The sequence below is a fragment of the Camellia sinensis genome, chromosome 8 (assembly GCF_055761805.1).
Source record: "Camellia sinensis isolate YWXY chromosome 8, ASM5576180v1, whole genome shotgun sequence".
Classification (NCBI taxonomy): domain Eukaryota; kingdom Viridiplantae; phylum Streptophyta; class Magnoliopsida; order Ericales; family Theaceae; genus Camellia; species Camellia sinensis.
The window spans coordinates 152,414,459-152,486,547 of NC_138968.1; the positions used below are offsets into that span (position 1 = coordinate 152,414,459).

General features: G+C 35.9%; 3 protein-coding genes and 2 long non-coding RNA genes across 5 annotated transcripts; 3 read left to right on the forward strand and 2 right to left on the reverse strand.

Moving 5' to 3' along the window:
• The first annotated feature begins 4,680 nt into the window (after positions 1 to 4,680).
• Positions 4,681 to 10,983, forward strand: LOC114271057 (protein THYLAKOID FORMATION1, chloroplastic). The gene is made up of 5 exons (XM_028212674.2): positions 4,681 to 4,955; positions 6,911 to 7,178; positions 7,835 to 8,051; positions 9,453 to 9,568; positions 10,653 to 10,983. The coding sequence occupies exons 1-5, from the start codon at positions 4,757 to 4,759 to the stop codon at positions 10,744 to 10,746; spliced, it is 894 nt and encodes a 297-aa protein (XP_028068475.1). The 5' UTR covers positions 4,681 to 4,756; the 3' UTR covers positions 10,747 to 10,983.
• A 383-nt stretch (positions 10,984 to 11,366) lies between these two features.
• On the reverse strand, positions 11,367 to 49,158 carry DGK5 (diacylglycerol kinase 5). The gene is made up of 13 exons (XM_028212673.2): positions 48,736 to 49,158; positions 47,395 to 47,603; positions 47,145 to 47,267; positions 46,889 to 47,017; positions 46,331 to 46,416; positions 45,278 to 45,401; positions 37,705 to 37,753; positions 36,844 to 36,926; positions 21,841 to 21,908; positions 17,515 to 17,589; positions 12,712 to 12,799; positions 12,442 to 12,558; positions 11,367 to 11,913 (listed from the first exon to the last, which is right to left on the reverse strand). The coding sequence occupies exons 2-13, from the start codon at positions 47,590 to 47,592 to the stop codon at positions 11,602 to 11,604; spliced, it is 1,452 nt and encodes a 483-aa protein (XP_028068474.2). The 5' UTR covers positions 47,593 to 47,603; positions 48,736 to 49,158; the 3' UTR covers positions 11,367 to 11,601.
• LOC145797218 (uncharacterized) lies at positions 24,207 to 27,497 on the forward strand. Its single transcript, XR_014338468.1, has 3 exons — positions 24,207 to 24,334; positions 26,087 to 26,118; positions 27,362 to 27,497. It is a non-coding gene; the product is annotated as an uncharacterized LOC145797218 (long non-coding RNA).
• LOC145797217 (uncharacterized) lies at positions 39,461 to 42,922 on the reverse strand. Its single transcript, XM_082883827.1, has one exon. It carries the CDS (start codon positions 40,564 to 40,566, stop codon positions 39,661 to 39,663), a length of 906 nt encoding a protein of 301 aa, XP_082739953.1. The 5' UTR covers positions 40,567 to 42,922; the 3' UTR covers positions 39,461 to 39,660.
• A 21,067-nt stretch (positions 49,159 to 70,225) lies between the features above and the next one.
• LOC145796711 (uncharacterized) lies at positions 70,226 to 71,478 on the forward strand. Its single transcript, XR_014337199.1, has 2 exons — positions 70,226 to 70,335; positions 71,300 to 71,478. It is a non-coding gene; the product is annotated as an uncharacterized LOC145796711 (long non-coding RNA).
• The last annotated feature ends 611 nt before the right edge of the window (positions 71,479 to 72,089 follow it).

Consider the following 72,089-nt stretch of genomic DNA (forward strand, 5'->3'; position numbering starts at 1 on the left):
AAAAAATCACGTTGATTGGATATTGATAGCTATGTGATCAACTCAGTTTTGTATAAACAAAAATACACGGTGAACAAATTAACGACTGACAGAAAATTGATCAAATGACATAGCTATCGATATTCGATCAATGTAAGTTTTTACAGGCGTATAGTACTCGATGAGTTCCACACATTAAACAGCTTAGTTTATCGAAACAGGACCCGTGGTGGGCCCCCATGGGCCCAATAGCACCGTCCAATCCGATCTCGGACTGGAGGCAAGCTGCTTTCTTTTCATAAGCCAATAGTGGCTAAAATAGAAAAATAGTCCCTTCTCTCAAAAGATGTTAAAAATCCATTACAAAATAATAGTGAAAATACACTTTGGGGGCATATTTTTTGCCAAACATGGCAAAGAGTGACAAGTTATTAATGGCTAAAAAAGAAAAATAGTCCCTTTTGACAAAAAATGATGAAAATCCGTCATAAAATGATAGTGAAGATTTACTTGGGGGGCATAATTTTAAGTCAAAGATGGCTAAAAATTATGAAGGTTGGGGGCATGATTTTAGACCAAAAGTGGCTGAAAATTATGAACCCTCGTCTGTTGAATGTGAATTTTTTGACATTGTTCAACGTGCCAAAATTTTATGATTTTTTCATAGCATTTAACTATTTGAATTTTGAAATCTAACATCCATTGTGGATGTGTGGATCACACCAGAAGTTAATCTTTATGATACAGTTTGAAAAACAACAATGGTTAAAACATGTCATTTTAGTTGGCTCAAATTTTTGTCATTTATTTCATTTGAGGCAAAATTTACTTTTACCTTAAATGAGTGGGGCATTGTTGACACCAAAAAATAATTATTTGTCAATTATGGCTTCTTGATTATGACCAAGTCTCGTTTAATTGATTATAGCTTGTCAATTATGGTCAAATCTAACTTCATTGATTGTGACCTGTCAATTTTGGTTTGTCGATTCTAATCATGACCATCTTCAAAAATTTACTATGACCATAATTATATTATTATTATTATTATTATTGCTAGTAGTGTTCCTAAGCTTACGCAGGAGGAAAATGACAACGTGGATCATAGCATCATGGTTCTAGAACAACGTGGGGCTTGGAAACTGAAGGAGGTGATTCAAAACATAGTGGGTCATAGCACCAAGGAAAGAAAAGTGGAACATGGGGAGGCACTCCTTGGTAACAAGTTGAAAGATGAACACGTGTGACTTTATGCTAAGAATGTGGATTGATTCAAGGGACTATGGGTTGGTTTTTCATTTATTGAATAACTATTTTGAAGAACTATTTTGGGCAATTTTCGTTTGAAAGTATGCCTATAAAAGGCCAAGGGAGATACAAGAGAAGCACCTTCAACCAAATTCACAATTCATGTGAAATCTAGGAGTAGTCTATTTTAACTTAAGAGTAATTAATCTATAATTTAGTTCCGGTTTGGCCCTGTCGATTGTGATATTATTTGAACTTGTAATTTAATTTTTGTAATTAAGTGACATGTTTAAGTGTTATTTAATCGAATTTCAGTTTGTTTGCACTTATTTCTACATATGACAACCTCCAAAGAAGTACTTGAATCTATCAAGATATAGGACACCAATTATATTGTTTGATTAAGTTGTTTGTGAAAATTGGTTTTCTCTATCGACTTTTCCCTGGTGATTTGATCCAAACTAGATTTTTGCTAACACACTGACTTAATATTTGCAAGTGTAAAATAAATTAGCATGGTAAATAAGTTGGATTGATAGAAACTTAAAACTTTTTGCACATGTTGTGTCTGTTAGAAAAAGCTTTGATGCTTCATCAGTCAAAGGAAGGGTTTGAAGGTATTATGAATAAAATAAGTGAGGAAAGAACACTTGTAATTAACTAAAGTAAGTGAGTCAGCAAAGCCTACCATGGTTTTGATTGTGTTTAATTTGATTCCACGCACTTTAAATGTGCAAATGATTCCACATGAATGTTAAGGAGAATATATGGTGAAGGAATAAGTTAAGGAATCCTAAAAAGCAGTCAGTCTCTTCACAAAAGAAATTATTTCATATTTCAGTCTCTTTTTCTACCTCCTTTTTATGGAGAGATACAAGTAAGAAATTTATTTTAGAGCCAAAAGATATGTTTTTGGAGATGTCATGTGGAAATGTTAGTATGCAGTTTTATTTAACAAGGGCTTATTGTATAAATTCTCTACACATTTTGTGGAAGTAGTGTTCTTGATTATTATCCACTGATAGAATGGTTTGGCATGCAATTTCTTTTAAACTGCCTTTTTTTATGGGTTGTTTTTCATGTTTACTGGCATTTTTTCAATAGAAATCCAATTTTTTTAATTCTTTGAAGAAATATTGAATGTTTGGTGCTTTTTATTCATACTTTGCATTTGCTTTTGTCTAGTTTTAACTTGCAAAGAATAGGCTTCTAGCTGAGTTTGAGAATCTTATAGAAAAATAGTAGCAAAGATGATAAAATAATAATACTAAAAAAATCATTTATTCATAAGTGGATCAAATTTTATGAAAAACTACATGGCATTCAAGAAGGGTGATTTTTTGAAGTTTTAGCCTCCGTTTGGAAAGTGGATTGACTTTTTCACTTTTTGGCTTTTTTAGCTATTTTAGTCTGGGCTAAAAAGCTTGGTTTGAGAAAGATTTTTTTGGCTTTTCTGACTTTTTTTTGTGAGAAAAGAGTGTAATGATTATGGATTGAATGTGATGCTTTGTTTGTTGTGGCTAAAATAGTCTATTTTGTCTTTTGTGACTATTTTAGCCACAAACCAACTTGCCAAATACCACCGTCAAATGAGCTAAGTTCTAGTTAGTAAAGTGATTTTTTTTAATCAATAAATTGACTTTTTAACTATAGCTAAATGAAATTTTAAATACGATTTAACATTAATTTAGAAAGTAAGTGTAAAAGTGATATTTTGAGAATTAAATTTTAAGCGATTTTTTATTCTGTAAAAGATCTATATGGCAAAAATAAATAAATAAATAAATAAGTCATATTTTTTTAAGGGAGAGTTATTGATAAATCCGTAATGTGAAATGTTGGTGCAATTTGTCCTTAAATATTTTTATTACTCCGTTTAGTCCTGCGGTATGTGTAACTTCCTGAAATGCCCTCATTTGTTGGGTTATGTGTGAAGACGTTTTGTATGAATTTGTGGCATGGGGTTTGATTGGGTGTCACGATGGCAAAAAGCCCTATAGTAGTTTTTCTTTTGTTGTAGTCGTATGACGATGTAAAGACAATTAGATTGACTTTTAGAGTGAGGTGTGTTTGGGCGTCACATTGGGAAAATGCTCTATAGTAGTTTTTGTTGTGTTGTATTTGTGAGACGGTGTGACGTCACACCGGTTGAAACCCGACTCGGCTGTTTTGGCCCACGTGTTACGATATGAAAATCCCCAAATCAAGCTACAGTGTCGCTTAATCCCCAGATTTTTGGTGTTGCCGTTTTCATGTTATTGTAATTGGGTGTTTGTGGTGGATATTGATTAGGATTTTGGAGATATACGGTAGGGTTTCGTTTGGTGGCGTGTGAGTTGGTCGTCATTTTTCTGAAGTTGTGTGTTGGTGTCACAAGGTAGGGTTGTTGAAACTGTGGTCGGTGTGTTTACGTTGTGTTGGTGGAGAAGTCGACGTGCGGACGAACTGCAACAGTGGCAATGGCTCAGTGTTGTTACGTTATGTTATTTTGTTTTGCAAGTAATTGGATGGGGGTTTGATTGCAGATGTGGTATGTGCCATTTGTGTGTGTGTGCATGTACTGTGTACCCGTGTAATGTTTGTGGTTCACGATTAATGGATTGTGTGTCAATATGGGTTGTTGTCGCAATGGGTATGTGGATATTTTTGTGTATCAGTATGTGTCCATTGATGGGGTTCCATTGGTGGGGTTTCTTTGTAGGAAGTGGGTGTTGTGTGTGAACTCATATGGGGGTTGGGGGGTGGGGAATAAAAAATGCTTGTAATATGAAGATGTTTGGTCTCCACCGTATGCAGCCAACGTGCTACTCTATTTGTAATTTTGTGTGACCCAGTAAAAGAAGAGGTAAAAGCGACCATAATATCAAAATATAAATCAAAATAGGACCTAGTAGTGATAATGTTTTCACCTATGGGATCTATCACTATATGTGTTAATTGGTAGGACTAAATGGGGTTGCTAATGCTGATACGAGATTTTTGGATAATTTTTCTTTTTTTTAACTATTTTGTTTAGAGATTTTTTTTTAAATAAAAAATTGTGTCAATTTTTTTAAAAAAAAACTTTTTTCACGTGCTTCCAGTTTAGAATGATTTAAAAGATTTTTTTCAAAAAAAAAAAAAAAAAATCATCTTTAATGATTTTTCAAATTTGTTTACTTATTTTTATCATCTAGTCTATCATGACTAAAAAGTCAAAAAAAATTAAAAACTTACCCAAAAAAAAAAAAATTATTAAAAATACAATTGCCAAATAATGACATCCACAACGTCGGCAGAGTTATACCCACAAAATTATCCCAAAAAACGACAAAAGAAAATAGAAACAAACAAAACGAGGATCTTAACAAATGAGAGTACGGTCAGCTTCAAATACTTCCACGCGTCACATTCATACTGGCTAAATGTTAAGATTACGAAATCTTCTGTTCACCGGATAAGCCTCGATTCTGACCTCTCTTGCGCTAATCACTTCCCAATTTAAGCCTATTCTGATTTCAACTTTATCTGTCTTTTCTTTGTTTCCATCATGGCGGCACTTACTTCTTCTCTACATTTCTCTGCTTCAGGTCATTCTTCGGAGAAAGTCTCTGTTCCTTCTACTCGTTCTTTCGCTTCCAATTTCGACAGTTTTCGAGTTCGTACAAATTTTTCTTGCGAGTATTTCGGCGTTCGAAGTTCGAATTCCACTTCCCGAATGGTTATTAAGTCCATGTCTACAGTATCAGGTAATTCTCTGTACTTTAATTGAGTACCTTTCACATTTCGTATCCTCTGTTTGGTTGCTAAGAAAAATGTACGGCAAAATCACGAGCTTGTGGCTAGTGGTTTGTCCATTTCTGGGTAAGGCTCTGGGTTTAACCGAGTTTGCTCTCCCGTTCAAGTCCCATAACTGCAACACTTCATTGCCAACGGCAGGATCTCACCGCAAGCGAAGTTTGTCGGGATGCACGTTAAGCTAGTCTGGACACCAGTGAAAAACCAAAAAAAAAAAACAGAGAGAACTTAAATGTAGGTCTATATTGGCATATTTTGGGAAGATGATAAAAAGTAATTTTTTAGCTTTTAACCAAAGTTTTTTTGGTTTTTTAGACAAATGATTTGAGAAGTTGGTAAAAAGTGACTTTTGGCTTTTTTTATTAATATTTGTTTATGATGTCAAATCATAATCAAATGACCAAACTATCCCTATTTAGTTTAAAATATTACAACTACACCCATGTAGCCTATTTTGACTCATGAGGGATAAAATTGTAATTTCACCTTTGGCTAAAAACCACCTTCCCAAATGAAAAAAAATTCAAAAAAGCCAACTTTTGACTTTTGCTACAAAAAACCAAAAAAAGTTACTAAAAGCCAACTTCCCAAAATAAGTCATTGTCTAATATGTTATATGTTTTATCAAACAATATTATAAAACGTCATTAATTATTAATTTTAGTGACATGTTAAAAAAATTTATTACAACAAATGTCACTAATTATAAATTATAAATTTTAGTGGCAGTTTAAAATAATTAACACACAAAAGTCCCTAATTTTTATTTTTAGAGACAGTTTAAAAAATTCATTATAAAAAAAGGTTACTAATTGTATGTTTTAGTGATAATTTATAAAAATTATGACAAAAAAATTATCACAAAATGTTATTTTAAGCAACGATTTTATTAAAATTTATTTTTAATAAGATTTCATATTTAAGTCTAACTATTAACTATTAGGAACTATTTATTATTCACTCCAAAGACAAATGTACGGCAAAATAGAAAGTAGAAAACATTGAACTTAATTTTTGGTTGTCTTCTCTTTCCTTCTATTTTCTCAATGAACAAACGGGTTTAAGCTTGGTTGTACATTTGTATTACAGCAATTTTTTTTAAACTCACTACTAGATTATGCGTTTTTTCATAAATTTGGATGGCTTGAAAACAACGCAGCTGGTAATTTTCGATATTGACATGCGTTTGGATATCTAGAATATAAAGAATTTTATTTTCCAATGATTTAATATCTCTATTTAATTCTCCAGCCAGGATCATATATGGATTTTTTCTACTTCAGATAATTCACTTGTATATATGCATAACTATGCTCAGTTGTAATTTGAATTGCACAGATCCAATTAGGGGTGTCTGTTCGGATGGTTTGAGATTAAAATTATAAACTAAATCGTGAATGACGGATTGACAAATAACCAAACTGCGGTTAGAGTGGTTTGGGGTGGTTTCAATTTGTTAGTTGATTGAAAAATATTCTTAAACAATTATCAAACATTTGCATAATATTTAATACTAATTTGCATAATATTTTTCATATATATAATACAAACTAATTTTACATACTAATTTACAATAAATTTCACATCTTAAATTTCTCTCACACTCATTTTTATTTGATATTGCATTAGAGGATTAAAATTTTTTATGTATTTAATTATAGTGAAACGGAGCGATTTCAAAGGCAAATTATAAATTTTAAAATTTAATCCGTAGTTAGCATATGAATCGGTGCGGATTTGGGTGGTTTTAATAGATTGGGCGGTATTTTAGATAGTCTTAGATCCGATCCAATCCAACTGGAGTGCATGACTATGCTTATCGTCTGTCAGACAATGATTGTTGGAAGGATGTTAGTTAATTTGTTCTTTATGTTGTTATGATGCATTTTTATTTACTTTGTTTCAGATATGCCCACTGTTTCTGAAACAAAGTTGAATTTCTTGATGGCTTATAAACGACCAATTCCGAGTATCTACAACACTGTGCTGCAGGAGCTGATTGTCCAGCAGCATCTGATGAGGTACAAGAGGACGCATCGTTATGATGCTGTCTTTGCCCTTGGTTTTGTTACCGTGTTTGATCAACTTATGGAAGGCTACCCAAGTGATGAAGATCGAGAGGCCATCTTCCAGGCATATATCAATGCATTAAAGGAGGACCCTGATCAATACAGGTCTGTATTTTTTTTTTTCTTGAACCAAACTTAAGTAGGAAGCTATGTTACATGAAATCTTCTATATTTGTGAAATACCTGTGTCAAACACTTGTCACATGAGTATGAGATATGTGTCTGATATACCGAATTGGACATGTAACCCGATAAGTGTATTACTGTATAACTATGCATAATACTTCCATTTTATGCATAGATGGCTCTATTTTAGTTTGTAATCATTATTTCATCCATAAAAAGTAGAAGAATTATTTAGGAGATATGAAATCTAGCTATATTCGGGTGTCCTTAACATGAGAATTAGATAAATCTGAGTCATAGTGTTAAGATTTGATATATATGATTCGATATGAGTTTCAACTAAAACGATTTGAATATATCAAGCATTAGTTGAAAAACTGACCATCTCAGTTCAGTCCTTGGTGCAAATAATGGAGAAACTGAATACCTATAAGTTAACTGACCAATATATCAAACATTATACATTTATTGTGACAAATTCTTTGTTTTCTGTTTAGTTCATTGAATGTAGGGAGAAAACTATTGGTAATCCATATTTTCAAATTCTGAATCTAATTTACCACTTTAAATGAATAATTACCTTAAAAATATTTTATTCACTAGACTGAATGGTTGTATTTCTTTGTGCACTACAGAAACGATGCAAAAAAGTTGGAGGAATGGGCCCGTGCACAAAATGCTAGCTCATTAATTAATTTTTCATCAAGCGAAGGGGAAGTTGAAGGTCTTCTGAAAGATATTGCAGCGAGAGCTGGGGGTGAGGGGAGTTTCAGCTACAGTCGTTTCTTTGCTATTGGGCTGTTTCGGCTTCTTGAGCTGGCAAATGCTTCTGAACCCACAATTTTAGAACAAGTAAGCTTTCCTTTACTCTCTGCAGTATTATTGTAATTTTCCTGCCAAAAGTAAAAGATAAAACCATGGACTGTTTGTCTTTGTCTCAGCTCTACTTACTGCTGAAATGCTTGAGCAAATTCTTTGTTTGTATTTATGGTTCACTGCCTTCATAGCCATTAAGATACTAACAGTGTGATCATTGTTGACTGACACTGATACCATTCTTACTTGAGTTTTCTCAGTCAAGTTGTTGCTGTCAGCCTATCACAATCCTTTTCAGATTCATTGTTTGAACTAAGTTTCTCTATCACTCCTTGTAGCCTTAATTTGTGAGGTATTATTCTTGAATGCTAGCCTCGTTTGGGAAACCTCCTTTTTAGTCAAAAAGTTATTAAATTAGCCAAAAAGCCAACAATCCATACCAAAAAGTTAAAGATTCTCTTCTCTCTACTTTTTGCAATCTTTTCGTAAAAAGCCAAAAAGTCATCCCAAATATACTAATTTTTTTAGCTCATATTTTAGCCAAATATCCAAAAAGTTACTAAATTAACCTGTTCCCAAACGAGGCGTAAGTACTGTGTTTAGCAAAAAACATTAATGTTGTGTTTGAACTGAGCACTGGCTCTGGAGGAATTTTATGAATTTTGTTGTACCAGAAAGAAACCAGTATTAGTGGCTGGTATGTGTTAGGACCATGGACGCCCAGAAAGATAAACAACAAGCAATCACACACAACTAAGACACCAATATTTACGTGGTTCGGCCCAATGCCTACGTCCACGGACAGAAACAAGAATTTCACTAAAACAGAGCAAATACAAATCAGAGGAGGAGAACTACTCACACTCAACCCACAGCTCTCTGTCTCTCAAATTTTTTATTCAATTCACCCTCTCCTTCCCGTCTCTATTTATACACAAAGAGAGTGAGGGAGAGGGAGGCAAACCCACCAAAATTTCTACCTTCTTAATGGTGAGTCATTAATGGCAAGCACGTGAAGAGAAGTGAGAGTCTTGCAGATGCCCAGCTCAGACTTTCACTTGGGGTAGAAGTGCTCGTACGCCATCCTCCTTGACTCTCTGCTTGCATGCATGGGGTTGGAGCTAACAGTATGGTCAGAACATTCTCGAATTGCTGAAATGAGCCGGAACAGTCTGGTAATTTGACTGGAATGAAACTAATGGTCATGTTCACCATTTTTTGTTCATACGTTTAAGCATTCTGGCTTATTTAATTACTACAACTTGTGTGTTGTGCAAAATATCATCTATCATTTACAGTCGTGACAACATTTTTAGTATAAACTTGTGTAGGCGTTTGTCCAAATCACTAAAGTGACAAAAGTTCAAATGCACTTGGTTTCATAAATTTCATTTTGTCAGTTCCATCATTTTGACCATTTTCATTGGTATGTAACAGCTTTGTGCTGCATTAAACATAAACAAGAGAAGTGTAGATCGGGACCTTGATGTATACCGCAATCTGCTGTCTAAGCTGGTTCAAGCAAAAGAACTACTCAAGGAATATGTTGACAGGTGATTTCATTCCCTGCCAATTCCAAATTCAGTCTCTCTCTCCAAGCATGCTTTAATTTTTGAACTTATTTGCTGAAGGTCATAATATAGTAAAAACAATCTGTCTCTGGCACCAAAAAGTGGAGAAAACAAAAAGGGGAAGAGAGAGAGAGAGTGAACAAACTCCGGGACAAGAACTTAGATTAAACACAACAGAATCTGGAGATCTGTTGTCGCATGATTGTCTGTTTTTAGTGATGCTCATGACAGCCCCTTGATATTCAGAAACAGTTTTTTCTTGCTCTTATGCACACTTGAAAGTCGAAACCCAGCAATGGTGTTAAATTTTGAATGCATACGCCTTCCTGATTGCGTATTCATTGATATCATTATGATTTTGTTAGTCACTCTCATATTAGACCATCTCCAATGCTACACCTTTTAGTAGACTTTTGTTGCTCCAACTCTTACACCAAACCAGTATCAAATCTAGGATATTTTAAACTTTTCATCAAATTAAGGATGGTTGTGCCTTTCATCAATTTACTATACATAGTCGTTGGAGATGCAGAGCATACACCATTACCGGACAATCGGCCAGATGTCCGGCCAATTGTCCCTCTGGTCGACCACCTCCTTGCAAAAATCTATTTTAAAAGCTGAAAAAATTACACTGGTCGGTTGACCAGCCAGACATCCCCGGTCGTCTTCCCAATCGATTTGTAGTTTGATGAAATACCAGATTGCTCTATTAGAACACGTGATATCAGATGAAACTTTTACTCAAATTTGATGGAGAAAAAAAAGTAAAACATTGAAGATGCTCTTACCATCTTGTGTTTTCTTATACCAGACAACTTGAATCAGATATCTTTTCTTTTCCAAAATGAATGGCCACTCAACTTAAAACCATTCACTTTAATTCCGGATTAGCCTGGCCTTTTTAAGTAGCCCAAACATCAATGATGTGTATATTTCATGGAATCCACTTTAATTCGCTTCGATGATCATCAAGGAATTGTTATACCTTTTATTTCTTACATGTTGCTCGTGCGAGAATAGTTTCCCCATATAACTCTTGAGTAAGTACTGTTTTGGCTTTCAGGGAGAAGAAGAAAATGGCGGAAAGGGAACAATCTCAAAAGGCTAATGAGGCAGTTACAAAATGCTTGGCGGACTACCAATATGCAGATCTTTAGGGCAAAAGCTTATATTGTGGTCACAGCTGAAAACTCCCCTTCCCATCAAGCATCAATCCCATAATTTCTTGTTTATTTTGAGGTAGAGTTGAAACTTCCAAGGCTGAGATTACTTGCAGCAAATGTGGCTTTCATTCAATTTTACTATTTTGGATCCTGCTGACCAGTATAAATTGTCCAAAATTCCATGTTTTAAATTACTTAAACTATGTACAATGATCATAGCCAGATTCTCTCTCTCTCTCTCTCTGTCTCTCTCTCTCATGTTTCCTGGTTAAATTGGCATCCACGTACACTTCCAGCTGGTAAGACTGCTTTAAGCTTACAAAAAAAATAAAAATAAAATATAAACTTCACGCATATGCTTGAAATGATGCAAACTTTTCCAACTAGTGGTTTAACACGCAGCACCACGGCCACCTCAAAGCTGCATACTTTCCAGAGCTGGAAGACCATCACTACAACCTACAAATATGAGGTTTTGCATAGCACTCACGGGCACAACAAATCATCCAATTTACTTTTCCATAGAAAATCTACTTTCAACTCTTTAGCTCAAAATGCCCTAAAAATCCAATAAATGCCATACCTGTAATGCGACATGTTTGGGACAGATGTAATTAAGGCGTAAACCAGAAACGAGCTTTTATCTGTACTGTTTATTATTTACAACTACATTATTTAGAATTTTAATGAAATTGATCTAAGCCAATCATGAGGTCATTCCATAGAACTTTAAATTACAGCTGGAACAGAAATTATAGAAAGTTGAATTGTGATTGAGACTCAAAATCCGACAAATCAATATAACTGTCTGACAAATTGACAAATACCAAATCAATGATTACGATTGGCTTAACTGAGCTGAGAAATGTCGACCTCATCTGGGATCTTGAATGTGTCTGCCGCCCCAAACTTCCTCCGCTCTTCCCCTTCTTCACCACTATCCTCTTCGTCGGAATCATGATTGGTAGGTGTTGTTGGATCATGTACACTTTTGGATCTGCAGTCATGGGTGGCAAGCATTTTCACCTGGCCAAGATGAGAGATTTCTACCACAACAGTGTCGTCATCAACTGGAAGGGGTTGCTTCCAAGGTTCCCCATCAATCCTCATAAATGTGTGGTCAGTTGCACCCTTGTGAAATTCGAATCGGATCCGGTGTGCCTACATGCGAGAAGAAGGAAAAAAAAAACCATCATAGGGTAATGTAAATGTTTAGAGAGCATTAACGAATTAGCACACGATATCACTGCCAAATCTGCCGCGTTTTCACTTTATTAACAGGAATTCATGCGACATGCATCCAAAACGGATAGTGGCTTCTTTGAGCCCTCTCTTCTAAACAATGTCCATGTTAAAAACAACTACCTAATTTTTTAACATAATTGATGGCAGAGAGTAAAAGCATACAATATTCATGTTTCTGACTAAAGTCGGGCATTTCCTACCACAAATTGTTTGATATGTCATCAAGGCATATATTACCTCTTCCTGTCTCAGATTTATATAGTTTTTTTTTTTTTTTTGAACAGATGCCTTGGATTTATAATTGTAGTTGCATATAACGGCCATGCCACAATCATTTAGCACTACATTAACTCATCCAAAGTTACATACATGTTTGTATCAACTCTGAAGAGATTCCTTTAAAACAATACGGAAATTATCATCAATTGGAGTTTCATTCCTAACCTGGGCAAGACGAGTCCCATGTCCTTTTGGAGCAAGCAAAACAAGCCCATGCCAAGCATCTCTAAAACCAACAACCTCAATGAGGCCATCATCTACAAATGGTGGAGTCAAGTCTCTCTAAATGCCATGTTTCAACAAGTTACATTCATTAGAGATGTGAAAAAAAATATAAAAAAAAATTTATATTTAGTTACTGAAACAACATTAGTAAACTGCCCCGTCCCCCAGCCCCAAATAAAAAAGAAAGGAAAAATAAAAGAGAGTACTAACATCACGTTTTTTCTTTACATTTGGTGTTCCCCAAGGATTTAGTCCACCAGAAAAACTAGGCAAGTTAAGGCATACAATGGACCTGATACTGTATGTTAACGGGAAATCGTTAGAAAAATAAATCATAGTATATCATCTGTCCACAAATTAGATTCAAAAACTAAAAAATGTAATGGGGAATTCATTCCACATAGAAGATATTGCCCCTCAACAGGGCTAGAGCTACTTACTGACCAAAAGGAAGAGAAAAGCAATAGCATTGACTAATGTTTTAAAAGGCGCACGCTTAGGCGCCTCGGACAACTTGATTAATAATTAACTAGTCATATGAATAAAGAATATGATGTTGTCATCTCTTTTACATTAAAATATAGATTTTACCTTGTTTATCCCAGTGTCTACATGTCTACACACCGTATGCATTAGTTCTAGTTGTTTATTAAGCTTTTATTATAAGAGAAATCAGTGTAATTATGTCAAACATATGGCGCTCTACGTATTTTCTCCAAACCCCAATGATGGTCAATGTACTTTGTAAAATAAATTGATGTATATTATTGATTGATATAATGTTCTATTTATTACAATGATTCATGATTCCTATATATAGAAGAGGGTGTGTGTGTAGTAGGTAAGGAGTAGGTGAAGTGGAGGTGGTAGTGGCGTAGTGGGTTAGGTTTAGTGGAGTAGGTGAGGTGGTAGTGGTGTAGTGGGTTAGGTTTAGTGGAGTAGGTTTAAGTGGGTGAAGTAGGTGATAGGTTTTAACAGCCCCCCGCAAACTCAAGGGGGATAGGAACTAGCCAACTTGAGTTTGGAGAGAGTAACAAAACAAGAAAATAGACGAATACATAAAAGAAAAGAGGATAGGAGACACTGTATGGTCGTGTCAGACCGATGGTGAAGACACTGTATGGTGGTGTCATAACGTTGTAGAGGACACTGGATGGTTGTGTCAGACCGATGTAGAAGACAGTTTATGGGGTCATGTCGGACCGTTGTAGCAGACAATGTTATAAGAGTGGTTGTGACAGTTTACGGAGTCTTGCTGGACCCTTGTAGAAACGAACCGAAATCAATGTCGGGACAGTTTACAGAGTCTTGTCGGACCCATGAAGGAGCTAACCGGAATCAATGTCGGGACAGTTTACAGAGTCTTGTCGGACCCATAAAGGAGCTAACCGGAATCAATGTCGGGACAGTTTACAGAGTCTTGTCGGACCCATAAAAAATACACTGTATGATGGTGTATATAGGCTGCCCAAATATATATATATATGGATATATATAGTGAGCCCTCAAAAGTCGCGCCCTCAAAAGGCGCGCCCACTTCATCAAAAGGCGTGCCCGACAGAAAGCGTCGAGCCATCAAAAGGTGAGCCGGAGACGCGGCGAGGCACGTGAGCGACAGAGTGGCGTGTCGGCCGCGTCGTCAGTGTCGATATAAACCAATGCGGAGGCTGTGCTTGAGGCAGAAGCGAAGACAAAAAAAAAACCTGGGAAAAAACTTCTGAAAAACTCTTCATTTTCTGAGAGATTGCCTCTAAGAGCTGCAAATCTTGAAACACTCCCCTTCCGAACATTATCAGTCTGAAATTGCTATTTCGCTGAAACACTCAGCAACCCAAAAAACATGGCCTCTTCTTCCCGTTCAGCTACCCAGAATATGGCCTCTTCATCCCGTGGTCTACTCACTCTCTTTCCCGACCTCAACGAGTCAACAAGAGAGATAACTGGTGCGGAGGCCCGTGAACCTCAACCAAACACCCCTGGTTTTGCTCCGTTGAACTTTCCGATGCGGTCGGTGGAGCAAAAAATGGCAGTGCAAACGGATATTGAAGCCAATCAGTATACTTTGAAGTCATGTGTGGAAACCATGACTGCGGTAACAAACTTGTCGCACCGGCTTCAGAGTAGGACAAATGAAGTGCAGCAGTTAAACGCCCAACTGGCTCTGCTCCAGCGCATGTATAAGGATGCGCGAGCAGAGATAAGTGTGCTAAAGGCGGAAAACAAGGAGCTGAAGCGGAAGGCCACCGTGATGTTCCGATTTGGAAGTCCACCATATGCTGCAGTGGAGGAGTATGGGGGAGTGAACGTGCTCGGCGGCATGGAAAACACGGAGGCAGCACCATCAAAGGCCGCCCAGGACGGAGGCAAAAAGAAAAGACCGGCGGCAGAGTAGAGAAGAAGTGAGGTCGATGTGTGGCCGCTACAGAAAAGAAAACAAATCTTTTGTTGTTGTTGGTTTTTTTTTTTTTTTGTAAAAATGTGATCGGGGTTAATTCCCTGTCATGAATAAAACGATGTGTGGTTTGTTTTTGTTTATTTATTTATTTATTTTATTTTATTTTATTTTATTTTTTTATTTTTTTCTCGATGTATCGCACTGACATAAACAGAGAGGTAGTGGGAGAAAATAAAGGATAAAAGAAAATAAATTTGAAGAGAAGTATGGGAATGGTAAAGTAATAAAAAAAGAAAAAAAGGAAAGGTGAGATGCAAAGTTGGGTGGATCCTACCACTAATAGAAAAGTAAGTAAAATAAATATACTAATGAAAAGTAATCAAAAGAAATATATATGGGTGTATAATAATAATAAAATGAATGAGGGGAGAGAGGGTGTGATGTGTAAATAAAAGAAGAGTGGTGGGTGAGACATGGTGGGAACAAAGAGAATAAAAAAAAAAATATTATAATAAACATATTAAAATAAAAGAAAGTGCTCTGGATTATGGCTCTAACTCATGATGTGCTGTGTGGGTTATTATGGCAGTAATTCTGCAATGAGAACCGTGAAATGGTGGGAGAAGAAAAGAAAAGTAAAAGCTGAAGAAAAGTAAATGGTGTGCTGTGTGGGTTTGTCCAAAAGAGGTTTTAGAGAGAAAATGATTTTTAAAAAAGAGAGAGAGAAGTGGGATGTGAAGACACAACATCTCTCTCTCTCTGTTGCATTCGGGCAGTGCACACCAAAAACACATAGACACACACAGAGGAGGAGGCGACAAACAGACTGCTCTCTCTCTAACTCACACACAGATTCGGGCTGTCTGGACCATGATCTGCGTCAGTGACACAAATTCTCAATGCATGGCCTGTAGAGGTGACGTGAAGGGAGTCTAGGATTTGCTGGACGATGGCATTGATGTAAATAGCATTGACTTGGATGGGAGGACTGCTTTGCACATTGCAGCCTGCGAAGGCCACCTCGAGGTTGTGAAGCTCTTGGTCAATCGGAGGGTCAATATTAATGCCCGTGACCGCTGGGGCAGTACGGCTGCTGCTGTTGCGAAAGCGACCTGGTTTAGCGGCGGCGGAGCTGTGGAGATGGAACTGGAGGAAACGCATTTTTCTGGGTTTCTCTCTCTCTAAGAAGAGAGTGACTGAGAGAGTTCAGTGTGCATCGGGAAAGTGTGAATTGAAGCTTGAAGAAGAAGGGTTGTTCTTGTGATTGGAAAGAGTGGAACAAACTTGGTGGGTGTGTAGAGGTCCGGCGGGCGGCCAAGGCGAGGCTGCCGCCCGCCGGTGAAGCAGAATTATTAGCTTCTTAACCTTGCTCTGATACCATGTAAAATAAATTGATGTATATTATTGATTGATATAATGTTCTATTTATTACAATGATTCATGATTCCTATATATAGAAGAGGGTGAGTGTGTAGTAGGTAAGGAGTAGGTGAAGTGGAGGTGGTAGTGGTGTAGTGTGTTAGGTTTAGTGGAGTAGGTGAGGTGGTAGTGGTGTAGTGGGTTAGGTTTAGTGGAGTAGGTTTAAGTGGGTAAAGTAGGTGATAGGTTTTAACATACTTTATCCAATAAAAAAAAAAAAAAAAAAATCAAGCTTTCTTTATTCACTGCAGTGACAAGTAGAGCCTCAAGAAAATTGATAAGACATAATCACTATCAAAATGTGAGCAGCTAATAGAACTATGTTCCACACATTTATATAGCCTAAATTTATGTAAATTGAACTTCTCTTTTCCTGATTGAGGAAAAGATTAAATGGCATCTTAATTCGTGACTATCTCTTTCAAGTTTCAATAGAGAACACTGAATATGTTTTATTTGTCCTCAAAAGTAAAGTTAACACTAACAGTTTGTGCTAAAGAAGTGAAAAACCAACTTTCCTTGTTTTGCAGCAGAAACAAAAGAACCAGACCACGTGAACTTTAGGCCTTCTTTTCTGCTTGTTTGCTAAATTTAGGCTTGATGAACGTTGTTGACCAGACCAAGTCATACTATTTGCTGTCCCTGTAAGATCTGTCTCATAATCCCAAACCTTTGCCATCTTTGATTAATCAATTTGACAATGAGATTAACACAAGAAGCCCATGATTATTATTTATCAAAAAAAAGAAGGCCATGATTATCATTCATGGGTACTCGAAGCACTCGCGAAATTGTTTATTTTCCTCATCAGATTAAAACACCGAAACCCTTATTGCCTCTTTCTGGTCCAACTCAAACAATGGGGTAAGCCATCCAACCCTATATTTCAAGTTGCTAATCCAAGCTTTTCATCTTGGACTATAGCTAACCCTTCTCAATAGTTACTGCACCCACATACCAGAAGTCCAATATGGTGTAACAAAGATTTTTTAAAAAAAAAACAAAGAAAACTTGGAAAGGACTAAAATAAAGGTGTCAAGTAGGAACACTACAATTCTAAAACCCATCAAAGATAACTAGATAAACTTCAAACACGATCAGGGGGAAAAGAAAATGCAAGAACAATAGCAAGCAGTATCAAAAGTCATGCGCAGCAAATTTCAACTGCAGAACATTAGAAAGATAAACCATTAATTTACCTGTGAGATATGTGGAGGTCCTGCCATTCACCATGTTTTTTCATGATCTTTACCTTTGCAAGTTGAGCTATGTTCCTGCATAGAAAATATAGATATTTTTTCATTCAAGAAAATAAAATAATTTAATTAATGCAAAATAGACTACAAAAGAACTACTTATATTATATTATATCATTATAGAGTCCAACCAATACTGATGAACCAAAGACTATCTATAACAATCTTCAAAGTAATGCATCCTATCTATTACATGACATGGCTGCGCACCCCAACTTTGGTCTTTTTAGCTTTTAATGTATCATATGATAACAAGGTAAAAGGTTATTCTTGATGCACACAATACATATTGTACATCTAATTCTCCATCAAAGGCTGCAGATTTCTTTTGGTTATTTAGCCCATGCAGGTAATGAATACTGTCTACAACCTCAGTGAAATTTGTTGTGACAGCTCAACTTTCTGACGTGGTTGCCTTTTGATGCCCTGAAACTGTATCCACTAACCATTTACATGTGCAAGTTCACTATATCTTAGCTCTCATGTTCAGTAACGACTTTCATGAACAATTCAATAGTTTTCTAGCATAACCACTTTTAGGCTTGACTGAATCTAATTGGATCCTATTAAATCATCAAAATAACAAAAAATAATGCATAGGTATTGGATATTTTGTACTAAATATTTTTAGAAGTTGTATTATAACATTTTCACACATACCCCAACCCCCCCGCAGAAATTTTTTTGCAAAAAAGGGTCAGAATCTGTTAGATCTGACAGTTTCATGAATTCAATCATAAATTGCATCGATATGTATGAATCATGAATCATAAGATTTGATAACAGATAGGTGGGCGGAAAGGATAAAATTTGAACAAGGTTGAAGAACACACCCACCTTAGTATACATTAACATTATAAGCATCCAGATTAGAGTCATTCAAAACTATCATAACAAGTTGACTTATAAAAGTACTTGCTCAGAAATTCAGTTGTGTAGAATTTCCTAGAGAACACACAACATAAACAATTAAACATAGAAAGATACTGAAATACATATTTACTTTACAAGATAATAGTCTGTCATCAATCCAATATCCACTTACACCAAAACAACTAAAATATTAGGGTAGTCATGATACTGAAATCCATAAAAACCAAATATAAAATCCAACTCGTCTCCACTTAAAGAGTTACAGACAATATATAATCATACGATTAGGAGGGTGTCGTTTGATTCTTGGGTTTAAACTCCTGGGGTGGGCCCAAAGGACCCCACCTAGGATAGGGTTTCTGGTTATCAAAGCTGTCAAAATTGATGTATTATTGATTGTTGTATGTTGTATATTACAAATGGTGAGGGACTCCTTATATAGGAGATGTAGTGGAGTAGGTGGTAGTAGGTGGTAGTGGTAGGTGTGCAGTAGGTGGTAGTAGGTGGTGGTAGGTGTAGTAGGTGGAGTAGGTGATGGTAGGTTTTAACAGCCCCCCGCAAACTCAAGGGGGATAGGAACTAACCAACTTGAGTTTGGAGAGAGTAACAAAACAAGAAAATAATCTGAAAAAAAATAAATAAAAAATGGATAGGAGACACTGTATGGTCGTGTCAGACCGTTGTAGAAGACTCTGTATGGTGGTGTCATAACGTGGTAGAGGACACTGTATGGTTGTGTCATAACGTTGTAGAGGACACTGGATGGTTGTGTCAGACCGATGTAGAAGACAGTTTATGGGGTCATGTCGGACCGTTGTAGCAGACAATGTGGTGACAGTTGTTGTGACAGTTTACGGAGTCTTGCTGGACCCTTGTAGAAACTAACCGGAATCAATGTCGGGACAGTTTACAGAGTCTTGTCGGACCCATGAAGGAGCTAACCGGAATCAATGTCGGGACAGTTTACAGAGTCTTGTCGGACCCATGAAGGAGCTAACCGGAATCAATGTCGGGACAGTTTACAGAGTCTTGTCGGACCCTTAAAAAGTCGCACCCTCAAAAGGTGTGCCCAATCTGTCAAAAGGAGGCGTGCCCAATCCATAAAAAGGCGTGCCATTAAAAGGCGTGCCATCAAAAGGCGCGCCCATGTTGTCGTCGAGCGCCGAGCGGCGCATTATGCGCGTGTCTGCCTCTTCATCATGGTCTTTATAAACCGAAGCGGAGGCTGAGGCTTGGAAGCATAACAAACCAGTTGAAACCTCTTCGTTCTCTGAGAGCTTGTCGCTAAGAGCTGCAAATCTTGAAACACTCTGTAACCAACCCTTCTCTGAAACACTCAGCAACCCATAACATGGCCTCGTCTTCCCGTTCAGCTACCCAGAATATGGCCTCTTCGTCCCGTGGTCTGCTCACTCTCTTTCCCGACCTCAACGAGTCAACAAGAGAGATAACTGGTGCGGTGGCCAGTGAACCTCAACCAAGCGCCTCTGGTTTTGCTCCGTTGAACTTTCCGATGCGGTCGGTGGAGCAAAAAATGGCGGTGCAAACGGATATTGAGGCCAATCAGTATACTTTGAAGTCATGTGTGGAGACCATGACGGCGGTCACAAACCTGTCGCATCGGCTGTAGAGTAGGACAAATGAGGTGCAGCAGTTGAACGCCCAGCTGGCTCTGCTCCAACGCATGTATAAGGATGCGCGAGCAGAGATAAGTGTGCTAAAGGCGGAAAATAAGGAGCTGAAGCAGAAGGCCACCGTTATGTTCCGATTTGGAGGTCCGCCATATGCTGCAGTGGAGGAGCAGGGAGTAGTGATCGTGCCCAGTGGAGTGGGAAACACGGAGGCAATACCGGCAAGGGCCGTCCAGGATGGAGGCAAGAAGAAGAGACCTGCAGCAAAGTAGAGAAGAAAAATCCCACTGTGGGTGTGGGTGTGTTGTGGTGGTTTGTTTGTTTGTGGGTTTGTTTGTTTGTTTTTTTTTTTTTTTTTTTTTTTGATCAGGGTTGATCCCTGAGATGAATAAAATATGAGTTGTTGTGCAGATTGGTAAATTGTGTTGGTTTTTGGTTTTTATTTATTTATTTATTTATTTATTATTATTTTTTTTAATAATAATAATAAGAATAGATTAATGGCGAAAGCATGTGCCTCGGGGGATTGGAAAGTGAAAAAATGAGAGAGAGAAAGGGGGTACAAGATGAGGAGGATGATAAGAAGCATAAAACGAATACAAAAAGGGAGGTAAATATTAAAAGAAAAAGAAAGGAAAATAGAGGGTTTAAAGGGAGAGAGAGAGAGAAAAAGATTGAGTGGGTGCACGGTCTTTTAGTAAAGCAATGAAGCAAGCTGGATTCAATTAAGAATAGATGTACGTGGCCCAACTTGTAACAGACCCAACGTTCGCACACGTGGGTATTCCTCAAAGTTGTCCAAAGAGAGAGAGGTATATATATATACATATATACATACACACAGATCTGTGTGTATAGTCGGAGCCGTGCACCAGCGTGTCAGAGTGACAACGGCGGAGGAGGGAGATCGAAGACGACAGCGGCGACGATGGAGGGACTGCGACCATAGGCGGCGACAGAGAGCACAAATTCCTGTGATAGCAGGGAGAGTAACGTCGGGTTGAAGCCTCGGATGGCGATGTTGTCGACGGAGTATGTGTCGATGTCGTCAAAGATGAGGTAGGGCAGTGGCGACTCCGGCGAGGCTTGCAGCGAGAGTTTCTAGTGAAGAGAAGAGGATGATCTGGATCGGTGAACTGCAACAATGGATGCACGAATGCTACGTCAACACCTGCGTCGCTCACACCGGCAAGGTTTTCTCTTCCGCCTAACTTGGGCAGGCTTCAGCACAGGTGATAGGCGTGTGGATACGGGTTCAGATCTTTCTGTATTTGTAGGAGATTTGGCTATGAAAATGAGAGGTCAAGGGCAACGATGGGAAGGTATGCGTAGAAAATAAGTGGAATAGGTTGAGGTCCGGCGGACGGCTAAGGTGAGGTTGCCGCCCGCCGGTGAAGCGAAAATATTAGGTTCTAAACCTGCTCTGATACCATGTCAAAATTGATGTATTATTGATTGTTGTATGTTGTATATTACAAATGGTGAGGGGCTCCTTATATAGAAGATGTAGTGGAGTAGGTGGTAGTAGGTGGTAGTGGTAGGTGTGCAGTAGGTGGTAGTAGGTGGTGGTAGGTGTAGTTGGTGGAGTAGGTGATGGTAGGTTTTAACAAAAGCCATGAGATTGTGGTGACATATTTCAAGAATAGAAGAAAATTAAATAAAATAGAACAAACAAATTCAACTAGGTAACTCAAACTAGCCATCAAGAGGTCCCAAAAAAAGAAATCAGAGTTTGCACATACTCAATACAGTCATGATGACTCACCTTGAAGAAGGATGGAAGAGAGAAGCCATGAACCATCCTTGTGTACATACAAGCTTCGCATAAGTACTCTGAACAAAACAAAAACAAAAGGTAGCATCTATTCACTACAAAGACCAAGCTCATAACTATGTAGAAACATATACTTTAAGAGACAAATCCAATTTACATTTATCAAATCCAGAGTACGTAACCATATTCTACATTTATCTCCATATCATTGAAGCACAAGAAATCACATTTCCACCTCTAAATCCTCACGTATGTGCAGAATTTATTGCTTGATTGTCATATAACACTAAATCTCCCAACATAAGATACACAAAATACCTTAAGTTGAGCTAAAAAATGTAATGCCTGGTATCATGAAGGTGACAAGATTGAAATTTGAGATTTTTATATGGCTGTAGACACAAATTTTAAAACATGAAGTGTTTCAACACATTTCAAAATTTTATGTTACAAATGTCCACTGTTTAGTCTTTTTGACTAAACAGTGTTGATTATTTGAATAGCAGGTTCTTATTTCCGATCTGTATTTCAGATCGTTAATTACACATTTTATGCAAAATGAAACCTCTGATTAATGAAGAACAAAATAAACAACAAAAGACAATTTTAAAAAAAGAAAATATTTTATTACGATTATTATGGGTTTTGAACCCTCGAATACAAAATACAGTTTGGGTTTGGAACCCTTTACCTATTCATCGCCATTAGCGTAGGTTCTTGAATTCTCTAGCCTTCTCTTCTTCTTTCTTGTAACGATTTGTTTAGCTCTCAACTTCTTTCTCTCTCTCTCTGATCTTTTTCACTTCTGATCTTCCAATCCCCCGGTCTTGTGTGATGGTCCTCATATTTATGGAGGGCCATCAGGTGATAGGAACGCTTCATCTTCATTTTGAATTTCAAATTGAATGATATTTGAATTTCAAATTGAATGATAACGCTATTTAAATTTTGAATAATAGCGCTATCTGATTAATCGTATATCTGATTAACCGAATTGATCTTTGGGGTTTCATCCTGTGTGATGTCTTTGCTGTAGGCTCTACAGGTGTCATTTTTTCGTAGGCTCCACGTGTCATTTGAGCATCTTGAATAACGTCGTTAAGATACGACGTTGTTTTATTTATATACCTCAACGGAGCAAATTAATCATTTTGGGAAGTGATTGCCTACAACAATCTTATTGTAGGCTCTATGTGTGTCATTGACTGTATTTGAAATTTAAACATAAATTTGGTTTAAAATTTATGTGCCAACAAATGCCCCTCGTGACTTGCACAAGTGAATTTTTTTTAACTGTGCGAGTCACGACAATTTGGCACTTTTATGTGGATGATCTTTAGGTCTTGGATGGGATTATTTCTGTGTTTTGGTCCCTGGCCTTTTTTTTATTTTTATTTTATTTTTATTTTTTTTTATTTTTGGGTTGACGGCTTTTTTTTAAAGGCCCTTTTACTTTTGTTGCATAGGTCCTTCTTATGGACTTGACCTTTTATTTTATTTTATTTTATTTTTTTGAAGGGTCATGAGTAAGGTCCAAGATTTAATTGGGCATTTCCTTTTGTGGGCCTCCAATTTGCCGCCAATTTTTTTTTTTTAAAGGCTATAATGGACCTTTCCTTTTCTAGGCCACCGTTTTAATTGGGCCTTTTCTTTTGTGGGCCTCCAACTTGCCACTAGTTGTTTTTTTTTTTTTTTTTTTTTTTTTTTTTTTTTTTTTTTGCAGTAAATTGTTTTCTAGGCCATCATGGATTTTTCTAAACCATCATGGACCTTTTCTTTTCTAGGCCACCATTTTTTTAAATTGGGCCTTTTCTTTTGTGGGCCTCCAACTTGTCACCATTTTTTTTACAGCAGATTTTTTCTAGGCCATCATGGATTTTTCTAGACCATCCTGGACTTTTCTTTTTTTTTAGGCCACCATTTTTTAATGGGCCCTTTTCTTTTGTGGGCCTCCAACTTGCCACTATATATATATATATTTTTTTTTTTGCAGTAAATTGTTTTCTAGGCCATCATGGATTTTTCTAAACCATCATGGACCTTTTCTTTTCTAGACCACCATTTTTTAATTGGGCCTTTTCTTTTGTGGGCCTCTAACTTGCCACCATTTTTTTTACAGCAGATATATATATATCTATATATATTTTAGGAGTTTGTCTAAATGGAATAGGATGGATTGACATTGGTAGGATTTCTAATCCAACACAAACTCTTACTTAGTATTTCAAATCCTACCTAAACTCTTGCTTGTTTGAAGTATTTTAGGAGAACACTACCTCCTTTCTTAAGCAAGAATTTTTTGCTTTATATAACACCTATTCATATATTTTTTCCTGCAGCCCCTTTTTTTCCCTGCAGATTTTTTGTTTTCCAGAAAAATTCCAGCAACTTTCCAGCCATTATCTTTCTTCTTTTTCCAACAAAGTTGTTCTTCTTATACTTTAAAGAAGATACAAAAGAATCTCTTCAAACTCCTTTAAATCAGGTATGCTTTCTTTTCCATAAAATATTTTCTTTCAGCATGTATATCACCATGTGATGGCCCTTCCCAAAAATTTTTACTAGACCCTAAGTCCACAAATTCTGGACTGCTTTAAAGGATATAAATTTGTGTCCGTTAATTATAAAGGGGTTTATGGCCTCCAGCAAAATTTATGACAAAATTTTTCCTCTGCTCCAGCAAAATTTTAAGGGACAATTTGTGGACCAGAAATAATTCTGGACTGCTTTGATTACAAATTTATGGCCTCCCAACGCTAATTAACGATTCTTTAAAACCATTCTTCACGTTTTACTAGACCCTAAGTCCAAGTAGTCCCAACAAAGACCCTTCTTGAAAGGATGAATAACCTACTGCCTTCTTTCATAACAAAAGTTGTAGCCTCTTTTCTTTTTATTATTTTTTTTATTTTTACTTGTACAAAAAACCCTGCTGCCTTTCAAGCAGATTTTTTTACTAGCCCAAAGACCCTTTTTTTTTTGTAACAGTTTAATCTGCTCTCTTTTATTTACCTTCCAACAGAAATTCTCCTCTCCATGAACCTTTTTATAACCCATGAAAATTTCCATGAACCTTTTTATAACCCATATGAACCTTGTGTATAACCTGCTGCCTTTCAAGCAGATTTTTTTTCGTAGCCCAAAGACCCTTTTTTTTTTTGTCACAATTTAATCTGGTCTCTTTTTTTTTACCTTCCAGCAGAAATTTTCTTCTCCATGAACCTTTTTATAACCCATGAAAATTTCCATGAACCTTTTTATAACCCATATGAACCTTGTGTATAACCTGCTGCCTTTCAAGCAGATTTTTTTTTTCTAGCCCAAAGACCCTTTTTTTTTGTCACAGTTTAATTTGCTCTCTTTTTTTTACCTTCCAGCAGAAATTTTCTTCTCCATGAATCTTTTTATAACTTATGAACCTTGTGTATAACCTGCTGCCTTTTTTTTTCACAATTTAATCTGCTCTCTTTTTTTTTTACCTTCCAGCAGAAATTGTTCTTCTTATAAGGCCATATCAAGTATGCTTTCCCTTTTTTTTTTTTTTTTTTTTTTTTTTATGCAACCAGAATTTTTGCAGCATGTATGCAAACATCAAACTGCTCCTCACTTTTGCTCTTTTTTTTTTTTTTTTTTTTTCAGAGCAGTCCATTTTTCTTTTGAATCAAAAAAAAAAAAAAAAAAAAAAAAGAAGCAGTCTTCTTATGCCTTGAATTTATATGTCTTATTGTCCTTTACCAATTCAACAAAAAGCACCCTTTTTAGTATAGGCCAACCCCTTTTTTTTAAAAAAATAGCAAACTAGTACTGCTACTAGCCTCTTTATTGGCTCTTGTATTTTCTAAAGGACTCCTGCAACAACCTCATATAGATATGCAGTTACTAAAAATTTTGATGGTCCCAAAAGGGTAATGACCCAAACTTTTTTATTACTTCAGGCATGATTTGAAATAATTTTTAGCCAGAATAACACCTTCAATCACTGAACCTCGATTTTCTAAGCAAAAGGTCCCAAAAGGGTAATGACCCAAACTTTTTTTGTTAACCATAAGCCCAAACAAAGACTTTTCTTGTTTAAAAAGAAAAAACATGCTATACCCTTTTGTGTAACAACATATATTTGTTTATTTAACAGTTTTTTTTTTTTTTTTTTTTTTTTTTTAATTGTACAAATTACGATTTTATTTATTTATTTATTTATTTTTTGCAATTATTTCACATCTTTTTCCCTCTTTTGCAGGCAACACGCAAGGTGTTAGAGTTTGTTTGCAGGTATCATTGCCCTTTCCAACCTTACGGCAATGAGTGGCTTAAATTCTTGGCAGTGATTGTGTCCTTTCACCCCAATGGCTTGAATCCTTGGCAGTGATTGTGTCCTTCACCCCAATGGGTTGAATCCTTGGCAGTGATTGTGTCCTTCACCCCAATGGCTTGAATCCTTGGCAGTGATTGTGTCCTTCACCCCAATGGCTTGGAATCCTTGGCAGTGATTGTGTCCCTTCACCCCAATGGCCTGAATCCTTGGCAGTGAATGTGTCCGTCACCCCAACGGCTTGAAACCTTGGCAGTGATTGTGTCCGTCACCCCAACGGCTTGAGTCCTTGGCAGTGATTGTGTCCTTTCACCCCAATGGCTTGAATCCTTGGCAGTGATTTTGTCCGTCACCCCAACGGCTTGAGTCCTTGGCAGTGAATGTGTCCGTCACCCCAACGGCTTGAAACCTTGGCAGTGAATGTGTCCGTCACCCCAACGGCTTGAGTTCTTGGCAGTGATTGTGTCCGTCACCCCAACGGCTTGAGTTCTTGGCAGTGAACGTGTCCATCACCCCAACGGCTTGAGTCCTTGGCAGTGATTGTGTCCGTCACCCCAACGGATTGGGTTCTTGGCAGTGAACGTGTCCGTCACCCCAACGGATTGGGTCCTTGGCAGTGAACGTGTCCGTCACCCCAACGGATTGGGTCCTTGGCAGTGAACGTGTCCGTCACCCCAACGGATTGAGTCCTTGGCAGTGAACGTGTCCCTCACCCCAACGGATTGGGTCCTTGGCCGTGAACGTGTCCGTCACCCCAACGGATTGGGTCCTTGGCCGTGAACGTGTCCGTCACCCCAACGGATTGGGTCCTTGGCAGTGAACGTGCCCGTCACCCCAACGGATTGGGTCCTTGGCAGTGAACGTGCCCGTCACCCCAACGGATTGGGTCCTTGGCAGTGAACGTGTCCGTCACCCCAACGGATTGGGTCCTTGGCAGTGAACGTGCCCGTCACCCCAACGGATTGGGTCCTTGGCAGTGAACGTGCCCGTCACCCCAACGGATTGGGTCCTTGGGTCCTTGGCAGTGAATGTGCCCGTCACCCCAACGGATTGGGTCCTTGGCAGTGAACGTGTCCGTCACCCCAACGGATTGGGTCCTTGGCCAAGGGGCTTTTGTTAATCTCTTTATATTATGACATTTTGCCTTCACTAACCATTTTTATTTTATTTTATTTTATATATATATATATATTTTTTATTTAGGAAGCATGGACAAGACCCTTGAATATCTTCGACGTGACGAGATGGATGTACTGGATAAATCTGGTCCGAAAATAATTCGGCACAAACCTATCACTGCTTTATTGTCACCCACCGAGTTGGACCCCTACATCCCTTTACATACGGCTTCCGAAGACTTGGTTTATACAGGAATTCGAAACTGCTGTGAGATTCTCGAGAAAGGGCATTCAAAATCAATTGGTTCATTCCCTGTCTCAATCCTTCGTCCATTTTTTGAGGACCTTGACTGCTCTGAATTTAATACTCTTCTCAAGAGAATGAAGCATGAAAAACTGAAGTGGGATAATTCCTTTAATGTCCGTGGCATTTCTACCCATTTGCAATCCCCCATATGGATTTTTTGGTTGAATGACGTTCTTTCCACATTTGCCCCTATTTTGAAGAAATGTGGGATTAAATCAGAAGAAGACGTGCAAACTGCTCTGAATGTTTTGAGCCAACACAAGAAGAAGAATGGACAACATAGTGTTGTGGAACGTGCTTTTGAAAGGGCTAAGGCTTCTCTTAATGAATGAATGCACTTTTATTATTTTTTATTCATCAGAACATAATGTATTTATGAAATTTCGCTCAGTGATGGATTTATTTGTTATTCGAAATTTCTCAATACAATACATTGATTTGTCTTATTTTAGTCGTACACAAAAGATTTACTTGTTATATGAAATTTCTCAATACAATATTTTATCACCTTAGATTTCGGTGAGGCATTTTAGCAGTTTAACCACATACAATACCGTTGGTGGTTTTTTTTACTTTTGTTTGGCCGTACACAGTTTATACTCTTGCGGGCCAGGAGTATCCAATGTTTTATCACCTTAGATTTCGGTGAGGTATTTTAGCAGTTTAACCACATACAATACCGTTGGTGGTGTTTTTTGACTTTTGTTTGGCCGTACACAGTTTATACTCTTGTGGGCCAGGAGTATCCAATGTTTTATCACCTTAGATTTCGGTGAGGTATTTTAGCAGTTTAACCACATACAATACCGTTGGTGGTTTTTTTTTTTTTTTTTTTTTTGCCCTAACTTTTGCCTAGGCCGCCCTTTCGGGTTTTCAACCTAGCAGGCTTTCTTAAGGGTAATATCTTTTCAAGAACCTTGCATTAGTTGGGGGAATGATTCTGTCACCATCCATCGTTATCAACAAATAGGCCCCATTAGAATAAACCTTCTCAATCACATAAGGTCCTTCCCATTTGGGCTCAAGCTTTCCTTTGGTTCTTCGTGAGACTACTATGGGTGTTCTAACCATTAGTACCAAGTCTCCCTTTTTAAAGGAGCGAAGCCTCACCCTTTTATTGAACGCATTTGCCATCCTTTGTTGATAGATCTCCAAATTCTGTTGAGCATACAACCTTCTTTCATCTAGGGTCTCGAGCTCAGCCAACCTCACTCTTGCGCTTTCATCTTCCGTTAAGGACTCTTGTATTGCCACTCGCAATGATGGTATTTGAACCTCAAGTGGTAACACTGCTTCTCCTCCAAAGACCAACGAATAAGGGGTTGCTTGAGTAGGAGTTCTGTGCGAAGTCCGATAAGCCCACAAAGCTTCTTGTAACTTCTCATGCCAAGCTTTTTTGTTCTTATCCACCATCTTCTTGAGAATTTTGCACAATGTCTTGTTGAAAGCTTCTGCCAAACCATTGGCAGGTGCATGATATCTTGATGAATGGTTGTTTTTGATTTTGTACTTAGCAAATAACTTGTTCAAAGTATCACTCCTGAACGGCTGTCCATTATCCATGATGATACTTTCTGGAATCCCGAACCTGTAAATGATATGGGTTCGGATGAACTCGGAGACAACTGTGCTTTTTATATCCTTTAAAGCCACGGCCTCTGCCCATTTTGAGAAATAGTCAGTTGCAGCTAGGATGTATCGATATCCTGCTGAAGACGGAGGTATAAAAGGACCAATAATGTCCATGCCCCATGCTGCAAATGGCCAAGAACAAGTTGTTAAATGTAAAGGCTCTGGGGGTTGGTGGAGAAAGTTCCCATGGAATTGACAGACTTGGCATCTCCGAGCATAATTTATGCAATCTGCAATCATAGTCGGCCAATAGTATCCCAACCGTTTTAGCTGCATGTGTAATTTAGGACCACTTTGGTGTGCCCCACATACACCTGCATGTATTTCTGCCATTACCTCTTGAATACGCTCCTTGGCTATACACCGCATGAACATTCCATCCAAAGACCTTTTGTATAACGTTCCATCTTTCCACAGGACAAATTTGGTAGCCCTGCGTCTCACTTCAATTCTTTTTACTTTATCTTCAGGTAGCCTACCATGTTGGAGGTAAGTCACGAATGGTTCTCGCCAATCCTCCTCGTTTTCTCCTTTCGTGGTGACGACCAAGATTGGAACCAAGTCAGAAACCTCCTTTAAAGGTTGTAACACCCTTCTTTCACCTACCGTGATAGTAATTGTTTGGCTATCTGGTAGGGTGAGTGATGCAGCCAAACTTGCAAGTGAATCAGCTCGAGCATTTGTTCTTCTCTTCACATGGAAAATGTGTGTTTTCCTGAATTGCGAAAGCAATTGATCAGCCCTTTCATGATATGGGATGAGACTTGTTTTCTTAACAATGTATTCTCCACGGAGTTGCTTTACCACCAACATCTGTGTAATTTCTGCACTGAAATTAGGCTTCTCAAAACTCGAGATGTTTTCTTCTGGCACTTGTTCAACTTTCACTTTCTGTTCAACATCTCCAAGTGAATGAAATATGATGGGTTTCGATCCTTTTCCCTTAGAAGGGACCACAATCTTATTATATTTCTCCACATAGGTACATTCTGTCCTCCTTAATGGCAACGTGAACTCACCCTTGAGATCCAAAATTGGATTTATTGGGGCTAGAGCCTTTGCCCCCAGTTTCCTTTCGGACTTTGGCACATATCGAAAAGTTCTTTTTGTTGAAACTGGAGTAGACTCTAGAACGTCTTTGACATTCGGAGTATCTTCAGACTTTTTCACATCTTTTTCCTTTCTTTGTGAAGTCTTTGTATAGAAGCGAGCATCAGCATAATAGGCCTCTACTTCACCAAATGGATCATTGTCAGCCACAATTATCCCCTCTTTTTTGGGTGAAAGCAACGGGTACTTGATACATTGGTGATAAGTTGATGGCACTGCATGATGATTATGCATCCATGGTCTCCAAGGCAAAGCATTGTAGGAGGTGTCTACATCAATGACCAAGAACTCAGTACTTTCTTCAATATCTCCAAACTTGGTTCGCAATTCAATCTTCCCCATTGGGCGTTGCTCATTCTGATTAAATCCTTGAATGACCAAACGACTTGGGCGAAGTTGTGAAATTCGAACCCCTAACAAATTTAAGGCCCTCCGAGGCAGAAGGTTCACCGCAGATCCTCCATCAACGAGAATTCGAGAAATTTTCACATCATGGATAAGTCCAGTGATAAACAAAGGCCGATTATGGTCTGTCATTTCAGCACACATGTCTTTGTCACCAAAGGTTACCATAGCCATGCATGTAGTTGCCTTCTCTTGATTTCTACTCTCGATTTCTTTGTGGAAATCCTCTGGCTTGGACAGGGCATATATTAGAGACTTTCGAAGCTCTGGAGACATTTTCAGTGCATCATATACACTCAACAATGCTGGAATTTTCTTTAGATGAGCTAGCACATCATATTTCACTTGCTCCTCCTCCAGCAAGACCTGTGAAACTTCTGACGTTTGAGGGTCTTGAGGATTTCGTAATTTCCTCCGGTAGGTCAAGTAAGTCTGGCATACTTCAGCAACCGCCTTTCCGTTGACCTCAACTTCTTTTGTTCCCTCACTTATTTGGACCATGTTAACTGGTCCAGCTGCAGGGTGATCATCATCATCAGTCACTTCTCCATCTTCCTGAAGCTGCATTCTTCTCCCATTTCTTAGGTACCGGGAGTCACGCCTATAAAAGCATTGAGAATCTTCAAAACCATTCTTCATGGCCTCCCAACTAGGCACCACGACTCCATCGAGGGAGCAATACCAGTCAAAGGCGATCCCCTCTAAGGAAAGGGGGAATTGTTTTAGGCAAAGTGCTTCATTTTGAGCTGTTTCCCCACACTGTTTCAAAAAACGCCTAATATGTTTTTGAGGATCGCCATAACCCTCATATAGGACAAAATTTGGAAGTTCGTATCCTTCAGGAAATGGTGTTTGCTCTACCCATAAAGGGAACAAATCCCTTGGGCGATAAGTGCCCATCTCTCGAAGGTCAAGGGCAGTTTCAATCTTCTCCTCAATTGTCCCTTCTATGAAATCATATGTTTGAGAAGATATACCTTCGTCATCCAAATGTTCTGACATCTCAATTTCTATTGGCCATGGTTTATAAAATGTCCTATAAAATCGATCAGCCATGGTGTCCCAATCTGGGATTGAATTAGGTGGCAGGCTGAAGTACCAATCCGCTGCCCATCCTTCCAAAGAAAGAACGAACTGCCGTAGAAGTAACGCCTGGCTTTTTACTGTATTTCCACATTGTGCAAGGAAACGAACCAAATGGCGCCTTGGACAACCTGTCCCATTATATAAAGGAAAACGAGGTACTGCATATCCTCGTGGGAACTGAACCCATTCGACCCAATTAGGGAAAGGGTGTCCAGAAATTTGATTTCTTTCAATACTCAAATTTTGATGGGCTTCAAAACCCTCATCTTTCAAAGAGACCGTTACTTTTGCCTGATGTTCTGTTTCCCTTCTAGCTTCAATTTTTGCTTTCTCATCATCACCTGGATTGCGAATGATATGTATTTCTCGCTCTTCAAAATTTACGTCCACAGTGATGACATTACAAGGAAAGTCAAAGTGGTCACTTGATACACTTTCTCCATCGTATGTCCTAGCTGGGGATGTGTGTGGTGAATCATCAAGGGAAAAGTTAAGTTCCCAATCTTCATTAGGATCCTCAACTTGAGATGACTTTGCTTGTTTACTTGAATGCTTCCATACTTCATCATCCGACATACACCTGCCATTCACCTCATCATCCTTGAAGTGTAGTCGTTTTTTCGCCTTTTTTACAAGCTCAGAGTCGGACCTACACCCGGTGTCTCTTTGTTCTGTTCCCCTTACATATTCTGGAGTGCTTTGATAGTACATTGGTGGTACTGGCGAATACTCTGGAGAAAAGGCTTCTGGTGTATGCTCTGGAGAAGATGGTGTATATTCTGGAGAGGCTGGTGTGTATTCTGGAGAGGCCGGTGTGTATTCTGGAGAAGTTGGTGTATACTCTGGTGAGTCAGGTATACAGATAGGAGATGTAATGCAATCCCCTTCCCTAACTTTTGAACCAATTTCACCCTCATCTTCCTCGCTATCACTCAAAACAATGATGGTTAGGCAAGGGGCCAAAGTAAACTTTTCCTTCCTTCTTTTATCAAAGTATGTCTGCAACTCCACAGATTGAAATTTTGAAGGTAGAAATTCCTCCAATGTAACTGGGACAAGAGGATCTTGCTCTAACTGCTCATCAGGGACCAATTTCTCCCCCTTTTCCTTCTTTGGGTTCTTTTTTCCTTTTCTCTTATTTACTCTGGCTTTTTTTAGTTTCCTAGAAACTTTTGATTTTTTCTTTTTGGAAACTTTTGGCCCTTGTGTTGTTGAATCAACCACACTTCTAACTTTCACTGTGGCATTTTGTTTTTTCTTCATGCTTTTTGACTGATAAACAACCCATTCACCTTCATTATCATTGTCGATAGTGATTGGGTTAGCAGATGCTTTCTCTTGAGGAGGGAGCTCAATGATCTTAGAGTCCAAAAGTTCTTGAATTTTATCTTTCAGAACAAAGCACTCTTTTATCGGATGACTAATCAAACGATGGTAGGGGCAATACTTTGGATCATTGGTCTTTCCTACCTCATGTGGTCTTTTCACCTCAGGGAGAGCAATCAACTTTTGCTCCAACAGATCTTCAAATAGGTCTTCGACCAGATCATCCATGAAAGAATATTTTTTCTCCAACCTCTCTTTCATAGTCACCTTTTTAAATTCCTTGGGCTTTTTAGCCCCTACTACAACGGGATCCTTCTTTCTGGTTTCGATTGTAGCTGCAGTCGAGGACTCAACCCTTTCAACGGCCCTAGACCTCCTTCGTTTAGCTAAATGCAGCTCCATATCATGAGCTTTAGTGCATAGATCATTGAATCCTTCAAAAGTTTGAGCCATAAGAGCCGTAGAGAGCTCATGTCGGAAGTTGTTAAGGCACATCCGAATTAACTCTAATTGTGTAAACTTTTGAGGACAAGCAAATGTCAAAGCTCGCCATCTTGCAATGAAATCTGTAACAGACTCATTGTCACGTTGCTTGGTCTCAATCAGTTCTGGTACTCCAACTCGTCTTTGTGTGTTGCAGAACTGTTTAAGGAACTCCTTCACCATGGAATCCCAATTTAGGATTGATCCCTCAGGAAGATTAGCATACCAAGTAAATGCAGAACTTTCAAGCGATTGGACAAATAGTTGCAGGCACAGGGCCTCATTCTGGGCTATTGGCCCGCATCTTGAAAGGAAATGAGCCACATGTTGTCTTGGATCTCCTGTTCCATCAAACATTTTGAAATCTGGTTGGGAAAAACCAGAAGGGAATGGAACAGCATCTACCCATGCTGGGTAAGGTTTTGTAATTATTCGAAAATTCTCATCATCTTTTTCTTTGACTTTCTTTACTTGTCTCCTCACCATATCATCAATCATGGCCATGAGCATTGGATTCATACCACCACTGGTCAGATCAGAGTAACAAGGACCATTGCCCCCTGGGGCTAGTGTACTTTGTATGCCTACAGATGTCCCTACAACAGGTTGTGTCATTTGTTTGGGTGCACTTCCTGGTCCTGTCATTTGGGCCTGCAGCTGTTGCATTTGCTCCAACATAGCAGCCATTTCCCGTTCTTTTCTCTCGAGTTGTTCTTGTAGGGCCACCACTTTTTCCTTGAGACTTTGGTCCTGTTGGACCTGCGAACCTTCTTTCTCAACCTCAGTCATCATAACCGCGACTTTGTTGATATCTTTCAATTCATTGTTTCCAATATTTGTTGAAACAAACGAGATAGAATCATCTTGTTCGTATAAAGGATTATCAACCCCCACAACATTACTCATATTTGAAGCATCTGACTGCGATGCTTTGTTTTGAGCCTGACGGGTTATGGACCTTGTCACAGGCCCTTTTCTTATTCCCTCCATAGATAGTTCAACCAAAGTAGAAATATTTCTCAAGGGTTGCTTACCCTCATCCACCTTGGATTTTCCAACAAAGATGGGACTTTCAATTTGTTTTTGGGGTTCATCTTTCGAGAGAGCCCTTTCAATAGCTCCTATAACATTTGTTGCCACTGTTCTTAGTTCCAGTTTTTTTAAAGCTTTATTTCTTCTTCGCCTTTGTCTTTTCGAAACTGGACCGAATGGCATATCAAGTTGAGCCCCTAAGGGCATAGAAGGAACTGTTTGTGCCTTTGCAAATTCCTCATGAATTTTCAAAACAGTCCCTACATTTTTAGAGTGGGTCAATTGATGTTGATTCAAATCCCGTTGGGCCAACGGGTGTTTCTTACTCTGTTGGGCCAACGGGTGTTCCTTATTCTGTCGGACCAACGGGTGTTCCTTATTTGAACCCTGTTGAGCCAACGGGTGTTCTTTTGGCTCCTGAGAGTTGACTGAGATTTGGTTTGACCGATTTTGTGCTCTGAACAGAACTATCGGTTTATAGGCATCAACTGTTTTTTCAACAACAGGGGCCTTTTTTTCATCAACAGAAGTTTGGGTCATTACCCTCCTCCCAATGGCCCTAATGATGGCCATGTTTTCAACAGAAGCTTTCTTCTGGGCAAACTCCACCATTTTAATGGAGTCTTCTACCCTTTTGAGTAGTTGGGCCACAACATTTTTGGTTGCCCCCGTTGAAGCTGCAACAAAAGTCGTAGTTGCAAACTGATTAGCCTCCTTTGCCTGAATTAAAAAGCTCTTCGTTCGGGCTGTGGCCCTCACAATTGCGTACTGCTTTGACGCTTTCACATAATCTTCAGTAATCTTTCTCAAACTTTCAGCTTTCTGGAGAAGTGTGACTTTTTTCGTCACACCAGTTACCTTCAGGACAGCCAAGAGCTTTCGCTCCGGAGCCCCTTGGGTGGCAGGGGAAAGAAGTGCATCTTTCCAGGATTTCGTTGACTCTACCTTTGGGACAGCCAAGAGCATTCGCTCCGGAGCCCCTTGGGTGATGGGTGCTATCTCCAACCTTGGTGATTTCAGAACCACTGGAGTGTAGGCTTGTCTCCTAACAGTTGCTTCAGCATTCCTATAACAAAAGAATACGTCAGTAAGTATCAACTGTACATATATATTATTATTATTTTGTTCTTCAAAAGATGAGAGGAGAAATAAGTCCCACTGGGCGTGCCAAAATTTGTAGACACAAATTTTAAAACATGAAGTGTTTCAACACATTTCAAAATTTTATGTTACAAATGTCCACTGTTTAGTCTTTTTGACTAAACAGTGTTGATTATTTGAATAGCAGGTTCTTATTTCCGATCTGTATTTCAGATCGTTAATTACACATTTTATGCAAAATGAAACCTCTGATTAATGAAGAACAAAATAAACAACAAAAGACAATTTTAAAAAAAGAAAATATTTTATTACGATTATTATGGGTTTTGAACCCTCGAATACAAAATACAGTTTGGGTTTGGAACCCTTTACCTATTCATCGCCATTAGCGTAGGTTCTTGAATTCTCTAGCCTTCTCTTCTTCTTTCTTGTAACGATTTGTTTAGCTCTCAACTTCTTTCTCTCTCTCTCTGATCTTTTTCACTTCTGATCTTCCAATCCCCCGGTCTTGTGTGATGGTCCTCATATTTATGGAGGGTCATCAGGTGATAGGAACGCTTCATCTTCATTTTGAATTTCAAATTGAATGATATTTGAATTTCAAATTGAATGATAACGCTATTTAAATTTTGAATAATAGCGCTATCTGATTAATCGTATATCTGATTAACCGAATTGATCTTTGGGGTTTCATCCTGTGTGATGTCTTTGCTGTAGGCTCTACAGGTGTCATTTTTTCGTAGGCTCCACGTGTCATTTGAGCATCTTGAATAACGTCGTTAAGATACGACGTTGTTTTATTTATATACCTCAACGGAGCAAATTAATCATTTTGGGAAGTGATTGCCTACAACAATCTTATTGTAGGCTCTATGTGTGTCATTGACTGTATTTGAAATTTAAACATAAATTTGGTTTAAAATTTATGTGCCAACAATGGCAGAAGACTAATTTAACCAAATTAGTTAATGCATGCTTCAAAAAGTTCATCCAAAACTCCATACTGAAAAAAAGTTTGGTTTACTAAAAAAGGAAGTCTCAACATCCTGACAACGTTGCAAATAAAGCATATAACAATCCATTACCTGATTAACCAACTGGTTTTTGAATTTTTCTGGATGCAACTTCCTCTCAGAATGAAAGGCATAGGATATTTGAGCATCCATACCTGCGAAGGGAATTTAATAAGATCTAGTATTAGAAACTACAAGGGGTTTGTAGAATAACTCTCAAATTTAAAACACAATGCTAGCTAAGGGTTTGTAGAATAAAAGGGAAATGTAAACATGAACCAAATTAAAATAAAATGGAAACCCAATGTGGCTTTTCACTATGCAATATAATTGAAAAAATGAAACTTCGAATGCAGATGATAAAAAGACAAAAAATATCTTTATATTACAATTTTCAAATTCGCAACTCATAAGAGATAAGTAGATTTATTCTACTAGATATTTCAGTGTTCTAAGATCCACAACCTGAATATCTTTCATTTTAGATTTTTGTATTTTGATATTTCATTCTCTCATCTACAATGTAAATTACATCTATGAAAAAATAAAAATAAAAATTACAGGTGCTCGAATGTGGCACTACTCCTAGTTTTAAGCCCTTGCTATCCTACATTTATTCGAGTGTATGTATAACCATAAACTCTACAAAAAGCTAGGCCTCATTTAGGCTTGAGCCCTGAACCACATCAATATTATCCTGTGACATTGATATGATGTACAGGCATGCCCAAAAGCTGGCAAGAAATGAATAAGTTTTAGGTTTGGTTTTTACCCCAAGGCAGCAACTACATCAATGATAAGAAGATCTTATGACAGAAAACTAAGCATAATTGCAAAAAGCTTTTGAAGTGACAAATAAGGTGATTGCTAGGAATAAACAACACAACCTAGTAGAGTACCAGTGGGGTTACACATTGGCAAAAAAACACTTACCCATACTGAAGTAATTCCAGAACCCTCCTCTAAAAGTGTGGCAACCTTCCTGAGAAGCAACCAAATATTACCCATAAGAAAGCAGAAGAATTTAATACTTATTCATTAGTGGAATAATATCAAATGGAGAAGTCAATAAGTACAAATCTCATAATCACATGACTGTTAGTGGCTTAAAACAATTTATTCATACACCTCTCAATATATATCTTCCTATTCTTCAATTTCTGTAAAATAAATTGATGTATATTATTGATTGATGTATGTTGTTTTTTACAAATGGTGAGGGGCTCCTTATATAGGAGATGTAGTGGAGTAGGTGGTAGTAGGTGGTAGTGGTAGGTGTGTAGTAGGTGGTAGTAGTAGGTGGAGTAGGTGAAGTGGGTGGAGTAGGTGTAGTAGGTTTTGGTACATTTTAACAGCCCCCCGCAAACTCAAGGGGGATAGGAACTAACCAACTTGAGTTTGGAAAGACTAACAAAACAAGAAAATAGACGAATACATAAAATAAAAGAGGATAGGAGACACTGTATGGTCGTGTCAGACCGTTGTAGAAGACTGTATGGTTATGGCAGACCGATGTAGACGACAGTTTATGGGGTCATGTCGGACCGTTGTAGCAGACAATGTTGTGATAGTTGTTGTGACAGTTTACGGAGTCTTGCTGGACCCTTGTAGAAACTAACCGGAATCAATGTCGGGACAGTTTACAGAGTCTTATCGGACCCATGAAGGAGCTAACCGGAATCAATGTCGGGACAGTTTACAGAGTCTTGTCGGACCCATGAAGGAGTTAACCGGAATCAATGTCGGGACAGTTTACAGAGTCTTGTCGGACCCTTAAAAAGTCGCACCCTCAAAAGGTGTGCCCAATCTATCAAAAGGCGTGCCATCAAAAGGCGTGCCCAATCCATAAAAAGGCGTGCCATCAAAAGACGTGCCATCAAAAGGCGCGCCCAAGTTGTCGGCGAGCACCGAGAGGCGCATGATGCACGTGTCTGCCTCTTCATCATTGTCTTTATAAACCAAAGCGGAGGCTGAGGCTTGGAAGCATAACAAACCAGTTGAAACCTCTTCGTTCTCTGAGAGCTTGTCGCTAAGAGCTGCAAATCTTGAAACACTCTGTAAACACTCTGTAACCAACCCTTCTCTGACACACTCAGCAACCCATAAGATGGCCTCGTCTTCCCGTTCAGCTACCCAGAATATGGCCTCTTCGTCCCGTGGTCTGCTCACTCTCTTTCCCGACCTCAACGAGTCAACAAGAGAGATAACTGGTGCGGTGGCCAGTGAACCTCAACCAAGCGCCTCTGGTTTTGCTCCGTTGAACTTTCCGATGCGGTCGGTGGAGCAAAAAATGGCGGTGCAAACGGATATTGAAGCCAATCAGTATACATTGAAGTCATGTGTGGAAACCATGACTGCGGTCACAAACTTGTCGCACCGGCTGCAAAGTAGGACAAATGAGGTGCAGCAGTTAAACGCCCAACTGGCTCTGCTCCAACGCATGTATAAGGATGCGCGAGCAGAGATAAGTGTGCTAAAGGCGGAAAATAAGGAGCTAAAGCGGAAGGCCACCGTGATGTTCCGATTTGGAGGTCCACCATATGCTGTAGTGGAGGAGCAGGGAGGAGGCAACTTGCTTGGTGGTCTAGGAAGCACGGAGGCAACACCGTCAAGGGCCGCGCAGGACGGAGGCAAGAAGAAGAGACCGGCGGCAGAGTAGAGAAGAAAAATCCCACTGTGGGTGTGATAGTTTTGTTTTTGTTGTTGTGTTTTTTTTTTTTTTTTTTTTTTTTTTGGTGAAAAATTGTGATCGGGGTGAGCCCCGACATGAATAAAAGGAGTTTGGTGTGCAGTTCTTCTTCTGCTTTGTGTTGTTTTTTTTTTTTTTTTTTTTGTGTATAATGAAAAAAAAAAAATAATAATAATAATAATAATAAGCATATATATATATTAAAAGAAAAGAAAGTTGAGTGATGTGGGGGTAATGAGTTTAGCATATGGATGTCCCGATCTTAAAGCCCTTGATTTGTGTGGATGTGGATGAATCTGTTGATTTTTTTTTTTTTTTTTTTTTTTGTGAAAAGTAAGGGAATCGAATAACAAAAAAATATGGGGATGGTGATGAAATGATAAGCATGGTGATAATGAATATAGAATGATGAATAAAAAAATAATAAAGGAGGGAGTGGGGAACAGGGATAAAGTTTGGGCGGTGGATGGGTGTGAGTAAGTAAATAAAAAAAAAAAAGAAATGAGAAGTTTAGACCAACTAAGCTTTATAATAATGAAAATAAAGGTGTAGATTGGTTTAAAAAAATAAAAAAGAGTATGGGTGTGTGTGCAAAAGGTGATGGATGATATGGCTGCCATGGAACCTTTCAAATCGTCCATCAAAAGCCGGAGGGCCTCGCGTGCCAATGGCATCAACACCAGGCTAGACCCAAAGACCATAGCCACCGTTCTCAGGCACTCTGAAACAAATACTGCCCCAGCCATGGGCACTGCAAAATGCATCTCATACATTGCTGGAATATTTGGAGCCAACACCGATACATAAATATATGAACCAAGCTTTCGGGAGGCTATCCCAAAAGCTGCTTGACAGAGAAACAGCCATGAGTGGTACCTCAGGAACAATCTGCTCCCATTGCAGCAAAACTCCTTCTTAAGGTCCTTGAGTATCTTGTTATAGCTGAATTCCTTCTTCAACCCCTGGACAGTGGTCAGGCTTTTCCTACCATTACGCTGCTGTATATGGATATGCACATATTCCTTTGACCCAGCACCTGAGTCCTCAGCATTTGCCTCAGCGAATGGATCGAAGGTTGTTGGGACCTGGATGTCGAGTTCAGACATGAACCTTGGCTGCTAGAATTGAACGGACCAAACGCCGAGCACAGATCTAAAAAGTTATGGTTTCGAACAGGTTGAGGAAGAAACCGAAGATGGAGCCGAGCGAATCAGAAGAACGAAGCTTCCAGAGAGAGAGAGAGAAAGAGATATCAAGCATCTCTTGTGTATATGAGCTGGTCTGTGGTCTGTGTGGAGGATGGGTCTGGAAAAGCTTGGTCTTCATTGGCAGCCATTGTAAAGGCAGAGAAGAGCTTAATTATGGAAGAAGGTATGTGTAGAAAAACAAGCATAATAGGTTGAGGTCCGGCGGGTGGCCAAGGCGAGGTTGCTGCCTGCCGGTGAAGCGAAAAATACTAAGTGCTTAACCTTGCTCTGATACCATGTAAAATAAATTGATGTATATTATTGATTGATGTATGTTGTTTTTTACAAATGGTGAAGGGCTCCTTATATAGGAGATGTAGTGGAGTAGGTGGTAGTAGGTGGTAGTGGTAGGTGTGTAGTAGGTGGTAGTAGTAGGTGGAGTAGCTGAAGTGGGTGGAGTAGGTGTAGTGGTAGGTTTTGGTACATTTTAACAATTTCCTTAGCAGTGCTCCAACAATCTAGGTTTAAAGTGGTTTTTGACTAGTAGCAACTACTAATCAGAAGTAGTATCTTGCATTGGCTTGTTCTCTTTGGTCAATATGCATTGAAATTGTTTTATATGATGATCTTCTGGAAAGAAAATTAATAAAAAAATATTTTTGTCCAGTAAAAATTAGTGGGACTGCTAGATACAATTTGGCAAATCAAAGTAATGTGGCCTATTTTCTCAGGTGACTCGATAAACCCTTTCCAATGGTTGAAGATTGGAGCACCTTGCTCCAGATATTCAGGGGATGCCTTCATACCTTACAATAACATGGTATGATCCCGGGCCAGTCCAATTTGGTGAGTTAGATATATCCTGTAAATCAAATTTTTTTGATTCTGGTTTCCCACTTTCAAGAAACAGTTTGAGCCCAATTTATGTACGTTAATTAAGCATAAATTTCATTTGGGGGTGGATTTCACAAAAGAATGAACATGGGAAACCTCCACTCCTTTTGTATCTTTTAATTGCCTCGCTTCTGTTGGAATGTGTCTCACATCGCCTAGAGTTGTCCCATCTCCAGTTTCTCTCTCTTTAATACCTGGGTTTATTAAGAAGAGTTGTGGGCTGGGCTTTTCAATTGCTTCCACTAAGTATTTGCTTCTGAATTGCACAAATGAATAATGTCCCCAAGCAAATAAAGATGTAGCAAGCTTTCTTCCACTCATCAAGCAAAAGACCTACCACTTTCATCTAGTCAGAAATGCATGCTCCTGCTTGCATTAGATCCAAGCGAATGTCAAATCTTGGTCCCATATGTTCAATAGCCCAACACAACACCCCCAGGGTCTTGAGAAAAAATATTTTTTTGTGCCATTCCAAATGTGAAGTAAATCACCATATAATTTGGTAAAACTAAATATTTAAGTCACATTTTCATGTTCAAATTGAACACGCTATTTTCGTTTTTTATTATTCTCATAGGAGAAGATTAGTCTCTTTCCCAAAGATATGCAGATTGTTTGTTCAATTATGTGACAAAAAAGGTTAACATTACTTTAGGTTAGGCTATTTCACTTTTGCTACTGTTGCCCAAGGTTTCTATACATTTGAATTATGCACATTTATTAACCATATTTATGATTACTATATTGTGTCTCTCCATTGCAATTTTGCCCCAAATATAATGTACCTACACTCCAATCATCATGAGCATCCAATGATCAAATGTTCCTAGTCAACAACCGTTATTGGGGGCAAAACTATCATTGGTTGAATAGCAATATATGCAGAATGATTGGAAATTGAAAAACTTAATGTCCAATACTGTAGCAAATTCAAATTCGTTTCAACTGCTAATTAGGAACCCTAAAATGGTGATCGGGGTGGATCCCTGAGATGAATAAAATATGGTTGGGTGTGCAAAGCTATATGGTATGAATGGAATTGAAAAAAAAAAAAATTAAAAATAATGTGAAAGAAAAATAAAGAAAAAAAAATAATAAAAAGATATTTGAAATCAAAAAATGAAAGATGGGGGAAATAAGGAAAGTGGTGGGGAGAAAATAAATAAAAATAATGGAGTTGGAAATCAAACGGAGGAGAGATGATGTGGTGGTTTTTTTTTTTTTTTGTTTTTTTTTTGTTTTGTGTTTGTTTAAGATAATAAAGAGATACATATTAATATATATATATATATATATATAATAAAGAAAGTGGGGAACAAGAGTGGAATGAAAAGAATCGTGGGTCACATGGGTGAGTAAAAGAAAAAAAATAAAGGAAGGAAAAGAGGGGGGACAAAGGTTGGTGTCTGGGTGTGATGATATTGGAGAATGGAAAAAAAAGGTATATAATAATAATTAGAAAAGTGAATGGGGTGGCCGAGAGCTAAGTTACACGGACGCGGGTATGAGGATCGGGTGCGGGTGCGTATCTAGGGGTCAGACACTTTAAAATTAAAAATTAAGGATACGTGGATATGTATCCAAATTTAGATACGGGTACGGGGATACGTTAAATATATATATATATATATATTTTAAATATAATTATTAAGATGAGTTATATTATATAAATAACAAATAATTATTTTACATATATGTGTTTATTTATTTTTATTAATATATATAAGTATATACTACCATATAAATATATTATATGCTAGAAAATAATTATTATATAATATATAATAATAATTGTTATAATAATAATTATTAACTATTATTATTTTATATAGATATATACGAATAGATATAGACAATAGTTATTATTATATTTATTATAACAATAGTTATTTAAATACAATAGTTATTAACTATTATTATTTTATATAGATATATACGAATATAGATGTGAAGGAAGATCAGCGAAGGACGAGAGAGAGAGAGACAGGGACGAGAGAGAAGCGCAGCGAAGGAAGCAATCGATCGATCGATCGCGATTGCGATCGCGAGGGAGAGAGAAAGCGAGAGAGAGAGAGTCGTCTGGGGGTGTTCGGCTGTCCGATCGACTGACGGAGCTTCGATCTTCGACTGGATCGACCGGATGGAGCTTCGACTGGATGGAGCTTCGACTGGATCATTCTACCAGGTTATCTCTTGCTCTCACCTCTTTCATTTCTTTGGCTGTGAGCCGTGTCCGATAGAGAATAAACAAATCCGACACAGATCCCACACCCACACCCGTGTCGTGTCGTGTCGACACGGGTACTTCGCCCCAAAGTGGCGAGTCCATGTAACACGGCCGAGAGAGAGAGTGTGTGTCTGTTGAGAGAGAGAGAGCAACCCGTATGTGTGTAGCATCTGTCTCCAAGAAGCCCCTGAGAGAGATTGATGCCGAGTCCCTTTGTAGCTATGGGTGATGTGCTGGATATGGTGTATGTGCGCTGCTATCGGTGTTGTGTGTGCCTGGAGAACCAAAAAACTGCCGAGAGAGGGAGACCAGGTGCCTAGAGAACCAGATCAGTGTTGCGTATCTTTTCTCGTTTCTGGTGAGTATGTTTCCCTCAAAACAGTGTGTGTGTAGCTCAATTTGTGAGTCTCAAGCTTTGTGTGTGAGTATGGCAGTGTATGGAGGGTGGGAGGAGGATGGCGCATGTTAGCAGCCACAGCAAGACGAATCTCCAAAATGATGAAGAAATGAGAGAGATGTGACCCAAATCAGCGTGGTGGCGGAGCTGGGCACAGGGGCGCTTTACAAGGCGGCGTCGAGGCCGAGGTTGGCGGCGGTGGCTGCCGCGATTGGCGGCGTGGTGGACCAGAGAGATTGTTTGAGTCCAGGGAAAGAATAGTAAGAGCAGAGAGATTTCCAAATGTTGGTGGAACGACACCAGTGAGATTGTTCCCGGAGAGGCCGAGTCCGGGAAGGCGAATTGAGTTGACTCTGTGGTTGTGATCAGTGGTGCATGAGACACCAAACCAAGTGCAAGGGAGGTGAATGAGGAGGTGGTTGGGATTTTGTGCAAGAAGCATCATCCGGGAAGGGGATTCAGAGGATTGATCTTTCAGGGCGTCTGTTACGTCTGCTTCCAGAGAGACCCAACATACACACCCCGGAGAGAGAGAGTGAGAGACCATGCCCGAGGGAGGGGCTAGGACAGTGACTGAGATAGAGGAAGCTAGGGAATGTGTAGAGGTCCGGCGGGCGGCCAAGGCGAGGCTGCCGCCCGCCGGTGAAGCAGAATGACCAGGTTCTTAACCTTGCTCTGATACCATGTTAAAATTCATGTATTATTGATTGATTGTATGTTATATTGTATTGTATGTACATTATATAGGAGATGTAAAGTGGAGATGGAGTGGTGGAGTAGGTGAAGTGGAGGTGGTAGTGGTGTAGTGGGTTAGGTTTAGTGGAGTAGGTGAGATGGTAGTTGTGTAGTGGGTTAGCTTTAGTGGAGTAGGTTTAACATATGTCAAGGACAAGAAGGACTACGATGAAAGAAGAAGCATAAAATTCAAAGATAATGAACTTCAGCAAAAAGAAACCTAGAATTAGAACTCGGGTTAACTTGCATTCGTATTAACACTTGTTCTACACAAACTAAAGCTTCTTGATTTGTTAACTGCTTCCATATGAAGTAATTGGTAAGTTTTTTGTTTTCATCTTTTCCTTAGAACAAATTGGTAAAGTTGATTGTCTTACCTTGTTGAGTGTGTCTGTTGAAGACACTCGATGGAATGCATGCAAAGAATGTGGCAAATCAAGAGGAGCAATTGGATCACAGGAACCTTGTGTTGGAGCTCTCATCCTCATGAGAATGTGCCAACTGTATTATATTGAAATTTGCAAGGCAATAGCAACAAAATTAGATCAAAAATGTAATTGTGCAAAAAGATAAGCAATGGACCTTAAATATCCATAGTTTCAAAGTGCATAACTTCATATCGAAATGTCAGGCTAGGAAGGAATTAGGAAATTCAAAGTCCATTGCTTATCCAAATGTCAGACTGAATTTGAATTCCGTCGAGACAATTTGGGATGATTAAGGATGCAAAGACATAGCCACATCTTGAAAAATATGATATTTAGGAACAATTTGCAAAAGAATCATGAAAATAAAAATAGCAAAACCACACTAGGTGAACAAACAGGACAAAACATAATACATCTTTCCCAGATCAAGAATTTTCTGAATTTCTACAGGAAATTTAGAAATTATTGTTACTATTAGTCATATCCATGATTAATTTCAAAATATTTGAACCATGTACAATTAAGTGGTATACATAGCACAACCAATAAAGCTTAGAGATAGTGAAGACAATATCTTATCATAGGAAGGAACATGGCCCTTCCTAACATGCAACTTATCATGGAAAGTATATGGTCCACAGAAGTGCAATCCTCCCTTTAAAAACTTACTGGAATCTACTTTAGAAAATCTTTTCCAAAACTACAGTAAAGGTGTGAGAAACTCATAAATATGCCTTTATGTGACAAGTCACTAATGAAATAACATCAAACTACAAAAGAAAGTCATTATAAGATTTCAAGACAAATATAATGTTATACCAAAGATACTTTGAATTTGGCATAAAAGTACTTCATGCTCATCCAGAATAAGAGAAAAAACAATTCAAAGATGTCAAAGAATATAGCACACAAAGGGTGCAAATAAATTAATTTGATGAGACTCAGCAACATACTGTGGGTGTTTAATTATCAACTGAAAAAGGGCCATGTGAACAGCGTAACCTGTCTATTTTCATTTCTGTGCCTTTCATTACTTGATCCAAGAATGAGATTACAGAATGACGATCTGTTCCAGGATTCTTCTTTCCCTACAAATTATTAAACTCCAAACTTGTCAGCATTAGACTCCACAAATACAAAATATAAAGGTAGCGTTACATGAAACACGCTAACATCATATTCAATTTGGCGTCAAATCCATGTGGATATAGACTATGCTGTAAGGAATGAAGTGTAAAAGTTTTGTTGAACTTTAATCTTAAAATAGTCACTAGATTTTAATCTTAAGACCAGGATATAATGAATAAAAAACAATGGTTAACGAATGCATCAGCAAACACAAATGAATTTTCAAGTGGGTTTTGAGGTCTTTTTGTCTATTCACACACACACACACACACACACAGAGAAATGTTAACATACTTAATTCTAACTGCCTGCTTCAGAGACAATATATTGCGCTTTATAAATCGAGACAAAGCACAATTAGAACATCAATTAGTAATATTAGTACACTTTCAAGTTAAAACAAAACTTAAAAAAATGCAGGCTTTGTCCTACCCAACCAAAAGCAAATGGAAGGTTGTTTCCCGTTCCCAGGGGTACTGTAGCAATTGGTGGTGGCTGAGATAATTTGAGATCGGAAACAACTCCAAGAAGCCAGCCAGCTGTGCCATCCCCACCTGCAACCTAATGAGCTACATCCATGTCAGAAATGTATAAGCAAAATTGAAATGTGGTCATTGCCTACTACATATGCAATTAATAAGCTATATACAAAAATTAACTTTTACTTGTAATTTATAACTCAACTCACAATGATTCTCAGATTCTCCTGAATCCTAAGAGCCAATTCATCACCATTAAGCTTTAGTTTTTCTAGATTGAGATACAATCTGTGCAACACAGCATCAGGAGCCTCTTCCAACAAATCAACAATCTAAAATAGTAAAGTAAAATTAGGCGACATGTGAAAATAGATCTAACTCAACTCTGTCAAAGTTTAATGCAATCCTGCATTAAAAATCCCTAAAATTCTAAACATTCTTCACTGAAGGCCAAAACACCTGGTTTTTGTTTAGAAGAGAACGATATGTGATAAGAAGATCCCCACCAAGCTGACCACCACTTTTGGAGTTGATGAATACTAGCACTGGGCATTCTGGTACATCAGGGAGACACTCACCCTCTGAACCGGGGACAAGTATGTAATTAGGGATGTAGAATTTCTTCAAGTTGTCAAACTCTGGATTATAATCGGCCATCAGTGCTCAAACTGCAGTTTTGTTGGTTATCAAATTTGACAAAATAAGTACTATTAACAAACTTATATCAATCTATGAAAAACCACAATCTTTTTCTTACATCAAGTACCATAGACGACTAACTTGTTATGAACTTATGATTATTGCAATGCCAATAGATTACTGTCTAATCCAAAAAAAACAAAAAAAAAAAAGGAATAAACAACATGAATTGATAAAATTATTACGCATCTGGAAACCAAATTAAAAAATATAAAAAGAATTAATTAATTAATTTCCACAATAAATGGACACAATTTTCCATGAAAAAATAGGATAAAGATGAGTTAATGAATTGACAGCTACCGATTCCCAAATGTTTTGAAATGCAACTGGCCTCTGCCACTATTGGTTCTTAAACAAATGAATTGCAAATTGGACTTCTTCGCCATAACTAATTTCTCAGTAGAGCATTGAAAGTGATATCAAGTTTAATGGTCCATATATAAGGTTTTAATCCATGAGAAAGAGAATAGATTCATTTTATAAAAGAAAAAATATATTGAAATTGTTTTTGTACGAGGATTCATTTCCCCCCATCATTTATCAAATCCAATGCTTGAATAATCAAAAGTTTAATATAAAACTCTACTAGTCTACATCCATTTAGAAGCAAGCCATGAGACACTTTGAAAAATATAAAAAATATATGTTGACTTTAGAATTTAAAAATATGATGAAGACGTGGAAAATTCAATGGCATAACAAATTAGGCCTCCGTGGTGGAATCTTCATGCAAACATGTACTATGCACTTGTCTAGACAATTTGCAAAAGTTGTAATTAAAGACTTGTCCCAGTCATATTCAATTCAACTGTAATACATACATTACAAATCAAACTCCTTTGAAATTATGGCTAACAAACTGACGCTGGTAATTCAATCAATCCATATAAGATCACAAAACAAAACTCAATCCATGAGACATCAAGTAATAATGAATCACTATTATGTATATAACAAATTGATCGTCAACCAATCGGAAAGCATTTTGGTCTAATCACAAAGGATAGGTAGTAATTTGAGATCAGGGCAAGAAATTAGCTAGCACTTCGGATAAACAAGAAGTGGTCGAGAAAATTTGTTATAAGAAAGAAAACTCACCTGGAAATTTTTTCTCGGAAAATACAATTGCAGAGAGAGTTACCGCTAATGTTGAAGAACTTTATTGAGCTTCTAGTAATTCAGATCCGAAATATGAGAGAGAGAGAGAGAGAAATTTTTTATAAATACGGGGGAGATGAGAGGACGTAAAAGGATTTATATACGGATGCAGGGCAGAGAGAGAAATTACATGGCTACTTCGAGCGGACTGACTTCTTGTGGGTATTGAGGTTATAAAGTGGGGGGATTTGTACTTCAAAAATGCTTTATTTTTCCCGGAAAGGGAGAGAAATTCGAGCTGATTCTGAATCCGCTGGGAAAGTTACATGGGGGCCACCCAATCGAGCGCGTTTCAATTCATGATTAACGTGGGTGGTTTTGCGCACTTTATTTTATTTAACATTAATCTCAAATCTTTCAATTAAAAAAAAAAAACTCCTGACTTGATTTAAACAGGGTGAATTTCATGTTTTACATAATAAAAAATAATAATTACATTACATTTTTTTAATCTTCTAAATAATGTAACTTCAAGCACCAAATCGAAAATCGGTAAAGGATGGGTTTTACATTAAAATAGAAATAGCATGTACATTATTGTTGATTCAACTACTTCTATGTAGCGTGATTCATGTAATATTTAATAATTTAATTTAACATTGGTATTGAAGGTGTAAACTCTCTTCTATGTTTTATCTTTTCATATTCATTTTATATTTTCACTTTAATAATTCAAATTGTCTATTTTATAAGTTTCACAGTAAAAGTTATTTACACAAAAAATTATATTTATCAGACAATTACAAATACAGAAACAAATTACATTTTATTTTACACAATGAATGATTTATTATTCATTTTATAAAATAAAATATGATTTGTTTTTGTATTTATAGATATCCGATGAAATTAATTTTTTATATGGATGATATTTATTACAGAACCTACAAAGTAAACGGTTTGAATCATCGATATGAATCCAAGTTTGGGCTTATAAGAAGAGTATGAATAAGTACGGAGAGATACAAGTATAAATGTGAGCTTATCCCAATGTCAAATATGTCAAGTTAAAATTAATTAAGTCTATTTGATGATTACAATTTGTATTACTTAAAAATTTAAGTAATTCTTAAAATATAAGTTAAATTAAATGCAAACTAAACTTATAAATAAAACAATTTGGACAATAAAATTGGCCAATAAGTCCTAGTAAAAAATTGAGAAATTTGGCCAAAACCCACTAAACCCAACATGTTTGTATGTAAAGAACAATTCAATATTTTACTTTTTAAACTTCCTGAACAGGAAGCGCGTTCTTTATGAAGAACAAATTAATATATTTTTTTTTCTTTTTTCTGGACAATCTTATCCTGAATATATATTTCAGCAATGAACAAAGAAGCATTCTTCCATTCAATTTATTTGGTGTTGAAAGATTGAAATTCAATTTAATTCGTGCTCGTTTGGTGGTTTTTGAAAGGACATTGGAAGTTGTTGAGACAATGAAGGCGTTGGAGGCCTTGCAAGATTTAACAGAAGAAGCTAAACTTTGAATGGTGCATTAGACACTTTATATCTATGCAGTATCCTACTTTATGACTTAGGTTCTTCAATTTTGATTCAACTCAACGCTCTTTAACACCAAAGAAATTGATTCTTTATGTTAAAGATTAATGGTTAAAATTGAGGGTAACTTTGTGATTTCTGAATCGAGAAATTGTCAAATTTGGATTCTGATATATAGAGTATTAATTTAATCTTAGTTAGGATTTGACATTGCAAACTTTGAATTGGTATTGCGTTGTGTAGTTTTTTTTTTTGTGAATTGGTGTGAAGGTGATATGTATTGAAAATAGGAAAAACCCATATTAACTAAGCATAATAGGTGTTCAAGAATGATAGTAAAAAAATGACCAAAATTCAATTGATTTTGAGACTTCTTTTGTCATTGATGTGTTATTTTTTATTAGTACAAAGAGGATTTTTGAAGTTGCCATTGAGTATTCTACAAATATGGATTTAACTTTTTAGAGGTAGTGTGAGTTCATATGCAAGAAGGGTTGTATTCTGTTTCTGTTGTTGATGTTTTGTTTAGAATAGTCAGTAAAATGTTACTGTCAACTAAAGTAATATTTTACAGTAACATTTTACTGTGAGACAGAATGACATGTTATTATAAAACAAAGTCAAATGTTACTATTTTACGTTAATTTCAATGGTAATTTTTTTTTAATAATTTCATAATCAACCTAGATCATGTTTAATAGATATTGATGAAAGGATTGTAAAAATACTAATTTTATTAAAACCAATCTTTAAATCAAAAGTTATATTATTTTAAAGTTTAAAATATTAAATTGCCCACTAAAGATATTTTGATAATAGTGATACGTACTGGATTTTTTTTTTTTATATTTATCTTTAATAGATTAAAATTTTATTGTAAAGGGCCTCTAACCAAATCTCCCCAAGTCCAAGAGTTCGGAAACAGTGGAACGCTAAGCCCAAACTTCCGCACAGTGGACACTTGTCCCTAATTTTACAGCCCAAAACTTTCTTGTCCCTAATTTTATAGCCCAAAATTTGGTGGTAGCTCGATGGGTTTTTGCCTCAGCCCTTGGTGGCATGTATTGTCATCGTTGTGTCATACACTTGTCAACATAATCTTTTTTCTTTACCAATAAAAAAATATAAATAAAAATAACAACAAGAAAGCTCTAGCCCAATTCACAAAAAGTTGTATGACCAACCGAGAAATTTGGGATGGGAATATTATGTAGCATGTAAATAATTTGTGATTTGAAAACTATTCCGAAAAATATCAATAATAGTTTGAAAAAAGATTTTTATTTTAGCTGAAAAACTCAAAATTCAAAAAATATAAAAAATTTATAATATTTAGACTCCAAAAATTGAGAATATTGAAACGTGTATGATAGAATCAGGACTCGTACATTTGAGCAAAATAGTGTATTAAATTTTGAGAGTTATAAAATACAAATTCAAAAATTTAGACATATACAAGGGAGAGGCCCTTCTAATATTTGGCAGGCCCAAATAAACTTTGCTCGATTTGAAAGAGGTGACCATAACAATCTTCTAAATCAAAAAGAATTAGTATCTTCTCTTATAAATATCTTTACAATGATTTTGTAATGATGATTTAACGGTATAAATTTAAACTTGAAATAAAAAGATATATTTTTAAAATGTGTAATTGGTATTATTGTATTTTAATTTTAAACTTTAATTAAATTATGTTATTTGTCAACGCGTTTTGTTGTGTTAAAAAATATAACAAGAGTATTGTAGAGGAAACATGAAAGATGTTCCAAATCTAGCTACAATAAATAAGAGAGAGAGAGAGAGAGAGAGAGAGAGAGAGAGAGAGAGAGAGAGAGAGAGAGAGAGAGAGAGAGAGAGAGAGAGTGTGTGTCATATTGATGATGCATTTGCTTATGCCCAAGGTGGTCCAACTGTAAGATTTTGAGCAGAGATTATCAAACGCCACCTCATCATGTTGCACTACCGAGGACATGCGAACGTTGTTACTCTGTACATAACCAATGATGGATCTAGGGTAGTAGGAGGCGGCACGCTTCAAATTTTGAAAAATATTATATATTATATTAAAAAATTTAAAATAATTTAAAATTATAGGAGTTCGTACTCTCAAATTTTTTATAGATAATTTCAAAAGAGAAAAGTTAGGAATCATGAAAAATTTATCATAAAAATGATCATGAAAGATTTATGATCCTTGAATTACTTTGATTAGTGTGTGGTGCTTTATTCTAAGTGTAATCCAAGGGTCACAAAACTTTCATGATTATATTCATGAAAGGTTTTTCATGATACATAGTATTGCTAATCTCAAAATTATATAGAGTAGCCTCTCTAATTTTTTAAACTATAGAATAGTCTCCCAAAGACATAATCCTAGATCCGTCCCCGTGCATAACCATGGATTTATTTTATTTTATTATTTATTCTTATCAACCGTGATTCATACACACAGTGGGGGTCGACCCCCAGTGAGGTGGTGACCCCCTATTCGCTGAAAAAAAAAAAATTTGTTTTTTTGGACCAATTCCGGAGTGACACCTCACTGGGAGTCGACCCCCAGTGGGGGTAGGAAGCATTTCTGTTATCCTTATAAGCAAAAAAGTTACATAACCAAGATTTGATGTCACCATGCACCCATACACGTACATGCATGAACCCAAACCACAATTTCGGGTCTGCCTTACGTAAATTCAACAACTCACAAGGCCACAGGATCAATCTTCACCATCCATATAATAATACTAATAAGGAAGCTCAAATATCAACCATGTAATCTTAAATACATAGTATTCTATTAACATATAGCCTGAACGTGGTATAAACAATTGTTCATGCACTGCATCAAAAAATAAAATAAAAAACAGCATGCTAAGATCTTGTATCACCCATAAAACCTATAGTAAATAAACTCCCCATATAATAATAATAATAAATAAATAAGAAATCAACACCACTGCTCATTTCAAAGTTTGTTGAAGGCTTTTAAACAACTCACAACAAGAATTTAACAACATTTATATAACTACCAAATCTACATATAATAATCCAAGGGAGTCAAATTATGAGACGTGGGGACTAATTAAGGCATGCATGCACAAACAAAGCCTAGATTTGTGACAAGTAAATTACCTTAACCAGTATATTATGTTAGCAAATCCTGATTTTTTATTAAACACAGGTCTGTACCCAATGCTGCTACGGCCACAATGCAAACACAAAGGTTAAGGTGGTGTTTGGCAAAATTTTTTAATCCCAAGCATGTAGAAACAGAACAAATGTCAAAATTTACTTGTACATTCCATGTTGCCTCCATTGGTGACGTGCATATAATATTTTAAATCCTAATATAATCTAGGAGAGATTGAGACCCCATGCAGGGAACAAACAATGAAGTTTATCTTTACTTTACATTTCTCCACACTATTTAGAATATGCAAGTACTACCAATTTTATTTTTTTTAAAATCTAAGACAAAAAAAAATTTTATTGATAAAATCAATAAATACATATTGATATAAATATCAATAAAGAAAAGGCATCAAGCATCACAGCAAAATTAAAAAAATCCTAATTAGATTGGCATTGAAAAACAAATTATCTATAACGAAACCATATAATAATTGTCGTCGACACTCCGATAATTCAAATTATGAATATTAAGATACATTATTTAAATATATTATTATCTATATATGTTCTTCTAGAACAATCAGTCATTAATATATAATCATAAACGTATACATGTAACGCAAGTAAACAGGCGGGGATACTGCATTGACCTAGAGGCAAATGTTAGTGGATGGACGAAATGAATATAATAGTATTTGACAAAACCATTTATTGTTAGATGAAGGTTGATGGAGGGAATCACCAGAATTTCAACGACTTTGAATTGGATTTCACTTTTTTTGCTTGCTTTACTTGCTGGATTTGTACTGTATTTTTTATGTATTTTTGTGAAGCCAAACTATACCCCAAAATCACATACAAAACATATATTATTAAGTATATAAATTCGATTTCAGTGAACTATTATACGAATGGGTTTTAAATGATTTTTCAGTCTTGTTTGGCAACTAAAGATTTTAGTCAAAAAAATTAAAATGTCATTACAAATTGTTATATCGCTCTATTTACTTTCTGCATATCTTTTCGTAAAAATTTTAAAAATTACTAAATAACCAATTCCCAAACGAATTCTTAATGTGTGGACTAATGTTAAAGATTTAAATTACTAATTATTATTCATCTAAAAATGTAAATTGTTGATTATCAATTTTTGTCGTCGCAAATATAATTGCTAAATGGTAGTCTCGCGAAGTTAAAAAAATGACTTTCAATGATAAAATTTTGAAAATATTATTAATAAATGTTCGACCAAATATTTTGATTAAAAAATTTTATTTTTTTGAGACAAAAATTTTAATTCTAAAAAAATAATAATTCATCACTAAATGTATAATTTTATCATAAAAATAAAATAGTGATACTTTGACCCAAAAAAATAAAAAGTGATTTTGTCATTAAATTTTTATCTCTAAATTTTTAATTTAATATAGTGATAAATAAATATAGGTTAAATGCATACAAAAATTATACTTTAATCATTTAAATAGTAATAGTTGACCATAATTTGTTGACTAATGTATCAGTGATTATTGTGAGCGATGTTTAACGAGGATGAGACAGATGAATTAGGGTTGGTTGACTTGTTTTCGGATAGAGGACACTTGTCATTAGGCACTAGTTTGCTGGTTGGAATTGAGTGGGACCGATGATCTTTAAAGCGGGAAAGTTGGCGTCTAATATAATAACACGTGTTAGCGGAGGTGCCACAGCATCAACTTCCTCACCAACTTTCTATTTTGAATTTGCGCTCCTATGTTAGTATGATAGTTGGTTTTTTGATTTTTATTATTATTTTAATTTGGGATTAAAAATTTATTTGGCTTGATTTTTTTATTTTTTGTAAAAGAAAAAATAAAATAATTATGATTTGTAAGTGATATTTTATTTTATTTTATCTTTTTATAATTAATTTAACAAAAAAAAGCCCATTGTCAAAGGAAGTGCATGATGTTTGGGGCATGTCCATACTAGGTGTTTGTCATGGCTTTATATGAAATTTTCATAAATAAGCGGTAAAATTAATTTTTTTAAATTATTTGAAGTGCACGTGAGTTAGTTTAAACTTCTGATTATCCATACATATATATGATTATGGTGACAAATGATTTTAAATAATACATTTGTGTTTTCAAGATCTCTGTATTAATTATGTTATATTGAAATGAATGGTTTCATTATTCGTTTCTAATTTTTATCAATTTTAGTAATTGTATTATTTTTACTGATAATAACATAAGAAAGGACTTGATTATCAATAAATAAATAAAGAAGGATAAACTATAAATACACTTTTTGAAATTTACTTCAAATATTAATTGCCTTGTATAGTTTTAGAAATTATACAGTGTCCCTCCAAATTTCTAATTGTATAATAAATGACATGTTTCATTAATTAACAATTATAGTAATTTTATTGTCGTACAGAAAGGTAATTAAAAATTTCATTTTTCTATTAACCCAGTTAAATGACAAATATTAATAATTAGGTATTTGTAATTTCTAAAACCACAAAGGATAATTTGTATTTTAAATAAATATCAAGATATGCATTTATAATTTATCCCAAAAAAAAAATTTGAAAAAAAGAAGGGACTCAAACATCACAATGATTGTATTTTTCTTTGGGTACCATATTGCTGTTTCAAATATTTTGACTTTACATATGTTATCTCTCTCACACTCAATGTTATCTCTCACACTCAAGATACAAATTTTTCTCTCTTTGTCTGTTTTTGTGGCTCAATCAAAATTTTCAAGAATTTTAATAGTAAATAGTCCATTTTCTAAACATGATTAAAATTTGTTGTACTTAATCTACCAAATGTTGTCTTGGCAAAATACTAATGATAAAGCAAATGTAGATCAAGAAACAAGTGAGAAACTCCGTAAGTTTCAAGACAAGGAAAATGATTTGAAAAATTTTATACACAAAAATTTATTAGAATAATGTTGTAATAATATTTTTAAAATAATAAATTATTTTAATATATTGTTAAAAAAACCATTTTCATTTTTTAATTTAAAATGAATCAATACAATTCTGTCATGTTAGTAGTATTTTTATGTATATCATTAATAGGAAAATTTAATTCGTACAAGAATAATGTTGTTTTGCCATTATTATAAATGAATTTATTTTTAATAGTATTTTATTTTGAAATGTAAGATTCATAATAAATAATATTTTATATATAAAAATTATATATAAATTTTTTTTTTTTGTTTATATAACCTTATTCGTATTGTCTTGGAAGAAAACAGAGAAGCATTTCCTGAATCATTGGTGGGGGATCTAACTACATTATCAGCCAATCAGTCTTGCCATTTTTAAAGTCAAATTCATTGGTTTATCGCCCTTTGTCGTTATCTTCCGGTCAAATGTTTACCTTGAGCTTGTTACGTCCATCCGCAAGAAAAGGAAAATGTCATCTACATTATGAATTTTTATTCTAAAAATTACCTTACCGGAACTCATTGCGATTCATAAATGTACCATTTTAAGTACTTTTTTCAATAATTTCTTTCATAATATTGTTCTCGTGATAGAATTATTAGGTGTTTCGGAAAAAAATATAAAGTAATTGATCCCACTATAGACTATAACAATTGTCTAACTTTTTTTTGAACGGACAAGAGAAAGCTTTATTGATGAAAACATATGGAGTATGAAAATTGCATCAATAAAGAGGAGCTATGAGTTAGAACAAAACTCCGACCTCCTAGTTGGTGAGAAACCAACAGAGAAGAAGAAAAGAAAATAAACCAGTCCAGAAGGAAGCAAAAGAAAACCAAACTACATCAAAGCAGAGCAATAAAACAGAATAAAATGCAGAAGCTACACTGGAGCAATCCTCAACAAAGCAGTCCTCCAGTGGCAACCATTGAAATCAACCCAATCCTACAAAGCTCTGTAGCAGCAAGAAACCCTTTCAAGATAAAGCAAATTACCCATAAAAAATACAGAACTGACACCAACCCCACTGGTAACAGAACAGAAAGCAAGTAGACACCACTGGTAACAGACCAACCCCACTAGTAGTACAAATGCAGAATCATTAACACCCACTGTAACAGACCAATCCCACTAGTAGTGCAAGATAACAGAGAGGGTAACAAATAAACAGGTACCAGTAGTACAAGATAACAAAAAGCTCGCTACTGAGTATAGCATTAGATACCACTGCTGAGAATAGCCTCAGAAAACAAATCGAGAAAGCAAATTCACACCCATCAACAGTTACACTTCCTAATGCCAGAGATATTATAAAGGAAATCATTAATGGAGAATAAAAGGTCTTTGGTAGAGGCCTTTAGCCAAATTGCAAGCCGTATGATTATGAGCTCCTGTAACTCCTGCATGTTTCGTTGTGAATCTTGGAAGAGATACTCATTTGTGAGCTCCCATAAGGACCAAAGGGTGACCAGTGGAATTGCATGCCAAATTCTCTGTTCATATTTCCTACAGGAGTGACCTACATACCATTGCAACAATCCCTCTATAGAACCAGGAGCCACCCACAGAGCCCTCCACCGCTGCAGTGACCTAATCTAGACTCTCCACACCAAAGGACAATAAAGTAGCACATGTTCAATAGTTTCCTGCTGTGATTTAAAAAAAATACATAGAGTAGATGCAGACCTATCCAGCACACCAATCCATTGCAAGAACACAGAGATTTTAACCTTTTGTTTCTAAGCGAGCCAACGGAAGAACTACACTTTAGGAGGAAGATATTTTAGTCAAACCAAACTATAGGAACTGACAGTGCCACCATAAGTGAGATTAGAATGGTTATAGAGAACAGATACAAGGGATTGCCCGGATTTTGCTGCTAACCATGAAGCACTATCTTGGACCAACAAATTCAGTGTAGGTGTTGGTGCAATAATGCCAATTAATCTGAGTAGCTTCTCTTTCTCCCATTCAAATAGAGACCTTCTAAAGGAAAACAACCAGTTGTTAGAGGAGACATCCACAAAATCTTTACGTGTTCCCTCCTTATCATTAGATAATTGAAATAGCCTTGGAAACTCTTCTTTAAGACATAAAGCTCCACACCATTGATCACTCTAGAACCTGATTCTACAACCATTCCCTACTTTTAGTTGTAGATTACTAACATAGAACTCCATAAGAGACTGTAGATGTTCAATAGCAGCTATGATACCACCCCAGATTTTAGAGAAGGTGTTGCTAGAGCTAAGATTAGGTAGCCAGGCCCCACCTTGAAAATTGTACTTGCTGTAGATAAGCTTTTTCCATAATGAATCGTGTTCAAAAGCAAACCTTCACCACCACTTTAGAAGTAAACACACATTTACATCCGTAAGCCTTCTAACACCCAGTCCACCTTGTTTTAAGCTTTTTGTGAGCTTTAACCATTTCATAAGATGGATTTTCCTCTTTAGATTTGAACCACCACTACTACAAAAATGGTTAAAGATCACACTTTGACAAAAAAAAAGATCTCACTTTTATTGGAAGTGTGATAAAAAACATTAGATTGATATTTTAATCACACTTAATTTAATTGAGTGTGATAATATTTATTTTTTATGTCACTTTTCAATTAAGTGTGATTATATATATATTTTTTTAATAACACTTTTTAATTAAAGTGTGATTATATATACACTTCTACTTTTTAATCACACTTTTTAAACAAGTGTGATTATATATATATTTTTTAATCACACATTCTAATTAAAGTGTGATTATTTATATATTTTTTAATCACACCTTCTAATTAAAGTGTGATTATATATACACTTCTACTTTTTAATCACACTTTTTAAACAAGTGTGATTATATATATATTTTTTAATCACACATTTTAATTAAAGTGTGATTATTTATATATTTTTTAATCACACCTTCTAATTAAAGTGTGATTATATATACACTACTACTTTTTAATCACACTTTTTAAATAAGTGTGATTATATATATATATTTTTTAATCACACATTCTACTTAAAGTGTGATTATTTATATATTTTTTAATCACACTTTCTAATTAAAGTGTGATTATATATACACTACTACTTTTTAATCACACTTTTTAAATAAATGTGATTATATATATATTTTTTAACCACACATTCTAATTAAAGTGTGATTATTTATATATTTTTTAATCACACTTTCTAATTAAAGTGTGATTATGGTGGTGTTTGGGAAGCAACTTCCCAAATTTTTTTCTCATTTTTTCCACTAAAAGACAAAAGTTTTGCAAAACCAAAAAAAACACATACAAACAAAATATCACATCCAACCCCATAATCATTTCACTTTTTCTCTCACAAACATCACATCCAACCACATAAAAACCCAACTATCTTCCCAAACACCAAAAATTTTTTATCTCATAAAAACCTACATCTACTAAAATCTACATAAAAACTCACTTCCCAAACACCATCTATATATACACTACTACTTTTTAATCACACTTTTTAAATAAGTGTGATTATATATATATTTTTTAACCACACATTCTAATTAAAGTGTGATTATTTATATATTTTTTAATCACACTTTCTAATTAAAGTGTGATTATATATACACTACTACTTTTTAATCACACTTTTTAAATAAGTGTGATTATATATATATATATATATATATATATATATATATATATATATATATATATATATATATATATTTTAATCACACATTCTAATTAAAGTGTGATTATATATATATTATTACTTTTTAATCACACTTTTTAAATAAATGTGATTATTTATATATTTTTTAATCACACATTCTAATTAAAGCGTGATTATTTATATATTTTTTAATCACACAATGTAATTAAAATGTGATTATATATAAATTATTACTTTTTAATCTCACTTTTTAAATAAGTGTGATTGTATAAAATATTTCAAATTGATTTTTATATAAAATATACAATTCCCAAATTTTTAATCACCCTTAATATGATTGAGTGAGATAATATTTATTTTTTATGTCACTTTCCAATTAAGTGTGATTATATATATATATATATATATGGTAAATTACACTGATACCCCCTAAGGTTTATGTTTATTACAGTTCTCCCTTCACGTTTTGGAAATTACATCTCCCTCCCTGAGGTTTAAAGTTTCATTACAGATTCCTCCTTAGCAATTTAATTTTTTTAAATACTATTTTTTCCCTTACTGGGTAAATTACATTGACACCCCTTACATTTTAGAAATTACAATCCCTTCCCTAAGGTTTAAAATAGCATTACCAATTGCCCCCTTGGTTAGTATTAGTTGGAAAAAAAATTCATTGAAAAAAAATTAATTGGAAAAAAAATTATTTGAAAAAAAATTAATTGAAAAAAAAATTGTTAGTAAAATTTTTAAATTTCTGTTTAAAAACCAACATAAACTTATTTTTTGAATTTACGTTTTTTCCTGAAATTTACAAACTGAGACAACCATTTATAAATCAAAAAAAATTATCAAATAAGTTTTTATGACAATTTTTAAAATTTTTGTAAATATAAATTGAAAACTGAAAACGAAATGGTTACCAAACAGGCTTCAGATGGTAAAAATGTCTTAAAATAAACAAATAATTAAATAAATTACCAACATAAGAAACGACTTATCAAACGATTGTTAGGCTATGTATGGTTTGAATTTTAGAAAAAAAAATTAAAAATTAAAAATTAATTTGGTTAAGAAATAAAAAATAAAAAAAATTATCATTTTTAAATAATTTTTATCTTTCGAGTGGTTAGAAATAATTTTTTACAAATTAAATTGAAACAGCTATACATATGTATATAACCTGCCCAAAAGTTAAAATGATAATTATTTTTTACCCTTAAATGATAATTATTTTTTAGTTTTTATTTCTTAACCAAATTAATTTTTAATTTTTAAAATTTTTTTCTAAAAATCAAACCATATATGGCCTAAGAATCTTTTGATAAGTCAATTCTTACGTTGGTAACTTATTTAATTATTTGTTAATTTTTACAACATTTTTACCATCTAAAGCCTGTTTGCTATGGTGTCATTTTGTAACACTTACGTTTTCAGTTTTCTGTTTATATTTACAAAAATTTTAAAAACTCAAATAAAAACTTGTTTGGTAAATTTTTGATTTATAAATCAGTGGTCTCAGTTTATAAATTTGGCCAAAAAATGTAAACTCAAAAAATCTGTTTTCGTTTTGAGTTTTGAGTTTTTTTTTTTTTACTACCCAACACTAGCCACCACCCGCCACCATTTTCCACCACCTTTTTCCGCCACCACCACCCATCCCCCCCACCACCTGCCACCACCACTCGCCACCAACACCCACCTGCCAGCCACCACCACCACCAACACCCACCTGCCAGCCACCACCACCCACCTGCCACCCACTCGCCACCACCACCCATCTGCCATCTACCCGCCACCCGCGCCCCCGCGCCCCCGCCACTACCATCCACTGTCCGCCACCTATCCGCTACCATCACTCAGCACCCATCTACCACCACCATTCACCACCCGCCACCACCAGCCACCCACCACCACCACCCCACCAGCCCTAAATAGGTGTGATTGTATAAAATATTTTAATTTGATTTTTATATAAAATATACAATTCCCAAATCCACGCCTCTATTCTACCCGTGAATGATAGAGACGACTCACTACTAGAAAATGAGGCTTTAGACACGGAACTTTTTCACCCATTTTTTCATCTTCCTATCTCTCTGTCTCCGTCTCTTTTCTCTCTCTCTCACTCATCACTCTTCTCTGTCTGTCTGTCTGTCTCTCTCTTTCTCTCTGTGTCACTGTCTCTCTTATTTTTCTCTCTCTCACTCATCACTCTTCTCTGTCTGTCTCTCTCTCTCTTTCTCTCTGTGTCTGTCTCTCTTATTTTTCTCTCTCTCACTCATCACTCTTCTCTGTCTGTCTGTCTGTCTCTTTCTCTCTCTCTCTCTCTGTGTCTCTCGTCCATCTCTCTTTTGTCTATCTCTCATCTCTCTTCTCTCTCTGTCTCTCTTCTCTATATCTCTCTTACTCATCTTTCTCTGTCTCTCTCTCGTTTATCTCTTTTCGTTTTTTTTTTCTCTCTATCTCTCTTTGTTTATATCTTTTCACCAATTTTTTCATCTTCCTCTCTCTCTTCTCTTTCTCTCTCTCATTCATCACTCTTTTATTTCTGTCTATCTGTCTCTCTCTCTGTCTCTCACTCATCTATCTATTCTCTCATCTCTTTTCTCTCCCTGTCTCTTTCGCTCATCTATTTTCTCTCTATCTCTCATCTCTCTCTGTCTCTCTCGCTCAACTCTCTTCTCTCTGTCTCTCTCGTTCATCTCTCTTCTCTCTATGTCTCTCTCGCTCATCTCTCTTCTTTCTATCTCTTTCTTTGTCTCTCTTGTTCATCTCTCTTCTTTCTCTGTCTCTCACTCTCTATCTCTTTATCTTTTTGTCTCACTCTCTCTCTTTTTTCTCTCTCTATCTCTCTCTTTCTCCTACTGTGTTCGCGTTGCTCACTCTCTCCCTTCCGTCTTCTCTATTTACTAAGCTCCCTCTCGATTTATCTATCTACTACAAGAAAATACACTTTTAGCGACCACTTTGTCTCTCTCTCGCTCATCACTCTGTCTCTGTCTGTCTGTCTGTCTCTCTCTCTCTCTATCCTCTATCTGTCTCTCACTCATCTCTCTCTCTCTCACCACCCATCTCCTTTACCACATTCACCACTACTGCAAACGCTGTTCCACTACCACCATTACTACCACTGTCGCCACTTCACCTCTACGACTACCATTACTACTACCATTGCCACCACTACTACTACCATTACCTCTCTTTCACCATTGCCACTTCATCTACTCTACCACTACCACAACTTCACCACTAATCTCCTTCGCCACCGCCACCGCCACCACCACCACCACCATCATCTCTTATCCACCACATTTACCACTACTGCCACTACTACTACCATTACCTCTCCTTCACCATTGCCACTTCATCTACTCTACCACTACCACAACTTCACCACTAATCTCCTTCGCCGCTGCCACCACCACCACCACCACCACCATCATCTCTTATCCACCACCTTCACCACTATTGCCACTCCCTCTCCTCTACCACAAAAAATTAGTTCATGATTTTTAATAATAAAAAAAAATGGGACGTAGAAAAACATTTTTCATTGACCACAGAAAATTAAATTTTATTTTAGTGAAAAATATTTTTCATTAAAATATTACCCCTACTTCTACCAAATAAATAATAATAATATTTTTTTTCATTGAAATAAATATAAAACAAATAAATTTTCAATCTTAGTAACTAAAAAAAAAGAATTTTTTTTTAAAAAATTCATTAATTACAAAAAAATATATATTTTTAACAAAAAATAATTTTTTTTTTGACGACGATAGCCCCCATCGCAAAAAAAAAAAAAAACAAAAAAGTTAAACAACATTATTTTGTTATTTAAATTTTATTTCTGAAAAAAAAAATTATTTTCATTCCCGCCCCTTTTTAATTTCCATTCCCGCTCCCTTCCCCATCCCCAATCTCAAACCCAAAAATCCCTAATCTCATCTTACCCCCCCTCTCTCTCTCAATCGACGGCGAGCGGCGGAGGAGTAGCCGAAAGGGCAAACGAGCCCTAGCCGTTCACCATTGCACAGCTCGCAGTCTCTCTCTCTCTCTGTTCTATCCAGGTAACATTCTCTTCCGTCATTCCACTATTTCCTCTTGCCATTGACTTTTATCAGCTGAAAAATGTTCACTCATTGTGTTGAATCCGAATACATGTCTCTGCAATGAAAATAATTTTTTTGTTGTTCCTCTAATATGTTGAAACCAGGTATTTGCAAATATACGACAAATATCGTCACAGAGACACAATTTATTAAAACCCTAGATTATATATATTAGGCTGTATGTATATATATAGATATGCATTTACACGGGCACTGCACTGCACCAATTTATTAAAACCCTAGATTATATATATTAGGCTGTATGTATATATATAGTTTCCTTTTTTTTCAAGCTGCTACACTTGGGTGGTCTTGTTATTGACTACTTGTGCAGGTAGCCAAGAAAAGAAATGCATTTTCTTGATTCATACCTTTAACTATTTTCTCCCTCTGGATATTGATAATATAATAAATTTGTTTGGCTTTGTTGCAATTATATGTTAATTGAATATGAATTGTTGAACTTGTTGGGTATGTTTTTTTTTGTCCCACATGGTGCATATTGCCATCATAGTACCTTTTCATCCCTCACTTTTCAGTCAGAAGTGGTTGCCAATGACCACATTTTATCTACTATATTGTGTTTTGTGTTAAAATTATATTAATTTAATGGTTCCTATAACTCATATTAGTTATTAATCCAATAATAATACATAAGATGAGACAATAAACAAAAATTGCTAGATAAATGTGGTCGTTTTAATATTATGAGTGATTCCTCCATGTTGGAGAAAGGCATTGTGCTAGTAGTTTCAGGTATTTGGATGTTAATTCTCTTTGGATTTGATCAGTGGAGAAGGCGTGTCTCCAGTTTGGGTTTGTGGGTATATCACGGGCCCATTCTAATAACAATAATCCATAAGATAATATATTGGGGGTATAGGTAACAAGATTTGCACTTTTGTATTCCTTTAGTTATTTCTCTTTTCTTGTGTTTGGGTTGACTTTGTTACTTTTTTTTACCTTTTCCCTTTCATTTAGTTTCTGACTGTCTCTCTGTCTCTACTTTCTTTCCCCTTTGGGTCAATGATTGAAATTCATGGCATTTTGTATGTGTTCCAATTTCTCTCCTTAAAGCAGGCTGTTAAGGGTTTTTTATTTTATTTTATGCAGGTACTACCATGTGACCCATTACATAGGCCACCCACCAAAACCCTGCTTTCTTGATATAGACACTGGCAGTGACCTCACTTGGCTCCAATGTGATGCACCTTGTACTAAATGCACTCCGGTAATTATCGTCATCATCACCATAATCATCCTCATCATTGTTATAGATAATTTATAAGCCAATGAATTTGTTTTCCATGATTACAGTAAACCAACATATTTACTAATTGATTACGAAAATTGGATCAGATTTTGCAGTACCTCAATGTGACATGAGCGTGAAAGAATTTCAAGAATTGTTTTTCTTTTTATAAGGGCTAAAAGAACTTATTTTTGCTTTTTACCCATATTGTAGGGTGGATCTCAAAATTAAATATTGTAGGGTCGAAAAATGAAAAGTGGTCACTAGCACCATGTTGTCTAGTTCATCTAGTCTTCCTTTGAAAGCTTTTGTTTCATATTTCTCTATCACAATTCAATACTTTGCACCTATTCATTTGAACTATGAAAACTACAACTCAACTCTACCCACAATCTCTCTCTCTCTCTAGCATGCTCATTTCATTTCTTAGAATTCTAATATGAAGTAAGTGGTCTTTCCTGACCTTGACTAGGAGAAGCAAAGACTATGAGGGAAGATCATTCATTGCTTTCGCAAAAAGATTGAGAAAGGAAGAATATAGTAAGGAATTATACTTTGCAGCATGACCGCGTCAACTAGTATTTTTTTATTTTTATTTTTTTTAATTATATATATATATATGAAGATGATTGTATGAAGCATAGGTAATTATAAAATAAAAAGTTATTGTTTCCCTATCTTTCTTCTTCTTTAATAATAGCCAGTTCTATGGTGGGACTCATAATAGAAAGAAGAAATGATAAATTATAGAAGAAGGAATGCTTTGGCAGTTGGAATTGGTCTAAATATGTTCTGACCTATGCGAGAATCTTATCAAACAAAGACCTTTCACATTTGAAACTCAATTTAGCATGACAATCTCTACAATAAACAATAGACAAAAATATAAGGGCTTTGCTTATTGAACCTTTTTTATTATGCAATTTTTTTATTTTATTATTATTATTATTTTTTAAAAAAATATAAGAACCCCAATGGCAATATGGTGTTTAAAAATTTGAAATATTGACTTATTGGAACATTCCAAGTGGAGTAGATGGCAAATAATGATTAGGGTATGTTGTTTCTGCATAAGGTCTGCAGAATAGTTCCTGTGCCTACCTCCTAAAGATTAATAAGAAACAACAGGTTGTTGTGTCCTCTGTTCATTTGTTGACAGATTTCTTTCACTTTTCTTTTGACCTTGAGGTTCTTTGGACCATTTGTTAGGAAGGAGGTGAAGCACAGCACGGAACCTTTCTATAAGCCTTTCATTATCATTTTCATTAAGATTTAGAACAAGTTTCCTCTTACTGTGTCTTCTCAGCAATCAACTAGAGCCTTAGAAGGTTAGCATATGGGTTGGCAACAGGATGAAAAAGAACATGATAATGTAGTAGATAACAGTTTGCTGTATTTTTTCTTTAGAAGTGCAGTATACATGAAAAGGGGATCTCATAATTCCTATGAAATGCCACAAAAAGATTACTTGTCATTTTTTCTTAAATCATATGTAAATTACTTGTCATTTTTCTCCCTTTTTTTCTGAATGTTATTTTGTCTGTCTAAGTCAATTTTCTCATATTGCAGCAACAAAACTTGTGACCAAATCTATTAAAGTGATGATGGAATCAGGTTGTGAATAGGTATGCTGTCAATATAAGAGTTTTATGCCTTAAATTATAAATTTTATTATGACAATTAGTCCTTCTTGCTTTCTCATCTCTTTGTGCCTAAAGCTGAAACCGAATACTGTTCTCCAGGACACTGTGAGAGAAAGAGAGCTGATCTATAACTTGCTAGATAATTATATACTAAATTTTCCTAGGTGGAAAACATACTCAATGCTATAACGAACTAGATAAATTATGTGGGTACAATTAGTTGAGAAATTAGTAGTAGTTTTAGATTTATGCAAACTATAGGGCAGTACCATAGTATCTGAATGGCTGCTTTAAGATGGCAACTTCTTTGAAAAACTTGTGTAAGACGAGTGCAATTGGTTAAATAGTTTTCGCATGATGATCAAATTGAGAAGTTTTCAATCTTCAGCTTGTACTCCATTAAGATATTTGGTTTCAGTGCTTGAGCAGGAGCTTATCAAGGCTAAAGATGATACTAATGATACCATGAAAAAGTTGAGGGAAGTTGATAAAACATGTTCACAGTTGCAACAGAATTTGGAAAAGGTGTTCTATAACTACTTGAAAGATTTATGCTGCTTAATAGCTATCTTTTTTTTCCCAATAACAAATAATTCATGTACTTGACTACTAAGCTCATGTATCTATCATCTTGCTTGTCAAAAAGCTGCTTTGCATTCCTTTTTCTTCTCAAATATGTTTTTAAATTGTTATGCCTCCTTTTGATCTCTTCCTGATTTGAAAGAGATGTTTTGTGAATACAAGTTTGGAGGAAAAGCTCTCCAATTTAGAGGATGAGAATCATGTACTGCGTCAAAAAGCATTGAGTTCTCCGAAGGGCAGTTGTCCTGGTTTTGTCAAGCCATTTTTGGAGGTAAGATTTGATTCAGTCATTACTTTACATCCACATTCATGTGCACATGCATATAGCATATGTAGTATGTTTGTGCAACCACGTATATGCATCGGTGTCGGCGTGTCTATGTAAATTTTGCTCCTTTTTAACCTGTTTTTTAGTGTTATGACCTATAGCAAACGGTTTACAATTTGATGCATGTTCAGCTGTCCCTTCAATAAGAATATGAAAAGAAATGGAAAGAAAGAGAGGACAAATGAGAAGAAAAAGCAGGAAAATAGAAAGAAAATTCTAGATGTGTAGATTTTCCACCTTTTTAATTTTTGTTATGTTATGACCTATAGCAAATGGTTTATAATTTGATGCATATTCAGCTATCCCTTCAGTAAGAAAGTGGAAAAAAAAAAGTACAAATGAGAAGAAAAAGAAAGAAAATAGAAAGAAAATTCCAGCTCTACTCTGTATAGGATGGTTTGGTTGACCTTGTACTTGGAAAGTGGGAACTATGGTTTTGTGATTAGTTCCTCTTTTCTGATGAAACAGAAGTACTCTGCTGCACTTGCTCTTCCCTATGCTGATCAGAAGCCTGTATTTGTAAGATTTGTCCCTATCAGTCATTGTTTTGCATAACTAGGAAATCTAATTTTGCGTTGTTGTTCTCATATATTACCTTTGATGCAGGAATCCCCTACACCCACAAAACTTATAACACCCCTTTCACAAGGTTTATCTGATTCTCGTAGGACAAAGTTAACCACTGAAAGACAACAGGTTTTCTTCTCCTATTGTTTACAATATTACAGCTTCTTATTTCTAACTCACTTTGCTTGCTCAGAGTAAATTACTTGATGAGTTCTCTACACCACTAAATAGGGTTTTAAAAGTAATATTGTTATGCAGGAGAATTATGAATTTCTTTCAAGCTGTATTAAAGAGGATTTGGGTTTTAAAGATAGTAAACCAGTGGCTGCTTGTTTCATATACAAATGCCTTGTTCATTGGCATGCCTTTGAGTCTGAGAGGATGACAATTTTTTACTACATTATTGAGGGCATTAATGAAGTTTTGAAGGTGATTCACCCTTTCCATTCCTTAAAAAATTTATAGACATTTGATTTTTTTTTTTTTTTTTGGGAGGGGTTCTTGATTCACGTTTCTTCGCCTACATTGCCTTTGGGGATTTTTAGTTTTCTTTCCAGAAACACAAGCATTAGTTTACTTCCCAATAAATAAATAAATATAGGAAATTTTTTATCTTGATATCTAAAAAAGCATTGTGTTCCATATGTTATTCAACTGCTATGTCGACATTTAACATGATTAGTGCATCATCATCCCAATGTTGGTTTTGAAAAACTTCTTAAAAATAAGCCCTTCTAGGCTTCAATACAACTTCTCGTCAAGTAACTGAGGCGTAAGCAACAGTTGTTTATTTATTTGCTATTCAGTTTATTTACCATTCATTTTGAGGTGGCAAGTTTGAATTTCATTTGGTGTCATCTATACAAATTCATTCTTCATGTTCTTTTTAATTTCAAGTTCTTCATGGTTGTGTTCTCTGAATATTACGGTGGCATGTTTTCAATTGAAACAGTTACTGTTTTCAATATTTTATTTGATTCACTTTAGGCTGTGAGATTATTATGGAGCTGGGAGTTGTGATGCAAGGCCCTGTCATAGTTTGTTAGCTTATTTCTTTCTCCTCTGGGCACCTCTTCACATAGACCTGGTACTACTTAAAGGTCATGGGAATTGATAAGTTAAGATCTTGACTGAAGTGATTTGAGTTATTTATTTTTACACTGAACCTGTATATTGGTTTTTTCTTTGTTACCTCTATTTAGTCAAAAGTTGGTTGATTTCGAATCATAATTTTAAGTTCAACAAAACACATGACTCCCACACATTTGAAGTGTAGGTTCTTTGGAGGGATGAATTTCTTCTTGTTGAAAACTTTCTTAAATTAAATGTTTTCCTTTAGCTCTTTATAGTTTCTCATTTTGTTGTGTTTATGGCTATGTTTGTCAGGCATCTCAAGCATCGTTGGAGTGGCTTATGAAAAAGCGAAAAGCTTTTGACCGGCGAGGTGATATGGTTGTTGCAGCTTGGGCTGAGCAGCAGCAGCAGCAGCAGCATGAAATGAATCTCCGTGTGCACCGTCTTTTCCATATTTCTAGCATGAAATGGAGCTTCACCCTGCATTGATTTCTCCCGAGTGTGAGACAAGGTGTGAGTGTTCTTATGAAAAATTTCTACTTATTGATTTTATTGTTAGCATGCCTTCTGATGCTTTTATTTGCTACAGGTTCTTCAGCAAATTATAGGTGGGTTGTTAGCTGTATTGCTGAGGCCACAAGAAGCTCAATGTCCCCTGGTTCGGTGCATTGCTCGAGAGCTTGTAACTTGCTTGGTAATGCTACCTATTATGGATTTTGCAAGCCCTTGGTGAGTTCTTTTAGGACTTCATTTGTTTTTTCATGCAGTGTTTTATGGCAACCCTGTTGCTCATAAGTATATATTCCTCTGAATGTTTTATACCGTACATGGTCTAATTTGTAAGACTTAAATGTGAAAACGAAAAATCTTATAGCTGTGAAAAATTCTTATATCTTCTCCTTGTTTCTGCTTCGAATATCTCAATGTTTACATAAGATACGCAGGTAGGTTGCTCCCCTCTTTTGATGCCTTTAAGGTTATTATTTTTCTCTTCTTAAATAAAAATGTTGTCTCCCAAGTTTTTCTGATGTAGAAACAATTCGCTAGTGTGATGTATCAAAAAATAAATAAATTGTTGTACTTAGTCAAACGTAATTTAGGTTTATGAAACAAACAGAAATATTTGGGAAAGGGTTATGAGTTCTCTACTTCTGCAATTAGGTCAATTAATAATTCATTACTGAAAAATCATATTGTTAAAAAAAAAATTCTTATTATATATATATATATATTGTGGTACATCATTCTTACTCTAAGAATGTACCTGTTGTGATAAAAATAGGATCGAGGTACTAGTTACAAGAAGCATAGGCTGAATACATGAGGTTTGCAATGTTTAACTATTTGTGGGGCTTCTGGAGTAAAGCCACATTTACCTCTAGCCTCTTGTAAATCATAGTCCAAATTTTCTCATTTTTTTGGCGCTATAATACTATTTGGTAGGTTTGGCATTTAGCAAGTGACTCTGGTAATTTTCAGGTTAATCTTGGCATTTATCATTTTTAAATACTATGCTCATTAGTGATCTCCTAATTACAATGCCATTGACACTGAGCTGCAGGGAAGTTACTTCCAAAAAGATTAAGATCAACCAGAAATGATTAATGTTCCTATTTTGGTTTGCTGAATTAACTTTTTAGTTTATTCATATGCATCAGCGGTTTCTGGATTAATTTGTGTTTTCTTTTTTCAGGTCAGAAATTTTTTGGAGAGATGCAAAATATGGTCCAAGAATTAAAGAACTTTGTTTTTTTAAGTTTTTTCATTTTTTAATATATGTAAGCACAATTAATTTTTTTTTTATTTAATTCTTTTGTATATACTTTTGAATATTTAATTTCCATTTATGAAATATATGATGTTATTCTATTCAATACGTGGTTATGATTCAAAATATAGTATATAGTGTGTATTACGTTCTTCAAATGTGCATACAAAAATAATATTGATTATTTTTCAAATATGTCGAATCTTTTTTTTATCACAGATTTTATTAGTTATTAATCACACTTAAAAGATGTGATCTAAATATTATTAATCACATTTAAAAGATGTGATGTAAATATTTTTAATCACACTTAAAAGGTGTGATCTAAATGTTATTAATCACACTTTTTAAGTGTGATTAAAAATGACTCTTTTTAATCACACTTCCAAAGATCACACTTAAAAGGTGTGATCTAAATATTTTTAATCACACTTAAAAAGTGTGATTAAAAATGACTCTTTTTAATCACACTTTCAAAGATCACACTTAAAAGGTGTGATCAAAATATTTTTAATCACACTCAAAAGGTGTGATCTAAATATTTTTAATCACACTTAAAAGATGTGATCTAAATATTTTTAATCACACTTAAAAGGTGTGATCTAGATGTTATTAAGCACACTTAAAAAGTGTGATTAAAAATGACCCTTTTTAATCACACTCCCAAAGATCACACTTTAATAAAACTTAAAAGGTGTGATTAAATAACATACAT

Excerpts from the sequence above, each read along its gene's own strand:
- DGK5 (XM_028212673.2), bottom strand. The coding sequence starts at position 47,592 with ATGGCCGATTATAATCCAGAGTTTGACAACTTGAAGAAATTCTACATC. Across the intron at positions 47,018-47,144 it reads AGGAGAATCTGAGAATCATT|GTTGCAGGTGGGGATGGCAC; the intron begins GTGAGTTGAGTT and ends GTAGCTCATTAG. Across the intron at positions 11,914-12,441 it reads ATGGGACTCGTCTTGCCCAG|GCACACCGGATCCGATTCGA; the intron begins GTTAGGAATGAA and ends TCTCGCATGTAG.
- LOC145797217 (XM_082883827.1), bottom strand. The coding sequence starts at position 40,566 with ATGTCTGAACTCGACATCCAGGTCCCAACAACCTTCGATCCATTCGCT.
- LOC114271057 (XM_028212674.2), top strand. The coding sequence starts at position 4,757 with ATGGCGGCACTTACTTCTTCTCTACATTTCTCTGCTTCAGGTCATTCT. Across the intron at positions 7,179-7,834 it reads GAGGACCCTGATCAATACAG|AAACGATGCAAAAAAGTTGG; the intron begins GTCTGTATTTTT and ends TGTGCACTACAG. Across the intron at positions 8,052-9,452 it reads AACCCACAATTTTAGAACAA|CTTTGTGCTGCATTAAACAT; the intron begins GTAAGCTTTCCT and ends GGTATGTAACAG.